The sequence below is a fragment of the Drosophila novamexicana genome, unplaced genomic scaffold (assembly GCF_003285875.2).
Source record: "Drosophila novamexicana strain 15010-1031.04,08,12 unplaced genomic scaffold, DnovRS2.1 tig00000009-arrow-pilon, whole genome shotgun sequence".
In the NCBI taxonomy this organism is placed as follows: domain Eukaryota; kingdom Metazoa; phylum Arthropoda; class Insecta; order Diptera; family Drosophilidae; genus Drosophila; species Drosophila novamexicana.
This window is the reverse complement of record NW_020824766.1, coordinates 1,003,087-1,075,175: the sequence shown is the minus strand read 5'-3', so window position 1 is coordinate 1,075,175 and position 72,089 is coordinate 1,003,087. Positions and strand designations below refer to the sequence as shown.

At 42.5% G+C, this 72,089-nt stretch overlaps 1 protein-coding gene across 3 annotated transcripts; it reads right to left on the bottom strand.

The window, feature by feature from the left end:
- Window positions 1-18,680: 18,680 nt before the first annotated feature.
- On the bottom strand, window positions 18,681-71,700 carry LOC115766484 (ecdysone-induced protein 75B, isoforms C/D). Of its 3 annotated transcripts, XM_030710456.1 has the most exons (5): window positions 71,645-71,700; window positions 63,246-63,334; window positions 37,823-37,967; window positions 26,259-26,497; window positions 18,681-21,371 (listed from the first exon to the last, which is right to left on the bottom strand). In XM_030710456.1, exons 1-5 carry the CDS (start codon window positions 71,694-71,696, stop codon window positions 18,903-18,905), a joined length of 2,994 nt encoding a protein of 997 aa, XP_030566316.1. In that variant the 5' UTR covers window positions 71,697-71,700; the 3' UTR covers window positions 18,681-18,902. The 3 variants fall into 3 exon arrangements, with proteins under 3 accessions (XP_030566316.1, XP_030566308.1, XP_030566317.1); XM_030710448.1 differs by lacking the exons at window positions 63,246-63,334; window positions 71,645-71,700 and adding an exon at window positions 38,251-39,615; XM_030710457.1 differs by lacking the exons at window positions 37,823-37,967; window positions 63,246-63,334; window positions 71,645-71,700 and adding an exon at window positions 28,563-28,982.
- Window positions 71,701-72,089: the final 389 nt, after the last annotated feature.

The window sequence follows — 72,089 nt, the reverse complement described above, 5'->3', positions numbered from 1 at the left end:
ATGTAATGCTGGCCAGAAGCAAGCGAAATACATCTTTTTAGGCCGAACTTCTGGACAGGGAAACGAACATAAAAAGAATGAGCAGCAACAAACAGACAAAAACTATTACAATAAAAAGTGAAAACGTTGTCAAACCAAATTGTATGGCAAAAGAAATTTGAAGAATTGTTGGCAACACAAAGCGAAAAAAGCCAAAATATGAAAAGAAAAGAAACGAAAAGAAACAGCAAAATGAAAATAAAAACAAGCTAGAAAGAAATACACTTTCGCTTTTGCTTTCAATTTCATTTCAAATGTGCTTAACCGTTTGCCGCTTGCCCGCGCACCCGCTTACCCGCTTACCCGCTTACCCGTTTCGCCCCTACTGCTGCTGCTGCTGCTGCCATCCGTTTCTCTCTGCCGCTGCGGGACGGTTGCGCATGCGCGGCACGAGCTCGCCTTTCGGAACGGCATGGGATGGCATTTGGAATTGTGATGAAGGTTTTGGCCAATTCACGCTGAATGTAAAACGGGGCATTGAACTTCGGAGCGGAACGTTTAAAGACAAACCACATTCAAATGTAATTAGTTACCCGATAGAGATGTCATCATGGAGATGTCAAAAATTGATTACAATATCGTTAGTCTCAGTTTTCATTTCGATTTGATTATCAGCGGTTTCTTTTCAAAATGGAATTACAACAGATAATTTGGCAAATCAAGAAAGTTTGTCATAACATATGTATTCACATATGTGTGTATATTTTCAAATAAGGGCGAGCCGAGTTGATAAATTGATTGATATACCCTAATTCATATAGCCTTAGCCTTATAGCCCTATTGTTAAAGATGCCTTTGTTGAATATATAAGCCGTGCTTTTGCTTGGCAAAAAGCTAATCGTTAAACAAATGAATTTTCAGTTAAATATGCTCTTCTGAAATTCAGAAGTTTCAATGATGACTTTCTTTGCTAAAGTGAAAATCGTTACACTTCTGGGCTATCTACCCGTGTTTCTTGGCATATTCATTTTCATTTTAGACAATATTTCATGAATAAGAGTTGCTCGTCATTTAAAGTTTATTAAACTTAAACTTGTCGAATATTGTTGCATGTTAATGAAAAACGTTTCAATGTTTGAGGTTAATTCGCATAATTCATTGCAAAGACCCTCAGCGACAATTATGAGGTTATTTATACTCAGTCGGCCTCCTCAGCTGCCGTTTTACAGTCGTCGTCGTTGTTGTTGTTGTTGTTGTTGTAGTGTTTACTGCTGTACTGAGCTGAGGTTGTTGCTGTTGTCGCTATTGTTGTTGTTGCGCTCGTTGAACAGCTACAACAACATTGAGCTTGGCTCATGGCACTGGAACAGAGCACAGGCCAGTGGCAGGGGCAGGTGCGGGTGTTTGCATCGACCAACAACAGACCACAGAGGAGAAAAAAAAAAAACAACGACACTTGCTAATTGTCTCTGACCTTTTTTGGCATATTTCAGTGGCGAGGCTGTTTGGTCGTCGTGCACGCCAAGCGCATAAATTGGCGCCAAATCAGCGACTAGCTAAAATAAATACCGAAAACTGAAAAGTTAACAAAAAACTGAAAGCCAAAGCCGAGACCAATTCCATATCCGAATCGGACTTGGCCGAGTCCAGTTTTGTGACTTGCAGCGACTCGCAACAACAAGCTGGCAGTTTAATTGGGTTACACGCCGGCGCTTTCCTTTTGACGTCGTCGGCTTTTGGTTCATTGACATTTAAGCCAACCCCGGCTTTGGCTTTGGCTTTGGCAACAAAACCAACCCAAAACCCAATGCACAGACACGAACCGAACAGACTCTCGATTTGCTTCAGCTGCATGTGGAAAAGAAAGTAAAATTTAACAATTTGTTGCCGCTGTCTTTGGTTCCGCTCCAGTTACTCGCGTCGAGGCCAGTTGCTGTTGTCGTGGCTATGAATTGCATATCCCCCCCTGTCACCCTGTCCCTCACCCCACTCCGTGCCACTTGCCCCTGTCTGCAGCCGACTACCCCAGCTGACGTCTGACGTCGCGACCACTTGTTGAGTTCAAAAACCTCTTCGAGTTTCACTTTCGCTGTCGGCAGCTGCGCCGGCGCAGCCATCCAAGTGAAATTTTTGTATTTTGTACGTTTTTTATGTACAAACACACACTTTTAAGCCAAACACAGACACACACACATACACGGGCAGACACATTTTAAGTACCATAGCTGGGTTATTGACATCGTTTTGGTTTGCCCAACTCACGTGAGGCATTAAATTAATATGCAAGCAAGATTTTTAAAAATACAAAAAAAAGCATTTACATTTCATTAAATAATAATTAAAATAAACAAATGTATGTTGGCGTTTCAGTATCAGTAAGGCCTTTCAACAAGTTATTGGGTTTAATTTATAATCTTAGTTTTCTTTATACTCCGAGCCCATTGAAATTGGTTAAAAAGGGTAAGTTTTTGTGCAAATGCATGTAACAGGCTGAAGGAAGCATCTGCGACCGCATAAAGTATATATATTCTTGTTCAGCATCAATAGCCGAGTCGATCTAGCCATGTTCGCCTGCCTGCCTGTCCGCCCGTTCGTATGTATGAACGCGTCGATTTCAGAACCTATATGAACTAAAGACTTGAAAAGTACGAGGTCGTTTCCGATAGTCGATTACTTGCCCGTTTCCAAGCAATCGGTAAAAATCTATGTTTAAATTATCAAATTATCAAATTTGACATATAGCTTATGCAATAGTATACACAGAACAAGTATGCTTCATTTTATATAGTTTAAATATATAGGCTGAATAGGTAAAATATTTTGTGTTTGTAAAATGAGGTTCAGGGTATCTCTCGTACTATTACTTGCTTTTATTTCTATCTGTAAAGCGAGCCTAGAAAACTTTATAATAGTTTATTTTCAGTTTCAAGTCGAAAAAGATTTAACTGCAAAATTAAATTTGTTATCAATCTCTCGAGTGGTCAAGAGTATGCCATTGACTTTACGAAAGACCAACTGCCTACGCACAGGCACATATTTTAGGCCACATAACGTACCTCTGATCTTTTCCCAATCTAAAAAAATGAAAATTCTAAAAATTCAATATATTGTATGGAAACCGAGTTCGTTTGCATGTCATTTGAACAGATTTGAAAACAATATGTGATGGACGAATTTTTGTGTTTATTTTTAGAGCCTTTTTAGCGGCTATAGCAAATTGTAATGGGTGTGCTTGACATTAAAAAAAGTAATACAGAAATCGTATTGTTGTATTTATTTAAACATTGCCTTGGTTAAAGGTTGCGCGACGTTGTCGCCGCCGCAAAACAAAAGGCGTTCAGTTCAGTTCAGTTGGTTTTAATATTGTTTTATTTTTTTTTTTGCTGGTGTATTTGTTGTTGTTTTTACATAAACCTAAACTAAAAATGGCAGATTGAATGTTGGAACCTCCAAATAATTTATTGTTGCCTGCTGCCAGTCGTCAGGCTAGTCGGCGGCGACGACTCATATTGTGTTTAATTTTTATTTCATTTTCAATGTTTGCGTTGTGTATTGAAATTGGGTCACTTGCAAAAAGTCGCGTGCTGGTTGCGTTTTTCAGGGGCGTGCATAAAAACGCGTCAGTGTCGCGTCAGAAACGCGCGCGCGTCTTTGGCCGCTCGCAGCTTTGAACTTTGCGCGTATTTTGCATTTTGCTCTTGTTGTGTTGTCTATTTAAATGTTCATTGTTGCTACTTTTGAATGTTGCTTTGCCCCGTTGCACAGCCTTCTTTGCTTTGGCCCCCCATTAGACTGACAAATTTCTCCGCCATTTCACCGGCGCGACGCATTTCTGTGGTGCTTTTTTTTGTTGTTGTTGTTGTTGCTGTTGTTGCAAAAGTCCGTTGACTTTCGTTTTCATAAGCGAAAGTGTACTCCATTTATTTAAAATTTAAAGTTTTTTTCAGTCTTACTTTCTTGTAGTTTTGTTGCATTTCTTTAACCCGTCAGTGACTGAAACGGGTTTTCGGCTGGTTTTCTGGGTCAACGAAAACTCTATATGTGTGTTTGTGTGTGTGTGTGTGTGGAAAGTGTTTCTTGTTGATTTTTTCCCCCTTGTGTTTTGTCTCCCATATGGAAATGATTGAGTTGCCCAAAAAATCTCAATTATTTGATGTTAAGCATTTAATTATTAGAGGTCCCCCCCCAAAAAAAGAGTTGGGCTAAGTTGACTGAACTGTAAAATATAAAGGAGAGAAACTTTTGATATATGTATATCAAAAGCAAAGAAAGTGAATTTCAAAATTGGGTCGCTCAGTGGCCCCCTCTCGATATATTTTTGTGTGTGTGAAGTCGTTGCTGTGACAAATTGCCGGCGCTTAGAGCTGGTTGTCGTTGTTGCTGTTGTTTTTTAATGTTTATTGGTGGTAATAAGTATGGCCAACTAAAAGTGAAAATATTTTTTATTATGTGCCCCAAGTTAAACGTGCTGCTTCATATTTTTAACAAATGTATTTGGTGGAGTGGCAAATGTTGTGAATTATAATACTGGACCTAGTCTGTTAACACAATTTGCCATCTATTTAAGGCCGCCTAACTGCATTTTTAAGTTCCTCGCTTACTCTCAGCCAGACCATAATATTTATTAAATAATCTAGCACTCGAACCCAAATTTCAGTATATACAGGAATAGACTTTAAATGATGCAATTCACGACAAATAACAACAGCATTCGAAGACTTAACACAGCGTTCTTCTATGCGATTCTCATTCAAGTATTAAGTTCCAATTTTGTTTTTTGTATTCAGTATTGTATTCTATTTAATTCTATCCTGTTTCATGGCCCCACAATAGAGTTCCACTGAAAAGCTATGTCTCCATTTTCAGATTTCCTACAAATAAACAGCCTATGATTGCGTTCCAAGAATTATTATAAAACACCGTAATGATAGCAATTACAACAACAACAACAGCAATAGCTGTTTCCCAGTAAACAATGTGAACGCCTACGCTAAATACTAATTACACGCTATCAGTTTATCAATATACTCAATGAGCAGGGCACGGGACAAAGTAAATTGATCCGACCAATTGTTTTGCTTTTACTATTAATTCTGTCGCATATTCGAGCAGGGGATATGATAATTCTGTTGTGAGAAGTCCCAGCTATGGCTTTATATGAAAGTAATATTATATAATTATATTTCTGATTTGACTTGAGTTCTTTTATAACATCTGTTGATATATAGTTTAAGATTTGTCACTTGTTACAAATGACTTTTTTTAACCTCGACAATTACTTAAATATTTAATTCGCCTTCAAATGTGCTCTCTCATATAACATAACATATATAACATATCTCAAGATACAACACCTTTAGATTAACATGCCAGCTAGGGTATAAAGTATTCGGCATTTCAGGCTCTAACTCCCACAATGTTTTGTCAACTATGACGCAGTTGTCTAAACACGTAGGCCAAAGAAACAACACCCTCCCCTCTCCATTTATATATATGTTGCTGTTAATCGGCGCCTGTTCAACAGGATAAATATAACCCTGAAATGTGGGCAAAAGGGAGCAGAAGGGCAGTTAGACAGAATTGCGTAGCTGGTTAGAAATAAAAGAAGTAACAAGGATCAAAGAGTTTATGGTATATGCTGATTTATGAGACGTATGCGCAGCTCTAGAGGTATTCATTTGCTTGTCATTAGGCAGACTCGCATTTTATGGCCCAAAACATAAACACAAGCCGGGCAAGGTTCGTTTTAGGCCCAAAGAACGCGCACAGGCACCTGATTGAATTGCGTAGCGGCTCTTATTTTTTGTTGTTGTTATCATAACATAACCTTCGGCTTATTTTGGTTAACTTTATGAAACTCTGTGCAACCCCCCTTTGCGCCGTCCCCACACGCACATGTATACATAATTGCTGGTGTATGCGGCGTATACGTGACGAATTTTCTAACGCGCCGCGTCCTTGGCACCGTTTAATGCCAAAAGAGAAAAGAAAATAAATAAATAAGCATAACGCTAAAAACCCACCCACTTTATGAAGTTACGTTCTGCCATGTCTCATAACTGTCGACATCCTGCGAGTTGGCCTAAATTTTATAAGGCTCTAGCTTATTTGGCCATAAAATAAAGCTTATGAGCTTTCTATTTACATTTGATTGCAGATTTTATGCATGAATTGAGGCCACAATAGATAACATAAAAAACGAGAGGGGGTGAGTAGGAGGGCAGCTACTAAATATGGCTAGGATTTATAGCAGAGGCAGGATAACAATAAGTTGCCGCCATTAACATCTGTCGTTGAGTTAAGCTTCAAAGGAATTCATCAAGTACAATGTAGTCTAAAGCCGGAGTCATTTAAGCACTAAGCCCCTAACATTCCATTTTTTATATAAAATAACTAGAATTAAAAAACTAATAAATTCTTTGAAACCGTTTTTGTGAATCGTATTTGCCACACTTTCTCGGCGCTTCTCACTCAACTTCCATCCGCTGTCAGTACATATCTTTTAATTTAGACACATTCATTTCCAGATGCCGCCGTCAAGGTTATTCTCCATTCACAAAAAAAAAGTAGAAGAAGTAAATGTTAAGATATTCATAATATTCCACTATTTTCAGGGCTGACTTTTGGAGCATACATTAAACTTAATTCTCGTGGCTGCTTCCTGTCGCCAACTGAATACAATTAAACATTCCGCTGATCCGCTCTTTCCATTCCCTATCGCATACTTCGAAGCACTTATATCCAGACATCAAGTGCTGATCAATAGCTGAATTGAAAAGTTATTCATTTTATGCACCGCTCGACGGGCCAAAGTTTGGCATATTGAGCAGCACTTCCTGAAACGATCAGTTTGCGAGGAACCCTCTGACATTGAAGCCGCAAAATGTTTGCCACAAAAAAAAAAAACGAGCCAAAGAAAAGAGGCCTCCGCCTCCGTCAAAATTTTATGCGCATTTCGTTGAGGACTGTAATGCGAGCAATGTCCTTGACAGGCGGCGACTGGAGACAGGCGGCGCCGCAATTTAACCAAACCGCCCACCCACCAACCCACCAACCGCCCCCCCGTCGACCGTCGGCGTCATTTCTAAGATATTTATCGCTGGCAACAGTTGGTTGCCATTGCTATTGCTACATTCCCTAGACACGCACATGGAGACCATAAAAGAGGGAACGGTCGATGTCATTGTTGGGCCCAAGGTCCTTTGCATACAAGTATGAATATTAGAATCTCCACGAGCAAATGTACTGAAAAATATACAAGAGGTCAAAGTGCGCTTGAATATATATCAACCTCTTGTTGTAGACAAACGGAAAGTTAAATGTTAAGCAAGCAGAAAAATTGATGACGACTCACAACAGTGATTCTCATAATTGATAATTATCGATATTAAATCAAATTGTAGTTGACGAACTTATTGTTAAATATTCGACAAGTAAACGAATTGAATACTTAGATAAGCTACAAACTACATACCGAAATGTACCAACGCTCGCCCCTGATTGTGATGATCGATAAATATCGATTTAAAAGACTGAAAAAAGAACGGCAGCAAATTCGGTATACAGATTTTCGTATACAGCCAGTCGGCAATCTAGTTCATTTTAATTTTTTGGTTGGAAGAAGGCAAGAAAGAGAGATTGTTCCCACTTGCTTCCCCGAACGCTTTATACTAAAAGTAACCTTGACAGTATTTAAAATTGGCGTTCATCATGTGTCTGACTTGTGAGGGCGCGAATGGTAAACAATCTGACGCCTCCGCAATCATTTTGATTCCCAATGCCAGCAGTTGCCTTCACTATATCGACATCATCAGCATTTGTTCTTGACGCTCGAGTCGCAGTAATCAGAACCCTCGGACCGTATAAATATCTAGAACATGTATAAATATTTATGAAACGTAATTCCACAGCTTTTCGTGGCTGCTGACAAACGTGGCAAGCTCTGTTCTGTTTATATAATAAAATTACATTTCATTCGTAATTCGATTCGCTTAACATATCGCATCGATCGACGCTCCGACTGGGCTGGATTATGAAACTATATTTTGCCATGTGCCATAATCGATTGCCCTCAGTCGCGCCACACAAAGCGGCATTAAACTTGTACATTATTGAGTTTTTCTGCTCCATTTTCATAGGCAGCAATGCGTAGACCCAATGCCAGGCCGCAATTGCACATGGCGAGCGGCCAGTTGGCGAGACGCAACAGCATCTGCCACAGTAGCTGCCACATTTGCTGAGTTTGCTCAAAAACTCAAGCTGCTTATGACCAGACATTTAAGTACTCGACTGGGCCCGTGTACACGCCTACCACAGCCGAGAGCAGTCCTTGAAGTGCGCTTTAGGCGCATTTATTGTGCGGCTTTTGCCATCACTCAAGGCTCTGAACAGCTGTCCCAACAGCCGCGGACACGAAGTCGAAGCCAGATCCGTCTTTCTGAGGCACAAGTATGCGGGATTCGTGACAATGCACATTGTGTCAAGCTATCACGAATACGCTATTTATATTCACAAATGAAGATACTTTAGTCAAGAATATCTGACAAGGTAATATGCAAAGCCAGTTCGGAAAAGCCCTAAGAGACTTCTAAAATCGACAGTAGAGATCCTATGCTATCAGGCATACGCCCTTGTGTTAACAAAAGAATAATTTAGCCGAGAAAGCTAGAATAGCTAGGAAATATACAAAGCAATTCAGAAGTACCCTAACACTCACATATTTCAATAAACCTTAATAAATTCAACTTAAGTTTTCAACTTCATCAAAATCAGCATTTTGTGGCTACGTTAATTACTTTCAATTAAAAATAATTATTTAAGATCAATTATTATAAGAATATTGGCCTGGATCGACCCTGGAACTTCAATTTAATTGTACTACGACTTACTATGACTACCTGGATAAAAATCAGAAGCTTTTGTGGAACACTTAGCTCCAAAGCATAACTAAATTGTAACCCTTTAATTGGACGTATCTATCCATAATTGGCAGACGCTCGTTTTGGGTACACATCAAATATAGCCAGAAACTTGAATACATTTTCTGTAGAACGGAAAAAAATAAATGAAAAATTTGAAAATATAAAATAAATTCTGGCTTTACGCACCCGAAACTTAAACAGAACCCGCGACTTTTATTTTATTGGCTTTCTGCTCCGATTTCTTACACTAGAAAAGCTTAAATTGTGTGTCTTTTAATTGTTTAAATGGTTGTCCTTCATATTTAGGCATCGTTGCCCAGCTCAAGTCTGTAGAACTGCGAGTGCCATGTTTGATGTGGTTAGAGCCAGGATTTGGCCAACTTATAGTCAAACATGAATACTTATCGTCCTATTATAACTTTGAGTAGCTGCCTTGTCAGTTACAGCACTTAAAATGGTGCTGGCTGTGAATATTTCTTGATTTTAATTGGGCAATTAAACAAAATGTCGACCTCTTAGATATTTTTACTGAGCACTGTTTTGATTTAGGTCAACTGACAGCGACAATTTTGAATCAAAAAGTATTTGTGCGGGTCGCTTCAAACGATTCGGGTCGGTTGTCAAATAGGGCGGTGGTCGTCCCGGGCCCCACAGGCTAAAACAAACGCAGGCAGATTCGGCGCATTGAGGGTTTATTTAGAAATGTATACCCTATGTGCAGAGGGTCGATTGACTATTAGACCTGAATTGAATACTTGCCATACTGCAACTATTCGCTAAGTAGTATTTCAGTTGTCTAGAAATTGCCGGAAAGCGTATTCAAAGTGCGCTATGCGTCTGGGTATACATATTTTGCTTTTGTTTTTAGGGCTAGCTCTCAACTTTGACCTTGAATGCTAGCCCAAATAAAGAGAAGAAGAAGAGGCAGCACACTCACATTGGGGATGGCGTGGAGCTTTGGTTAGCCTGCAGCCGTCGGGCGAAACAAAATACAATTTTGGTAAAAGTTGCCTCCCTTCACTTAACCCCTCCCTCTTGCCACAGTAAACGCGCCAAATGTGCGCCAAAAACATTTTCGACGCAATTTCGTTGCGCTCCTATTTGGCTTTTGTCTGGTTGGGGGTTGGTTCTAGTCTAGAAGGGGCCGGGGACGGGGCCGAGCAGGGTAAATATATATGTATATTTTTTTTGTGTAATTGTGTAAATAGAAAAATGGCTCCAGGTTATTGCCTTGTGGGGTTAGCGCGCGTGTATTTTGTGCGGTTGTTTGCCTTGGCGCCCACCCGAACCAATGTGTGCCGAAGACTGGGAGAGGGAGGGGGTGTGTATTATATACTGTTGCACCCATATTTGCCTAATAATTGTAAAATTAGTTGGCTGATTCAACCAGCCCTCGAGGGTTGTTCACTTGCCAAGCTGAAACTCAATTAGCTCAACTTCTTTCAGGAGCGGAAACTCATTTTCGCGACTTTTGCTGCAGCCTCCAGTTCCAGAAGCAGAAGAGCAGCAGGAACGGGAAGCGGGCAGCGAAGCAGGGGCAGATGCCATGCGGAAAAGCAACAGGAGCGTATGGAGAAGAAGAGAAGGAGCAGGTGCTGGGTCGGGGGAGACATGCGTAGCCCGAATCCCGAATGTGTGCCCACATGAAGAATGCCCGGCACAAGTACTCCCACGCTCATAATACCCTGCATAAGGTGACTTCGCACGCGCCACATTCGGGAGGCCCACCCAGGCCAGCATCGGCTAAAGGCATCCAATGTTATTGTCAAGGACATTTCAATACAGCACACGCGTCGTCGTCGTCAGCAGCTCATCATCCCCTGGATGCTGCTGCGATTCGCTTTTGACCTTTCTGAAGGAGATTTGTTGAACTGCGAAATTTGTGCTACTTGTTGGCAATTTGATGGCCCGGCAAAAAGTTTGTTTAAGCCCGAAAGTGGACCCAATGAAAACTGATCGCCGATAACACAAATATGCAGTGAATATTCTGGCAATGAAATTAAATAAAGTGTTAAAAGAAATATAAATAATATAATATCTTTTATATAGTTGCCCATGTCTCGGATTTATTTAGAAGTAACATTCGCACCATATTTATGTGGATGAAACAGCGAACAGCATTCGGTCGAGATTTTGCATATTCTGCTGTCTCGGGCTGCTGTTGACAAAGAAAACAAACAAATCGAGAAATTTCTCTAAATAAATCTGCTTAAGACCAAAAATCACTTTGGCGCAAACAAACAGACTCCGACTTTGAGACAACTGTGTGTATATCTGTGTGTGTGTGTGTGTGTGTGTGTGTGTGTGTGTGTGGGTGTGTGTGGGTGTGTGTGTGGCAGGCGCGTGTCTGTAATCAAGTGAAAAGCAAAAGGAAGAAGGTAAACGCAAACAAGAGCGAGCGCAATACAAACGGCAAGTGCCAAACGCAGAGCACACGCATTGCCCCACACAAGCCAACCACGCCTGCCGCCTCCCCCTGCCTCTCCCCCTTGCCAGCCCCTACACATTTTGTCAATCGCAGGCGCGTGCAACACTTGTCAATGTGACCTTGGCAGCTGCCAATGCCAGCAGACAGCCAACCAACCCCCAAACGCACGCAATTTGCTCCCTTAACATATTTTCAGGCGTCTCATCAAAGTGCGAACACCGACTTGTTAACACTCTACAGCAAGAGATTATAGAACTATGTTGGTCTTACAAAAGCAACTGAAAAATCTCAAAAGATCTTCCAACTATTTCTTAAAATACACAAGTTGAGCTTCGTTTTATTCTCAGCAATCGTGTAAGTGTATTTTAGATTCGTCTTTTGGCTGTTGTTTTGCGTTTAAGTCCATCATCTGCCATCTACTTTGCCGTTTTACGCCTCATCAAACTGACGACATGTTGGCCGTTTATTAGCCTGTCCTTTGGGGCCAATAAAGGGTTAAGGATAAGTCCACTTTACCACATATAAATATATTGCTGCACATAGGTTCGCCACACTCACAGATGGGCCATCAAATCGTATGTCACGACAACTCTCGCAAATTATCATTATTGCAAAACTTTATGCCATGTTCCGGACAGATCTTTGCTTACAAAATTCCTTGTTCCCATTTCCATGCAGATGGATTATTATTTTGCCCATTCAAAATACCCTAGGGTGACTCCGCATAAATGCTTATAGAGAAAAAGTCCCTTTGCCATGTTCATCTGTTAATTTGTTTATACGTACAGACGTTCTATATGCATATATATTTATTCTAACGTGAGTCATGAGTTTTCTCTGCAACTTGGCGCCCAATAGATTTCTACAGCGAATATTACTCATACGCCCCGAATAGCGGTTCACTAGCAGCTGCAACTAAAATTCTATTTGACTATATATTTTTGACAAATCCGGAATAGTTTAATCATTTGCATATGTATGCAGATAATGACCCATTTGTTTGCGTATTGTTATTTTAGGCAACGCTGATTTCGCATATAAAAGATTTTTTGGAAGCGGATCTTTCATCTTTAAGCTTTATATATATGGTAGGAAGATAACCTGTGCCCTAGTCTAATTTGCTTAAATACTTATTTATTTTTATTTATATCAGCACTTACCCAAATATCCATACAAAAGATTATTAAATTGTCGCAATTTTGTTAAAGGGAGCCGTCTTTTATACACATAACTAAAAAAAAAAAGTAGAAGTAGAAAGCGGATTAAGGACAATGGCAGGAGAAAGAGAGAAATCAAATTAGAGAAGGAGAGGAAGAGACAGATAGAGAGAGAGAGAGAGAGAGAGAGAGAGAGAATAAGACCAGAGATAAAATAAAGCAAACATGCGCCACAAATTGTTAATGAAATTCTTTTAGGCAAAGCACAAAACGCTCTAAGCCTTACTTTGAATCCATGAGAATCGCATAGTAAGGCTTTTTAAAATTTTAATTTTCGAGCTAGTGGTAAGTAGACTTAGTCTACTTTTGGTAAAAAGTAACACAACAAAGGCATACACATAGTAACATACATGTATACATACATAAATGCATACGTTTAAGTATATGAACCTACATGCATTTGTAATTTTTCTGGCCGAAGACGTCTTCTTCAGTGGGTTACATGATTCGTGACAAAACTATAAAACGTTCTAGCATATATTTGGGTATAAAATAAACTTTTCAATTTATATATTTCTGCAAGTCGAGCACTCTGGTCTTCCAGCTAAACTTTTTACCTACAGCTTTTGTAAATTAAATTACTGTGTCCACGTAATTCTCCTGTGTTGTTGTTGTTGCTATTGTTGTTGTGATTGTTTTCTCACATATTTACTTGAGTTTTTACCATTTCAGTTGCTCATCAGAGCAGCTGCCTCATCATCGACGACGACAGCAAAGTGCCTACAACAACAACAACAACAATAACAGCAGCTGTTGTCGCTGTCGTTGATTCTGCTATCAGCTCTGCTCAAGTAGACGTCGACGTCGCTGTCGGCACCGCTGTCGCAGCCGCTGTCGTCGTCATCGACTGCACTGCAGTTCAAGTTCAATGTCAAGCGCATTTCGCTTTGTATTGGTTCGTATTTGTGGGTTTGTATATATGTGTGTTTGTGTGTGTGTGCTTTGTGCTTTGTGCTTTGTGTGAACTGTTGTATTGCATGTGCTCATATACGAATATGCATGTGTAAATGTGTGTTTGTTTTATTGTATTTACCTTATTCCAAAAACGAGCAACTTTTTTTGTTTATAGTCCAATTTAATCTTTTTATTGCACTCTCGTTGTTGTTGATTTTCTCATTATTATGTTTTCTGCCTTATGGCCGAGTTGTTAAATTACCTTTGATTCATTTTGGCCAACAACGAGCAGAGATTTATTTTATTTGCATCCAGTTGCATTTTTCTATAAATATCAAAGTTATACAGATTTATATTGACAAATGAACTAAATTTGGAAACGGAATTATCGAAAAGAGGTTAGTTTTGCTCAAGCTATGGAAGGGGCCTACGAGCGTGAAAGTTATACATTATGTCATTTTTGAACATTCTCCAAAGCTTTTTATACTACCAAAATGAATAGAATACTGATGAGAGACTCAAACCCAAAATGAGACTGATAATAACTTATGTTCATAAAATATTAATTAGCTCCAAAAAAGTATCTATTGGATTTAATTTAAATTAAATTTAAAATTTAATAACCAAAAAAAAAAGAAGACAGATCCAACAAGTGTAAATAATAAAACGCAGATTATGGCTGGATCTGACGTGTTGGATAGCGTTTCGCTGCGGGACTCCATAGATGCGGCTACAGCGGGCAGGGCGGCGGGGAAGTCCAACATGCGTGTGCGTGAGTTCGACGGGCCTCACTTCGGGTTTGGCGTAGACTACTTCGGGAACGATTCGGCTTGCCGAGCCACGCACACGCACCGTACGCAAACGCGTTGCGTGGGTCTTTTATTTAGCGCGTGCTCTCATCGGCCACTCCCCCCCCCCCTCCACCCCTCTCCCCTGCAGCACTTCTGCTCGCTCTGTTGGCTCGTTCAATCATCTGCTAGAACTTTGCTAATTTCGTCTAATCAGTTAACCTTGAAATGTTGTTGTTGTTGTTGTTGTTGTTTTTTCCCGGTATTTGTTCTTGTTTCTAAATACATACACACACACACACACACACACACACACGGGCGTATTGTATAACTTGTTGTTGTATTTGTATTTTTATTTGTTGTCGTGGAATTTGCGCGCGTTGTGTGCATTAATTTATTTGAGGCTCGTTTGATTTCAAGGTGAAATACGCAAAAATATAAGAATCAACCAACAAAAATACTATATACACATATATCGCAGGAAATTTGAAATGAAACAAGCACATATTTACTCGATCAGATGATACCCTGCACCCAGGTCTAAGGTACACCCGGACACATTTGTATTCGCATGACATTCGAGAACCTACGCATATAACAAATTGATAGGTTTTATTGCCACAGAAATCATTGCATTTATATTGACAGCCCCGAGGGGGGATGGCTAAATCAGTAGGCTTTTTCCACAAGACTATACATATGCATGTGATTTTGAGATTCCCAACTAATGAGAAGAGTTTGAAATGATGTGTATTTAAATAAGGGGAATCGCCTATATACATTTTAAGTTTCAAATAACTTTTCCATCTCACTCGATCTGTTTACCTGTGCTCCTCAATTCCTTAGACTTACTACAATAACATTAGAACTTCTAGTCTTGATTTGAATTCATGAAAATCGCATAGAAAGGCGTTGCTGCTATGCTTTGCATTCCTGTTAAAGGAGCATAGTTCCAGGAATTATAAGCAGCTGGCCGTTCAAATATGGTCTCTGGTTGTTATCGTTCGGCTTTGTTATCGATTAGTCGTCAATCTATTTTCCAACAGTTTTCTGCGGTTATTCTTCATATGTTACACATACGCCGCGTGGTACAGTTTGAAAATGGGTTGCGCTGTCTGGCTGTCGTCACCTTATCTATGCTTGTATCTCTTGTATCTCACTCTGCATTTATCTGCAACTCCCTTGGCCTTAGTTTTGACATTGACTTTGAAGATAGAAAATTTTCCCATCTTCCCCTCTTTCCCCCACTCTCACCGCCCCTCTCACTACCACGCGATCACTGTGCGCCCGTTATTTAAAATAAGAATATATTGCAAGAAATATATATGTATATATATGTATGTATATAAGCGCCCACTTTCGCCCATCCCCTGCCCGTATCCAGCCGGGCCTGGCGCTATCTGACTGTCTGTTATCTACACGAGGCACTCACGCTCCGAGCGTTCACCCGCTAGACGCGTCCCTCCGCCGACGAGCCGTCGCTTATTTCATTATTTCGCCAAATTCATTTTGCGACACTTATCGCTCAAGGTCACGGGCAAAATTCCAAAGCACATGCAGGCGGCGACATTGAAAATTATCGCCAACGAAGAAGAAGAAGAAGAAGCACCAGCAGCCGAAGCCCTATTAATGTAGAGGATATGACACATACCGAAATAAATATACTTCACATGAAAAATTCGTTTGGTTTTGTTTTGTTTTTTTGTAATTTCTGTTGATATATTTTAAATACTTATATTCATATTTTATTCACATATTCCATTCTGGTTTTAAAACAAACTGCATTATTATTTTATTTCACAAATACAAATTTCGTTCTTTTGTGTGTGAGGTTGCTCTTTGTCAGATTCCAGATACACCTCTATTAATATACCTGCCCGATGTGCACGGATATACACATGTGCATATGCATGTACTTTGCTCTTTGTCTTTAAAAACTGTTATTGGCTCAATTCACATTAATTGTTTTGTGACTGATGAAAATATATGTACTATGTATGTATGTACATATATATACTCGTTCTGCCAAGTATCGTTCTATATATATATATACATATATAGATGTATATTATGTTTCCCTCGGTTGGAGTTTATGTTTAACATTTACGTTTTGTTAATTATACGCTTAATTGTCGCAATTTCATTGTTTCAGTTGTCGCTGCTTCCTGCTTTCTCCTCAGAATACCCTATCCCTATCGATAGACACACACACACACACACTCACATACACACACAGACTAACACTAACAGTTACCCAGACACAGGCTGGCTGCTGTGTGCACTACAAAGTGTGTGTGTTTTGTTAATACATAAAATATTCCGTTTTTTAATACATAACTTTTTTTTGTTTTTTTTTTCATCGTTTTTGTTGTTGTCATTTTTTACTTGCTTGCTAAAAGTTACGGACAATTTTACACACACACACACACGCAAAAAACTTTTACATACATAGGTATGTACATATGTGTATGTATGTATATATATATTTATATATATTATTATTGAAGTGTGATATTTTATTTATGGTTTTTGTTATAACCTTCTTCTTCTCCTGCTCATAATATTCGACGATGCTTCTTCTTGCATAAATTTTAAAAGAATATATTTATTATATGTATATGTATATGTATTTTGTATGTATTTTAGATTTCATAAATTTATGCTTATTGTATTCATCTGTCAATCTCATTAATTGAAATACCAAAACAATATTTTTTTTTCATTTTTCTTTTCTTCTTTTTTTTTTTTTTTTAAATTTGATATATGTACATATATAAGTACATACAATACGATTGAAAATTAATTACAATTAGTATTCAAAGCGGTAGTTAAAAAATGAAAGCTACTGTCAAATTCCGGATTCTTTTCTTAACTTGCAACTAAAGAGCTTACCATACCTTGGTCTAAATGGATAAATAAATAAAAGGTAGAACTGAAAAACTGAAAAGCCAAAGTAAAAGTGAAATAATAAGAACTAAGGATTTTTCTTATATTTTTTTAAAACAATTTTCTTTTATTGATTTGACATACAAATTTCTGCGCCGGTGTTTGTTTTTTTTTCTTTGTTTTTTTTTTTTGTTGGTTTTTTGTTGCTTACCACAAGAAATAGTAATTAATTAATCATAAGAATTAGAATAATCATAATAGTACTGCATAATTATAATATGTATAATTAATGTAATAGTTTTTTGCTACCGCAAGTGTATATATTACTTTTAAATAATATTTATATCAATATTCTTCTTTTTTTTTGTTTTTTTTATTTTTTGCAGAGTTTTAATCAGCTGCTAAGTTTTGTTGTTGTTGTTTTATTTTTTTTTTTGTATTTTGACGCCAATTAAACATTGAATTGTTTAAGCATATTTTTTATATTTTAAATACGTTAATTTAACATTTAACTATGTACACAACAAATATGTTTAACGTTGGGTTTTTGCTGCTAAAACTCTTCAAGCATTTCTTTTAATTATTTTATTTTTTTTTGTTGTTTGATTTCATTTTTCATATATGTATAAGTATATGTATTTTTTGTTGGGGTTTTCTTCAGTTTTTTTTTTGTTTGTTTTGTTTTTAAAATTAGAAAACAATAAAGTTAAACGCTTATGATCTTAAACTTTTGTAATTCAAAAAAACTGAATTTTTAACTTAAATTTAGTTGAATTTCTCTCGCATGTTCTCATGTCAAAAAACAGCTTTTGTTAACGGAGATCGCAAAAAAAAAGTTCACACCATTTTTTTTTTATATTCTTTTGGGGCATTCAAAGAATTAGACAAAAAAATTGATTTAAATTTGCAGTTTTTTCAAAAAACATTTTTAAAAAGCAAGTAGTTGAACGCTTTGCTTGCCTACATAATAATAGTAATAATAATAATATAATAATAATAATAATAATAGTAATAATAATAATAGTAATAATAATAATAATAATTATAATTAAAATGTAAATATTATTTCAATAGTATGTACAACAATAGCTTAAAACTAAAAAAACAATTAAAAGAAGCATCGGAAAATTGAAAAGAAAAGAAAAGCAAAGACTTGCTTAGAAAATAGAAAATAGAAAACGTGTGACAAATCAATTTGAAAAGCATTTTGGCGACTGCAAAGGGAAACCTCTCGGAAAATATCATAATTTTCATTTGTGTGTGTGTCTGTTGTTGTTCTTCTTCTTCTCCTTATTGATGTTGTTGTTGTTGTTGCATTTGTTACTGCTAAAAATATATGGTTTATATGCATTGTTGCCTTTGCCCACATTTTAATACCTCGACGCAGCTGCGTCCAAATTTGTTTTTTTTTTTCATTTTTTTTTTTTTAGTTAATAACTTTTAGTTTAAACATTTAAATTGCATGCATTTTGAAACTTTGTACACTTGCTCATTGTTTTTGTTTTTGTTTTTTTTTTTGTTGTTTGTGAGTTTCTTTAAAGTTAAAATAATTTAATTAAATTTGTTTGTTTGTTGTTTTTTTTTTTATATTTTTTTGCTGGCTTTCTTTTTGTGGGATTTGTTGTTTTTTGCGCCGCATCAAATTACGTTTTCTTTTGTGTGGTCTCTCTGCCCCTTTTGCGGGTGGGGGTGGGGGGCAGGGGCGTGGCTGCTGCAGTGTTAAGGAAAGTTCGACCACGCCCCGCGCTTCAGTCTCTCAGCTCAGATCAGCTCAGTTCCGGAGCGACGCTTACGCCTCCAACATGACTTTGTGCACGGCCGGCACACCGCTGGGCGTGCTGCTGCTGCTGCTGCTGCTGCTGCTGGTGGTGGGCGGTGTGCCGCTGGGCGTGGCAGCAGAGACAGCCGGACTGCTAGCAGCGGTGACCGTCACATCGGCGGACAGTGTTGGATAACGCTGCACAGCATTGGCAGCAGCGACAAGCGCATGCAACTTACTTGGCGGCGGCGTCGGCGATTTCTTGGACAGATTCAGCGGCTGGGCAGGATCGGCAATGTCCACCTGCAGCTCGATCATGGGCGAGGCACGCGGCGGCGCTGCCACAATGCACGTAGACGTGGCCGCGCTCGAGGAGGCCGAATTGCTGCTGCTGCTGCTGGTCGAGTGCGGCGACTGGAAATACTGACAACTGCTGCCGCTGCTGCTGCTGTTGCTGGAGGTTGAGCTGGATGAGGAGCTGGAGCTGGAGCTGGAACTGCTGCCGTTGCTGTGCGGCGAGACGGACTGCTGTCGCTGCTGGCAGCTGGTGGTGGCCCAACGCGCCTGCTGCTGCTGCAGCTGCTGCTGGGGCGGCGGCGGCGGGGAGCTGGTCGAGGGTGAGGGGCAATGGCTGCTCGGACTGCGTCCGCCGCCCGTTGTGCTGCTGGCCGCTGTCGCCGGCTCGCGCATCAAATAGTTCTGTATGATGTCCGAGCGCTTCATCTGCTCGGGCGTCATGCGCGGCTCGGCCATCAGGGATTTGGCCAGGACCGAGTGTGTGCTGGCCATCGAGCCCAGCTGCTGCTGCTGTTGTTGTTGTTGTTGTTGCTGCTGCTGGCTGGGACTGCTGCGTGTCAGATGCATGTGCAGTTGGCTGTTGGCCGCCGCTGCAGATGCTGCTGTTGCTGCTCCTGCGCCGGCTGGTGGGGGCGTCTGCACCACACTGATGTGGGCGGAGTGGGGCGTGGGGCTCTGGCGCGGACTGTGCGCCGGCATGCTGGTCGAGCTGCTGGCATCGGCCTCGGCGGTCTCGAACTCACGATGACGCAGCGCCCGGAACTTTTTGTGCGGCTTGTAGGCCTCGTCCATCAGAGAGTTGGTATCGTAGAGCGGCGGCGCCTGGAGCACGCGCTTCAGCACCGGCATGTCCTCGACTATCTGGCGCTTCAGGTTGGCGCTGCTCGAGGGCTGGGGCGAGCGCACGGGCGACACGGAGACGCTCAGCTGGGCAACGCCCGCCGCTGTGGCCGCCTGGGCGGCATCGCTGCAGTCGAGGGCATCGTCGACGCTGGAGCGCGGACTGGAGCAGGAGCTGCTGCCGCCGGAGCTGACCGCCTTGCACTCGTTCTTCTCGTTGCCCGACTCAATGCCCGAGTCTGTGGGCGAGTCCAGCTTGCGGTAACGTGTGGCGCCCGAGGTCAGGTGATGGTGCAGCTGCGGATGCTGCTGATGGTGATTCACCTGCTGCTGCTGCTGTTGTTGCTGCTGGGGCTGGGGCTGTTGCTGGTGGCGGACAATGGGCGTGATTGTCAGACCGTTCTGGGTGAGATGCGCATGCGAGCCAACAATGTCCAGGTCGGCAGCACCAGAGTCCCCGCTAGAGCCGGAATTGGCGCGATTGCGCAGCGGACAGCCGCCGGAGAGCGTTGCGGCGAGCAGGGGCGCCGAGCTGGCCAGCGCCGAGGGCGCACTATGATGGGACTGGGGCGTTGTGGCGGCCTGTTGCTGCTGTTGCTGCGGCTGCTGCTGCTGTAGCTGGGTGCTGCTGGGTGTGACGTAGTCAAGGTCGGCCGACTCTGTGCTGGAGACGGAGCCCAGCGGGCTCTTGGCTGCCTCGACGTCCATGGCGTCCCAGCTGGCGGCAGGGCTCTTGCTGGCCGCATCGCCGTCCTCCATGCTCCACATCTGCTGGCGCAGCAGCTCCTTGTGCTCGGTGCGGAACACGACAAGCTTCTCGGTGTGCAGGGTGCTGAGAGTGCGCAGATCGGGCATTGTGTCGAGCAGCTTGGCCAGAAAGTCGGGCTGATCGGGTCGGTTCTGGGAGACAATGCACTGCAGACAGCCCTTCAGGCGGCTGTACATCTTCTCGATGAGCTCCAGGTTGCGCAGACCGGGACGATCCGGCGTGATCAGCACAATGGCGCAGAAGAGTCCGATCTCGGCGTCTGTCAGATTCATCGAGTTCATGCGCTCCGCAAAGTTGAACGTCGAGTCCACCAGGAAGCGGGCATTCGCTCCGTTCTGGATGGCATCGCGGCGCATCACCTGCCCGTTCAGGCAGATGATCGAGTTGATCGACGAGTCGAACATGCAAATTAGCCGCACGAACAGCGCGTCGAAGAGGCCCGCCTTCAGCAGCGTGAACTTGTCGTCCTGGGTGAGCAACTGGAAGCCGGGTATCATGCCCGCAAAGTCGATGACCCCGCGTATGACATGCGCGAAGCGCTGCGAGAACTCCTGCTCGGACTGCAGTTCGGGCGCGGGATTGAGCGGACAGGCCTTCAATGAAAGGAGAATAAAATGCGAGGGCTTAATTATGTGTTCCTTTTCAAGTCTTTACAAACTACAATTATATCGCCAAGATCCCATTGGTCTAAGTTGGCAGCTGGTTCAAATCCTAGGCGGGTGTGTCATATATTTAGCTCTTAGCCATATCCCATGCTTATTACAATAAAAATTTCACACTTTTTGCATAATGCTCAAGAGTTCGTTTTTGAAGGGTACAGGTTCAAATCCCACGCTTGTGTATGAATATGTGGATGAGCATGCAAGTGTATGGATGTGTATGAATGTGGATGAGTGTGGATGTTGTATTGTCCCGAGTTGATCATTTGTAATTAAATTTGATAGGGTGCGGGTTCAAATCCCACGATAGTGTATGAGTGTGCATGGATGAATGCATGAATGTGTATGAATGTGTAAAGATATTGTTGTATTGATGTTGTATTGTCCTGGGTTGATAATTTGTAATTATAAGGTATATAAGGTGCAGGTTCAAATATAAGGTGCAGGTTCAAATCCCTGGATATTATATGAGTGTATATGAATGTGTATGGATGTGTATGGGTGTGCATGAATGTGTATGGATTTTGAATCTTGGTGTATGGATCCTACAATAACTTTTTCCATTAACGATCTTAGAAAAGCACTAGCTTCAATAGCGAAGTGTTGCTATTTGGTGGGTGCTGGTTCAAATCCCCAAATAGTGAATGTATGAGTTTGTTTGTGTATAGATGTGCATGAATGTGTATAGATGCTGATGGGATATTGTATAGTCCTGGGTTGATGATTTGTAGTTAAATTTTAGAAGATGCTGGTTCAAATCTCAGGATAGTGTATAGAGGTGTATGAATGTGTATGGATGAGTATTGATGATGGTGTATGGCTGTTGCATTTCACTTTTTGAACATAAGTCATAATTTAAGGGGATAGGATATGGTTCCTATCTGGATTAACTTTTCACTTTTAAAACGTAGGAAAGCAAGCCGAACATTAATACCGAAACTATTTCGAGTTTAGGCTGTGTTTACTGTAGCATGCCCCCGTGGCTACTTAATTGCAAAGCATGCGGCAAGGCAAACTGTTGCATTTCCCACATCGTCATCGGCATTTTATAGGCACTATTCACGCGAAGGTCACCGAACCGCCTGGCCTCCACCTCCACCTCTACCTCCAACTGCAATCAATAATCATAACTATTAGTACTTCCGCACGCCCCCAGTCGCACACTCAGCCCCCCACAGCCACCCCTCGCACAGCCAACTCTTGCCCAACTGTCGTCAAACGTCGCATTTCCTCATACGTTCGCTGGAAGCTTTTTTATTACAAAAGCTCAGTCGACGTCAGCGAGCGCGCTAGTTAGTTTTTAGTTTCTAGGGGCGGTTCTGCGTCTCACGCTCCCGCGCGCCCTCGCTCTCTCGCTCCCTCGCTCTCTCGCTCACTCTCTCTCGCACTATCCAACTCTCTCGCATACTTTGACAATTCTGTGCTGTGTTCTGTTATTTTTTTTCCCCGTTGCTTTGTGCTTTCGTCGCCTGTCGCTGACATTAGCACCAAGGTCGACGAACCAGAGTTCAAGGTTCCGGCTAGTTGTTGTCGCTGTTATATATTTTTTTTCTATTCGCCTGCGCGTGTGCCGGCTGGGCTTTTAGATTGTCGTCGGTGCAGCGGGTGTGCGAGTGTGTGTGAGAGGGTTGGGCTGCGGGCTGAGGGATGTGGTGGGACGCGCTTACTGATTCTGACCCTATTGCTGCCGTTGTTCTGTCTATTGCAAACACTGTTCATGTTGTTTCGCTAGTTCGCTTTCCGGGTTTCGAATTACATGCACGCGCCAGACAAACGCGAACGTGTCAATCACAGGCGCCCCCTCCCACTCCCACTCCCACTCCCCCGCCAGATGTCATCTGGCAGCCTTGTTGCTCTTGATTCTTAATTTATAAATTATGTTTCATTTCACACACATTCGTACATATGTTTATGTATGTGTGTGTGTGTGTGTGTGTTTATAACTGTACAACAATCGTTCTGTTTCAACGAGCACACGTCGAAGACTTCCTCTGAATTTGTCTGATTAACCTTGAAAATTTCGCGCCCCAAAATGCCGGCCCATCCATAGTCGCCCCCTCCCCCTTCTCCGCACCAACACGATGTTGGCCTTCGCCAAGTGCAAGCAAAAGCAACAACAATATGCCGGCAACCGGCACAACAACAACGATAAGACATTTCTTTTCTATTTTCTGCACCTTTTGCCGGCACTTTGACGTCCGCGTCGGCGTCGGCATCGGCGTCGTTGTCGGCGTCGCCTTCGGATTTCGTATCATTTTATAAAAATATAATTCTTGTTGTATTTGCGTTTCATTTGCGCAAAAGCGGAAATAGTTTGCGAAATTACTAATTGCGTGTGAGTGTGTGTGTGTGTGTGTGTGTGTGTGTGTGTGTGTGGTCTCTTTATGACTACCCCCTTGCTGTTAGATCCCCCTTCATGTATGCTGCCCGTCATGCGTATCACAAGACCTTCAATTGAATTGAATTTTTGGCTGCCAAAATAATTCCTAGAATTCTTGTAGCTGATACAATCCCAAGTCTAATCAACAGTATAGAAATTGCTATATTATGGGTTTTGTATTTTGCAACCCTGGCACTTGCACTTGCTGCTGCGCTTCCGCCTTGTCTCATGTGCAGTCATAACTCAATAGAACTTTGCATAGAATGCGCGGCTGACGCTTCCTTATAAGCATTGCAATATACATATACATATTGCAATATAACCACCTGACTTATTCAAATGGACAGCGTCGTTGTTCTCGCCATCTCGCTCGCGCCCTCGCTCTTGGCACAGCCTCGCTTGCCAGCGCTTGCTCTCGCTCTCGCTCGCGCATTACAAATAACTAATAACGCTTGTTGTTGTGCTAATTGTTGTTGGCATTTTAGTTGTACGTTCTCTCTTTGGCGGCGCTTGTCGGAAAAAGTGCCGTTACCAGTCGTTGTGGCCTGCCTTTTGCATTCGCTTCCTCATGCTGATGACATTTACATTAACATTTGCGAGTGAACCGAGCCCCTCGTTGCCCGCCTGTGCCCAGCTCTATGCATATTTGTATAATTTTTATATGTATATTATTATGTAAGTATTATTGCTTACTCATATACATACATACATACGTAAGTAGTTCTATATATAATACCCATATCAACAACATGCATACATACATACATGGGAACATGCGCAAAAAAAAAGCAACACACAGGCACAACCATTTCATTCATTCCAAGGTTAAAAAATAACTCGCCACAAGGTCGTCTCGCGACTCGCATGCGAGCGTTCTAAGTGTGTGCGTGTCTGTGTGCATGTGTGTGTGTGCGTGTGATTATTCTACGCTGCAGACATGTGCAAATTATTCTTTTGGCAGCGACGCGTCTCTCTCACACTCCCTCTCCCTCTCCCTCTTACTCTCTCTCTCGCTGTCTGATCGTTTTTGCACTCTCTTTGGCTATGTAAAAAGCTCTTACATAGTTATTGCTGTCGCTGCCAGAGCCTTGCACTTGACTTTGACAATGGAAATTCTTTGTTTACTATCGCGCTCTCGGGCCGCGCACCTTATCGCACGCTCATTAACGCAACTGCCTGATAATTAGCCAAAAACAAATAGAAAGACGCGCACAACCCGCTTCCCACCCCCCTGCGTTTGATTATGTTAATGTTCAATTCGAATTTATTTAAACAGCCGCCAAATGTGCTTGACTATCTGAACACTTTCGCCCCTTCTATGCCATGCTCGCCATCTCTTTCCCACTCTCTTCGCAGTATGCATGTGTGTGTGTGTGTGTGTGTGTGTGTGTGTATGTGTGTGTGTGTGTGTGTGTGTGTGTGTGTGTGTGTGTGTGTGTATGTGTGTGTGTGTGTGGGGCTATTTTGTTCCATTAATAATGACGCTACGCTTGACCTTGAGCTTCGGAAATGTATTTTGTTATTGTCGGAACACGTTTCGCGTTTGGCTTAACGTAGCTTTTTGGTTTCCTTATCGTCCAGTTCGATAACGCTAGGGGCTTTGCCACAAATGTGGCGACTACACTTCAAAAAAATAAGTACCGCTTTGCTGGAAATAGACAGGCTACGCTCGTCACTGAGAAATTCCAGAACTAAGCAATTAGAATTCGGATATTCCCAGCCGTAATGCATCCCAGTTCTATCATTGATGGCCTTGCCGTATCTCTATGTATCTGTGCCTGTCTGTGTGAAGCCCCCGCACCTGAACAATGACGTCAGTTGTAAGCAGTTAGACAAACAGTTCAGCAGACCAACATTCGAATCGAGTCAATGACAGAATTTACAACCCATTTATCATTTGTTTGTCAGTCCGTCAGTCGCATTTGACATTGACAGCTTTTGGCCAAAGTCGAAAGAGCAGAAACAACAACAAACGTTTTAGGGCCATCAAGAACTTGACCCCAAAGCGCGACGCTTCAATGCCCCGATCTATGGCTATGGCTGTGGCTAACTCTGTCTCTGGCCATGCCGGAGGTGGAGGTCTTGCCGCATAGCAGAACAGAAAGACCGAGCGTGTGTGTGTGTGTGTGTGTGTGTAGACGCGTCTACGTGCGATGCCGTTGATTTCCTGGTTTAGAATCATGCAAACTGGTTCACCTTGGCGTATGAGTAACGCGCGCCAGCAACTAGCTTGTTGTTTATGTTGTTGTTGTTGTTGTTGTTGTTGATCTGTGCATGCCAATAAATGTGCCCCGGAAATGTGCTTGACACTCGCCTACGCGACAACCTTTTGCCACAATAGCTGCCTCTAAACTGAACTACACCCAACGCAATGGGATCGGGCAAGGGCTATTCTAATTGGATAATGTCCCAATTGGACTGAAAGATTGGCTTTCACTTACCAGCAAGGTTGGCATTGAGTACGATGGGCAGTCTCTGGCGCGCTGTCGCATCGCCGAGACCTTCTCCTTGGTGAACTCGCATGTCTCCAGATGGGCGCGCAGCACGGCGGCCAATAGGCGTGGCTGATCGTCCAATTCGGTGGCCAGGGCGCGCTGTTGGCCGCGATTCTGTGTGCTCTGCTGCATCGCGGCCAAAATGCGCGCCTTCTCTCGCTTGGGCACGCGACCAAAGCGCACAGCTGCAACGGGAAGAAAGAAGCAGAAAGGGGGCAAATTAATAACACGCACAGTTACAAGTCTTATATATATATAGGAGCTTATGTATTTAGGTGTCACACTTCGGCGAACAGGTGCAAGGAGCAGCTGTTGTTCTGTTTGTCACGCAGGAAGCGCTTGTCATACCTGTACAGAGAGCTCACTGTACAGGCGCTGGCCCTGTAATTTATGGCCAGCAACGCCCCTCACCCCGTGCCCCGCGCCCTGAGCTCTGGGCCCTGCGCTCGACAGACGCTGCCCTTCCAACTGGGTCATTGCCTGCGCTCAGCTGTCGTTCAACTCTTTTTTAATTTTTTGTGTTTTTTTTTTGGTTTCTGGACTCGTTCTTGACGCTTGCTACACTTTCTCTTTTTTCTTTTTCTTTTGTGAGTTTGTAGATTTTAATTTGCACTAACGAATTTGTATGTGGGTGAACTTTCACATTTCACCAAGCTAGCGCAGACACGTTTCTGGTCACGTTTCGCAGATCAGCGATCGGCGTTTGGCCCAGACTCTGGGCCAAAAAAGCTGTCAAAGTTGCAGCCGCTAATTGAGTGAAGTGTTTGAAGTGGGTTAAGCTGAGCTCAGCCCAGCATATGCAGACTTATCCATTTGTTCATAGGCCAAACTAACAAGCTTCTACTCTGTGCAGAAAGCAATTACAGTGGGCACTCGCTAATTAGAACTCTCAGAGATTGGCATCAAAATGCATATGCTAAGCAATTGTGCTTGATTAATAAATCATTTAAGCACATGAAAATACTTTCATCTATGTTAATAGTTAATTCAAAATTATTTTCATTTTTCTACATTTTTTCTAGAATTAGAATTACATTTTTAACATAAATTTGAATTGTTTTCTGATAAGAATCTAATTGCAGCGTTCCAATTAGCAAGCGCCCACTGTAAGCTGCGCTCTTTCTTTCAATCAATCTCTCTCTTAATCTCTCTGCTTCTTGTTAGACAGCAAATTGCCAGAGGCCTTAAGCTAATCATTAATCAAACTAATTTGAATACTTTGCCGTGTTTAGCTGAGATATTTAGGCCTGAAGTATTCATTTCCCAAAACAAATGCTGGCCAACTTTTCAATGTCAATGCAATTTCTACAATTTCACTCAGTTGCCGCAAATAACTGGCACACAACAACAACAACAACAACAACAACAAAATAGGTAACAAAAGTGAAACAGCAACAACAACAGCAGCAGCAGCAGCAGCAGCAACAGAGACCAAACGAGGCTTTGCAGATTTTTCACTACTTTTTCCACAGCAGCCGAGAAATCGCTTGACTGACTGACTGACTGACTGACTGAATGACTGAATGACTGAATGACCCAGTTGGCGGGCAGCGAAATTCAGGTCAAACGAAATGGAAAATGAACGCAGCTGCGACTGCGCGTAGAAATTGGAGCGAGCGAGCGCGCGCACAACTGAGCCAGCGACGTCTGCGCCAACAGCAGCAGCGACGCCTGCGTCTACTTTCGACGCTGCAAAGTTGGTCAAACACGAAGAGAGGCAGCAAAGCAATAGCAACGGCAGCTTTCGTTGTTTGCCGTTGTTTCTGTTTCTGTTGTAGTTGTTGTTGTTGTTGTTGTTGTTGCTTTTTAGAAAATAGCAAAAGTCGCACAAGTGGGCAACGCCGTCGCATGTCGACTGCGTCGCTGCCAGAGTTTCATTTCAAGTTTAAAGCTCTTCCGCGGCCGCACAAACAAAATAAATAAAAAAAAAAAAAACTATTATTGTGTGCGTTTAGAAACGAGGTCAACACTTCAATGGCGCTTAAAGAGTTAGTTGCTGTTGCTTGACAGCGCAGTAAAAAAGAACAAGCACAACAAAATGTAAACAAAACAAAATCAAATCTGTTGCGTGCGCATGTAAAAAGTGCTTATTATTACACATATTCAAGCATGCACTGGCTAGCTGCTGGGCTGCTCATAACTGCATTTGCTGTTGTTGTGCTCTGCGCCGGCCAATCGAAAGCGACCCGACGACCCAGTCGGACCTGGAGTTTCGAGTCAGTTCTTTGTGAGCTGATTTTGTCAACTTACGCGCATTGTGATAGTTGACGTTGCCTTTGAGTATGCCTTTCAATATTGGTAGTTCTTCGCCCATTTTAATATGTGTTTTGTTTTGTGTTGGGGCTTGTTTAATTTGACTTGGTTATGCTCTGGGCTTGTTGCATTCACAGAGTTGGCACACACCCACTGAGAGATTCAAGATTCACGTTTTGCTGCACACTGGGGCGCATTTAAATTAGGTTTGGAATATTCATTAAATTTGCTTTTGGTTTCTTTTGGCACACACAATTTATGTTTTTGTTAAACTTTGGTTAAGTATTTCTTTTTGGGGTAACTGATTTTGTTTATTTATATTCTTTCAACTTTCAACTTGTAGCTCAGGTGCTCCACAGGTAATTGCAAAAATATTTCTGTTTCCTTCGCTTGATTTGTTTTGTAAAATTTAATTTTTAAATATTTTCACTTAATATTTTCTAAACATACACGTATATAATATTTTCTTTTTCTTTTTCTTTAATCAATGCAGGAACTTTCTTTGCTTTGTTTTTTTATTTTTATTTTTTTAAGATTTAACTTTTGTTTTAAATATTTAGTTGTAAGAATAATTTTTGGAATTTCTTTTGCTGAACTTTGTAGTTGCAGAATTGATTTATATATTTTGAATTTGTGGTTTGAACTTCTTTTGTTTTACCGCGTAATCCAACAAACGTGTTTCGGGTGGAAACTGGGACTGGAACTTGAGATTTGAGACAGGTCGACTTTTCTTCACGTTAACAGAGTTGCATATTAGGAATTATATTTGCAATATGCATATTTGTTTAATTTAATTGAATTAAATTAGTTGTAATTGTTTAAGAGACGGTTAGAAGAACGTTCAAATACACATAAATCGTGGTAGAGTGTATTTTGGATTTTATTGAAATAATTCGCTAACATGACAAAACTCGACAAGGTCTCGAACGCGACTAACTGTAAAAAGCAAAGCACGTTACGAATATACCCAAAGGTAGCTGCGAGACTGAGACCGAGACTGAGTCGAGTCGAGCAACAACAGAAACAGAAACGGAAAAGGCAACTGAAAAAGCCGCCACCGTTCACAGCACAAAAAAGCGGTAGAGCCAACGACCAACGCAAAGTTCCAAAGAGAGCTGACTCAGAGAGTGAGTGAGAGCGAACGAACGCGCGCAAGAGAGCGTTGACAAAGCTCAGTGAGTAATTGGAAGGGGCCAACAAACCAGAAAACAACTGCGTCGAGCGTCAAATTCTGATAAGAACCCACGGGTTAGGCATAGAACCAAATGAGTTTAATTATAGTGAAACAATTGCTTTGTTTATAACTAACATTTAAGATATTTGTTAAAAATATTGTAATTGTTAAATTAAACTCTTTAAGTTGCAATTTCTAATTGACAAACTTCGAATTTGTATACTAAGCACACAAGCTGTAGCATAGTTGCAAGTTCAAGAACTGATAAGCTTCAAGCGCTGATAAGCTTGCAACAAGCTCTCAAGCAGCGCTTTATCATTATCTCAACATCTAGCGCAAAACGAAAGTTCAATGCTCGTGGCGCCAAAAACAAACAACAAGAAAATAAGAGCACGTTGCAACTTTCGCGCTCTTTGGCGCATGCTCTCTTGCGTGCGCTCTTAATGCTGCAAAGCTTTTCAACACACTGTGTTGAGTTTGCCGCAACTTAAGAGAGCGCCCAAAGAAGCTTTGGCGAGCTTTTTGCAACAATTTGTAGCATTTTTCTGTGGATGGCGCCAAGAAACGGATCACGCATACGCCCGGCATGACAGCGGCTGCGGCGACATGAAGTCAGCTCCCATTTCATTTGAAGGCAGCTTTGTAATGAGATTTGTTTGACGAGCCGTTAAAATACAATTTTTTGTCATTTACGTGTTTACGTTCGCTTAATTTATGACTACGCTGGCCCCAGCGTCTGCGTGCGAGATAGAGACGGAGACGAAGACAGAGAGAGATAGACATATGTAAATACAATGCAAATCGGAATTGCGGCTAGTGCATGGAGTCACGTAGCCAACGTGTGGCAGGAGCTATGTCAGGGACAGTTGCTGCAGTTGCTGCAGTTGCTCCGGATGATTCATGGCGATGCATTCAATCAAAATTAAAAACAAACTCTTGATTTATTGAGGGCAACTTTGTGGCTGAGTCAGATATTTGAGTCATTTGATTATTCAAATTGAATGCAAACTAATGCGGCGGAAGCAACAGTTCAGCGTATTTCGCACGTTGTAAAGAAACCACTAGAGCAAGAAGAGGAAGCACAAGAAGGAGCCATAACACAGCAGCAGCAACAACAACAACAACAACAACAACATTGACAAACAGACGGTCGTTGAACTCAGGCTTCGAAATGAGGCCAAAAAAACAAACAATGACGACAACGCAAACCAAACAAAAAACCAACAAAAGACAACAAAATAATTTAATAATATAAGCGAAACGAAGCGACGCTTTATTATGTTCAAGTTGTTGTCGTTGTTGTTGTTGTTGTTCTTGTTGTTGTTGTTGTTGTTGTTGTTGCACGTCATTGCCTCACATTTGGCACGCACATTTCTCGCTACGAAAGTAAAAGTGAAAGTTGCGCCGCATTTTGGGTAGAAATTTTCGTGCGTGTTGGAGAAGTGTTGGACACCGTGTTGGTTGGGCCAGTGTTGTGTAGGGCAAAGCAGTGTTGGGCTATTGCGCAAGAGCGACGCGGCGCAAAAACTGGAATATTCGACCAAGATTTTGGCCAAATAAAACGCTTAAAGAAAGTATCTAAAAGGCCACTGATAGATGTTAATGTAAAGCCACCTTTTGGTATAAATGAAAATAAGCGAGTCTTATTCTTGGTCACAGTTTTCACTGTTACCATTGTTACCATTCGAAAAGCCGTCGACTGTGCCATAATAATAGCGCATAATATTTTTCAACAATTAAAAGCCAATTAACAAGTCTTCAACAACATTTCACTTTCACTTGGCGGGACTCGAGTTCGGCTCTAACCTCAATTTGTGCTGACAGTTTGACAGCCGCAAGCCCAAGCCCCCCCCCCCCCCCCCTCCCACTGGTTCGGCTTGCATGGGCTTTCTCTAATGAGAAATTGAGTAGCAATTGTTTGCATTGTTATTGTTATTATTGTTGTTATTATTTATATGTCATGCTAGTGTTATGGGCCCGAGACTTCCCGTATTACGGCGAGGCGCTAATTGTCAGTCGAGTTGTTAAGCAAACAAAAACTAAGGCAATAAAAAACATAAATAAAAAGAAAGAAACAACAACAACAACAACATTTTGTTTATGTTTTCTCTGGGCTTTGCTGAGCCAAACAACAACAACAACAAGAGTTCAATGCACCGAACGAAACGTCGAGAAGCGGCAGACGAAGCAGCAGGGGATGGGGCAGAGAGCGGGTTATAGGTGGGAGGGGGGCAGGGTGAGGTAGGCCTACTTTCGTTTGTTAGTTGGGTGATTCACAGTAATGCGTCGATTTACGTAAAATCAAATAAGCGACACAATTGCCATTGTTGTTGTTGTTGTTGCCGTTGTTGTTGTTGTTGTTGTTGTTGTAGCTGCTTGCGTAAGTTGTTTACAAAATGATCGAAAAGCGCAGAAAGAGACACACAAAAAGAGACGCCGAAAAAAAGCCAGCGGGCGTAGAAAGAAGAAATTCAACGAAATGTAATAAAAACAAAACACAGCAAATGGCAGAGGGCGGGAGAGAGGGGAGAGGGAGAAGTGGCGTGAAGCAATGTGTAGAAATACATAATAACAAGCGCAATAAAGACATCATGAGTTTGTTTTGAAGTTTCCTGAAATTTCGTGGAAGTGCGAGCGCGACAAAAGAAAGCTCTGTTTGCAAAGAGATCGCCTGAACAGTTAAAGCATATGCATATGCATATGTATGTGTATGTGTATGTGTATGTGTATGTGTATGTGTATGTGTATGTGTATGTGTGCATGTATTTTTGATTTTGTGGGTCACACACACAAAGCCCAGCAATGCTGAGGAGGTCAGACCGCGAAGGCAGCGACGAGGGCGACGCTCAATAACACATACACACATTGTAGGGTAGGGGGGGACCCTGTGCCATATTACAATTATTAATTTCAGATCGCACGAAAAGGTCACGCTCGACACATGCACACATACATACATACAGGCATATACATATGTGTATTCTTGTATTTTCATCAATAAAACAAAGGCAAAGTCAAACAAAAGCTGCTTGTTTTTTGCATATCATTTTTTGAATGCAATATGTTTTTCGCTGCGGCCACGCAATTTATACGCAGTCTTGACTGGATTAAGGTGAGGCTACAAGTAAATATTTAAATACTTGTAAAAAATGGTACAACAAAAATAAATATGTTATAGTATATGAACGCATACAACAAATGCACCAAGGGAATGTCAGCGGCGAGCGGACCTCGCATTTTGTTTTTCTCATTTTTTTTTGTTTTTTTGATTTTGCTGCTCATAATTATTTTCAAATAAATGCGCGCCAAGGCAACCGCCAATTGCAATTGCAGCTCGCGAACTCGAACGCTGCGCTGCGACTGAGGCGAATGACCGTGCCTGACCCAAATAAAAGTCGCTGCACTCGCCAACAAAGGCGACAAATGCCTGCTCGCTCTCTCGCTCACTCGCTAGCTCGTTGACGTCGACGTCGTCATCGTGCAAAAACAAAATTGCAGCAAGAAAAAGCGCAGCGCGCAGTCAAAATGAGGCCGAGTGCAATGAACAGCATTCAGCACACACACAAGAGAGCACACAACGTGTGTGTGTGTGTGTGCACGCAAGAGAGCCAGAGAGTGGGAGAGCCTATGCAAATGCAGTGCTGCTCAGCTGCTGCTGCTGTTGCTGCTGCAGTCGAACAAGTTGCGACGCTGTCGCTAATGTTGCAATGCGAAACCTTCGAGAAATTTTACAAGAGTCGTTGAACTCGCCATGTGTCGGTCGTTTAACTGTGCCCCAAAACGGCAGCAACGCCGGCGTCGCTGTCGTCGACATCACAGGCATTGCAGCAATGTTGGCTGTGGCTCGGCTCCACTTGGAGCTTGAAACTAGTTTGACGCCGAGGCATTGAAAAAGCGAAAGTACATTTTTCTGCCGCCCGTCGCTCGTGTGATTGTGTGTGTGTGCGTGTGTGTGTGTGTGTGTGGCGCTCGTCTCGTTCGTGCTCGTGGGACTGGCGGTGGCTGCTCTTTCGTTTGGCGCTCGCTGGACGTTCGTTCGCCGAGGTAAATGAACCTTTTGAAGGTTCATCTTGCGTAGTAGGCAACGTCGAAGTCGACCGCGACGCCAGCGTCGCGGTGTAAAACAAGTTTGTTACGTTTTGTGCAGTCGCTGATTTTGACTGCCTTGTTTTGCGCTCTTTCCTTTGCAATTTCACCGTTAAACCAAAGGCAGGTGAAGCGCACACGACGCACGACTTTATGTAACACAGCCAGGGACAGAGACAGACAGACAGACAGTCGGATAGTCGGACAGTGGGACAGAAAGAGAGAGAAAGAGCAAGCAAACTTGTCGCCGTTCATTTAATTGTTGATGATGCGTGTCACGCGTAAAATGATTTCACTGATGACAAGAAACAAAAGTAAATTGTATAATAAGTAAACCAAAAAATTGTGTGCGACAACTCTTATGCATGCGCATATGCGTTTCAATAGCGCAACGTTTGGTTAACCTTCCAGCTAGAGCTCGCACCTTAGAAACCCACAACGGCACAACGAATCGAATTGCATTGAGAGCGAACCTCGCCCACATTCATTTATTGCACTCGCCACTATCATCATTATCATCAGCTTCATTATCATTGGCTTCATTATCATTAAGCTAATGATTGGCTAGTTGTACTTGAAGCTTTGACCCCAGCATTTGAGCTCAGCCTGGGCTCCCAGGGGTCCGGTCACCCGCACAGAAACCCAGCCAGACTTCAAATCCAATGCAACCCCCGGGGGCGAAACACTTTTATTGTCATATTGTACATTTTGTTTGGTAGCCTCCAATATTATTTTAGTCAACACCTCGCCTTGCACGTATGTGTGTGTGTGTGTGAGTGTGTGTGTAGCACTGGCATTTTAATGTATTTGTAATTGACCTGAATAAAGTTCAAAACACTCGCAGCGGCAGCAACGATGACGGCAAGGCGAAATCTACATGTGTGTGCATGTCTCTGTCTGTCTGTCTGTGTGTGTGTGTGTGTGTGTGTGTGTGTGTATGTGTGTGTATGTGTGTAGCCTCAAAATAATAATGATTGCGACAACAACAAAAACGTCACTGAGTTGCCTATTGCTTGTAGCTGTTGTTCATGTGCACACATACACACACTCACACACACACATGCATACACTTATACGTAACTATAATAAAAATAATAATACAAAAAATATATGTGCTTTCGATAATTGACAATTGTCTGATTATTTTTTTATGTGCTTTGCCTTAACAACAAAGATAATTGTTAGCCATTTGTTGTTGTTGTTGTTGAGATACACGAATATTCATTTGAATTTAATTTTTGTGTGTTTTTAATTGTTTGCTCAGCTTTGGCCAATTCGAGTCGAATACTTCTTGAAATTGCAAAGCTTTTGCCAAAATCAAAACTGTAAAACAGCTGGCATATTGCACGCGCGCTCTCCCTCTCTCTCTCTCTCCCTCTCTCTCTCTCTCTCCCGCTCTCTCTGTCTTGCAATACCCTGCTTAAGATCTCACACTGAGCCTGTTTGATTTGAGTGCATATTTACTTTCAATTTACTTAGCCTCGCGCTAATTTAAGTTCATTTTAATTAAAAGCCACATGCTACTTGTGTGCTGCATATGAAAACTAATAAAAATCTTTAAGAAAATAAAATAAATAACTGCAAATATTTCTATGCCTGTTCCGCGACAACTACAAATTCAAACAATTCAAAATAATAAAAATAAACCAAATGCAAAATGAACGAATAAAATGAGTAAAAAAAAAGCTTGTTTACTATCAAGCGCACTTACACACACACACACACACACACACACACACACGCGCGCACACTCTCAAGCACCTTCACTGTTGCTGCTCAGCTGCTGCGTCGCTGCTTTGGGTGACCCAGTTTCGTCGGTCAATGAACTGAGCGCTGCTGTCGAGGCTGAATGCTTTGTGGGGGAGAGAGAGAGAGAGAGAGAGAGCGCGCGAGAGAAAGGGAGTGCGCGGGCAGCGGCTGTCGCCTGGTTCGTGTTTGTTGCTGTTGCTTTTATTTTTTTGGGGGGCCTCTATCCATGGGTGAGTGTCTGTTAGTGTGTGTGTGAGTGTGTGCGTGTATGCGCTAAATTTCGGTTTCGTTTTCATTTTGACGGCGCGTCTTGCGTTTATTTTCGTATCTTTGCAATAGGCAAAGCCAAACAAAATGGCGCCTAATAATATTACTACACACGAAAAGAAATTATGAAAGCCGTAAAAAGAAAGTGTTTCGAAATGGCCAAATGGATAAGTGAAAGTCTTGCATATTATGCGCTGTGCATAATGCAGATGCGTTAAATAAAACACTAAAATTATCAATTTTCGGCTTCCACAATTTCTAGGTCAGTGCTTGTTTTCAAAAGTAACTGTAAATATTTCGACAACAGCCCACATATGCATGCATGCATGTGTGTGTGTGTATAAATTTAATTTTCCTTGAAAGATAAGGCAAGCGAGGGCAGCGCTGTCGACGCCAGCGGCGACTGCGCTTAAATAGCACACGGTCATTTTTATTATAAACAATTCGAAATTTGTTCGTAGCTGTTGCCGAGTTTGAGTTCGCTGATGTTTATTTTCATGGCAGTCGCACCGTATCTTTTTTTTTTTTAGTTTTAGTTTTTTATTGAGATTTTTGGCATTAGTGCCGTGTAGAACTAGTTCAAGGATTTGCCAATTTCTAAATAGTAGTATAATCAATAGTTTATTAGTCTGTGTTAGCTGTCAGTAGTGTTTTTTTTTAAATATATATTTATACTACAGTGGAAAAGGTATTCAAGAGCAGTACAAAAATATTAAAAAAATATATATGTATATACATATTCTTATTAACATTATTTACGCGTGCTTAGCCCCAACCCTGCATTTTCGTTTCTCCCTATTGTCCAGCACGCGCCCCATCACAAAAGAAAACAACAAAAAGAAAGAAAAAAAAACAAAATCCAATTCATCAATTACAACATAACTTGTACAAGTAGCATAACAACAGCAGCAACAACAACAGCAGCTACTACAATATTATTAGGCACAGGCTGCGTCTGCGTGCTGCCTACAAAACAGCTACAGCGACGACTGAGCAGCTCTCTCTCTCTTTCTCACACACATGCAGGCAGCATGAACCACTTTCGTTTTCGACAGCAACATGGCCGCCATTATATGTAGAAAGAAGAAGAGCTCAACGGCGGACTGGCAAAAGTCAATGAACGTGTACGTGTGTGTGTGTGCGTTTGTGTGAGTTATTTCTCTTTATATTTTGTTGTTGTATTTTTATATGCATTTATATTGCCTGCTTTCATAATCGATATGGACGTCGCGGCATTTCCTGTACAATTTTCCGGGCTTGCGCCTAATTTAAACAAATTATTACAAAATTTAATAAAAGCAAATGCTTCAGGCGTAACACAATAATGAGTAATTGTGACAGTGTGTGAGAGCACAATAGCAGGAGAGCGGGAGAGAGGCCTGTGTTGTAGGCATGGCCTCGCTGCCTTTATGAATTTAGGTTAAGTGCGTTCATTCAACTTTTAACACAATTTCGAAATGGCGCACAGTTGCTGTTGTTGTTCTTGTTGTTGCTGCTGCTGCTGCTCCCATTTATCATGCGGGTGTTGGAAATTTGTTTAAACAAAATTTACATATAGTTTGCGCTTGTATGTGTTTGTGCGTGTGCATTTTCAGGGCAGGCTGCTAACAACTTTTACTTTGCCGTGAAATCGCGCGCGCTACACAAATGTTGCAACACACACACACACACACACACACACACACACACACACACACACATATGCAAGCACACCCAGCCAACTAAAATTTCGTTCATGGCTGGTCAATGAACTCAACGACTATCGGCTGTCGCGCTCGTCTTTCGTTGTGTGTCGTTCGTTAGGTTTCGTTATGCTTCGGTTTTTAGCCTAATAGCTGTTGGTTTTGTTTTTTTTTTTTTGTTTTTTCTTTTGCTTATTTATTGTGCTTGAGCTTGACTCGCTGGCGCACAAATATGCGTGTATAAGAGCGCGCGAGGATACGATTAGAAGAGTTAAGCATTATCAAAATGGGCTACTCACCATCACGACTCATGCCAACGGCAATGCACTTTTTCAGGCGACAATATTGACAGCGATTGCGATTGATACGCAAAATGCTGCACTGTTGATTCTTGGTGCATGGGCGATATTGGATCTTTTGCTGTATGGAGCGTCGGAAGAAACCCTGCAACGAAATAAGTCAAATATTTGCAATTTAATAATTTAGCATTAATATTAATTATCAACGAATAATAACTAAAATTGTATGTACTCTTGGGGACAAAGCTTTGAAATGTGAGCAACATATACATATATGATATACATATATAAAAATCAAATCTATTTTCTTTCTTTTTGTCAAAATATGTTTCAAATGCATTTGCATAGTGAGAATTCAATTGTAATTAGACTCATTTGCCACCTACATCAGCGCTGGCATCCTCGATTGCTGCTGTCGATTTTGTTGCACCTGTGTTGTTGTTGCTGTTGTTGCTGTTGCTGTTGCTGTTGTTGTTGTTGTTGCTGTTGCTTAATGCCGTGTCCAGCTTCTCGTCAAACTTTTGACACAAATAATTGAGCTGTGAGGCTTCGAGGCGCTGGTGATGCTGCTCGCATAGCTCATCATCGCAGCCCGAGTCCTGGGCATCCATGTCCTCGAGCTGTTTGTGTTGCTGATCGTCGTCGCTGCTGCTGCTGCTGTTGCTGTTGCACGTGCAACAATTGCCAATGCCATTTGTCAGTGACTGGGTGCTCGAGTTGCTCAGCAGCGAGCAGTTGCTGTCCGAGCTATCGCGTCGCTGTTGCTGCTGCTGTTGTTGTTGCTGGTGTTGCTGCTGGTGTTGTTGCTGGGGCTGCTGTTGCTGTTGCTGCTGAGTTTGTTGCATCAACAAATTGGCAATTTCTTTGTGTGTTTGCGCGGAAAAAGGACTATCACAATGCAGTAGATTGAGCTTGTTGCTGGTGGGTCTTGTTGCAGTTGCTGCTGCTGTTGCAGTTGCCGCTGTTGTTGCTGCTGCTGCTGCTGCCGCTGTGATTGTTTTGTCTTCGTGTTGCTGCCGCGCCAATGTCGTCTGCTCCAGCTCACGCTGCTTGAGCTCGCGCGCATAGCGTATTTTCTTCCAGGGGCACTGATATTGCTCATAGTCGACGGCAGCAACTGTTGCTGGTCCGCCGCCAACATTGGCCTTGGGTGGCATATCGTCGTCGCTGTTCGCACAGTCCTCATCAATGCCCGATTCGCTGTCATTTTTGGCGCTGAGATCGGCGCATGGCTTTGGTGTTGCTGCTGTCACAGTTGCTGGTGCTGTTGCCGCTGCTGTTGCTGCGACTGTTGCTGTTGGCTGTTGCAGCAACAATACAATCTGCTGCTGCTGCTGACTAATACTATTTGTTGTGTTTCTTGTTGTTGTCTGGTTGGTGGTTGTCTTTACTAATGTTGCAGGTGTTTGTTGTTGCTGTTGTTGCAGTTGTTGCTCTTCGTTTTTCAGTCTTTTGCGTTGCTGTTGCTGTTGCAGGTAAACTATTTGTCTGGGCTGGTGTTGCTGCTGCTGCTGCTGCTGCTGTTGTTGTTTGCTGAGCGGCGCTGACTCCAGCAGCTTGACCAATGCCGAGTGCTGCTGCTTCAGCTGTTGGCTTTTGATTTGCTGTTGCTGCTGGTGCTGCTGCTGCTGATGTTGCTGCGGTGCACTGACAATGTGCACATTGCTGTTGCCGGCTGTCAGCAGCACAATTGTTGTGCTGTGCTGCTGTTGCTGTTGTGGCAACTGTTGCTGTAGCTGCTGTTGCTGCTGCTGCTGCTGTTGCTGCTGCTGCTGTTCCATTGCACAAACCATTTTTGCTAAAAATTAAACTTTTCTTTTTGGTACCACAATGACACTTGAACTTCTCTCTTGCTCTCGCTCTCTCTCTCTCTCTTTCGCTCTTCGCCGATCTAGATCTCTGTTGATTTTGCTCTACAATTTGCTATTAAGGAACATTGCGTTTGCTTTTGCTTTTGCGTTTGCGTTTGCTTTCAACTTGAAACTCAATTTATCAATTGCACTTCACCAACAATTTGAGCGCCAAAAATTTTGCTGCGCTTTCCGGGCACAAGAAACGGATATGGAAGTCTTAATGATCTCTCTCTTTCTCTCTCTCTCTCTCGCTGTCGTGCACTCTTTCTTTTCTCTCTCACTGCACTGGCACCAATAAAAATAACAATATGATTGATATATGATTATTTAAATTATTTGTTGCTAGCTTTTTAGTTGTAACGTTGTTCTAGTTGCTCTTGTTTGCCGTTTTTTTTTTTCTAAATTGGTTTTAGTTTCAGTTTCAGTTTATTCTGTTTCGCGCGCTTTTCATGCTCTGCACAACCGCTGCCAACGACGAGCAATTTGCGAATGAAAGCAGCGCCAACAGTTCCAACAACTCATGCTGGCTGCTCGATGCGGTTCGGGTTCGGCTCAAGCTTTGGCTGGCGTCGGCTCGCTCTCGCTCTATCTCTTGCTCACTCGCGCCTCGCTCTCGCTCTCTCACTTACTTGCTGCTGCTGCTGCTGCCAACCTCGCGCTACATATTGTTTTTGTTTTTTGTGCACCAACTGAGGACATTCACTCCAACGCTGTCGCCGACGTCGACGCGGGCAGCTAACAATAGACGCCGCTGGCGCTGGCGCTGCCGTAGCTGCTGCTGCTGCATTTGTTGGGGGCGCTTTTTTCGTTGTTTTTTTTTGTATTGTAAACAATTCTTGGAACACCTACGCGACGCAGATTTTAGGTAGCTTCTGCTACTGCCACCTGACTGATCAGCTTTGTTTGATAACAGCAGCAACAACAATGCCAGCATACATGTTGTGCGCACACACACAAATGTGCATACATGTGTATGACTGTGTAGGTGTATGAAGTTTGTTTGATGCTATGCGTTCGGAAAGGGGCTTAGAACATTTCTGTGAGTATGTGTGTGTGTGTCTGGCGTGCTTGTTTTCAAACATGAGTGACAAATAAGATTAATTGATATTGAGTGTGGGCGGCAGGGGGGGATATACGTTTATATCGGGGGAAGGGCTATCAATAAATATGACAGGCATAAGAGGATCTCAGATGTGGAACAGCTCTCAACGCGCGTGTAAGCTATTTTTTGGGTGGGCAGTCTGTGTAGATTTCGAATTCGAGCATGTTTCCAGAGACTGTCAAGTGTGGGGGATTACAATTTCCCAACTCAACCTATTAATCACTGACGATACAAATCGTTGGCCAAACAATGTTGCCCCAATTATGACCCAATGTGCAGCTAGGCGGGAAGACTGCCCGATTATTTAACACAAAAACTATGCTCAAATCATTTGTGAACTATAAAAATTTAACGTCTCGTTATTAATAATATTAAATAATATGTATTTCGGTCCCGCGCTCTTTTTTATTTATTTCTTTCTTCTGTTTTACTTTGTTTTTTTTTTTTTTTTGAGGCCACACAAAACGTAAGAGGCAACACAGAAATGCGTTGCCCCCCTCAGCTTCCCCGCTGCGCAACGACACATGCTGGAAGGCTACGTAACCAAAAAGTGCCAAACGACGTCGACGACGACGACGACGTCAACATAATACGACGACGTCAGCAGAGGTTGGCTGGCTGACTGGCAGTTCAGTTCAACGAACCCAGCCATTGTCGTGACCCACTTTTCGGTCAAATACCTCCAAATGTGGAGCTGCTCAGCGCGCCAGCGACGAGCGCCGAACGCCGAACGCCGAACATCGAACGAGTGAGCGAACATGACGAAGCGAACAACCGAACGCACGAACGAACGAGCGAGCGAGCGAACCGAACATCGTGCACTATTGCTCTCAATTGCTCAGCGCTCTCTCAGTGCATTTGCATGCAAATTTGTTGTTGTCGGTCGGCGCTGCTGCAGCTGCTACAGCTACAACTACAGCTGCTGCTGCTGCAGTTTGCAAGCCATTGGTTTAGCTTTTTGGTTTGGAGTTCATTTGAGCTGGCGGTCGGTCAACGACACAGAAACCTCAGGCGGACGACGACTGCATGTTAGCTGTGGGCTTGGCCCAAAGGGGCGGGCAACGGCAAATGCAACGGCGACTATATGGCTAAAATGCGTTCAAGGAAATCTTTGGCAATGCAATACGCTAAAAATGTAGCTTGAGTGGCTTGGGATAGGCCCGGAAAATTGCATCAGCCATCAGCCATCAGCCATCAGCCAACAGCCATCGGCCAGCATTCGGCGATATGCTCAAGCTGCAGCTTGAGCATTATATAATTATCAGCAATAAATACAAACTAATTGAGTAAAACATAACTCGAGCCCCATTCGGTGAGCGAGAGTTCAATGCACTCAGCAGCGACAATTTGCACTCATTTCAATGCCTCACGGCCCCCGCAAACGAACTGCGGCCAATTCGGGCTTTGCTTTGTGCGAAGAACTTTCGGGAACAGCTGTGCCAGTTTCGAGCTGTCTCTCGCCCTCTCTCGCTCTCTCGCTCTGACAGTCTATTTGCTTCTATCACCTGCACGTTGAGCTCTCATCGCGACGCTCTCTTGCTTTTGCTCTCTTGGTCTGGCTGCCAAATGTGAATGAACTCTGCTGGCAGCTGCAATGCGAATAACAAGTTTCAAAGGAAAGTGAGAGCATTTCACGTTACACACATTCGTCTAGCTGCCTGTGTGTGCGTGTGAGTAAGTGTGCGAGTGTGCTTGTGTGTTAGGCAACGTGCCGCAAAGCAGCCAAGCGTTTCCCCTCCCTTCATCACGACATCATCATCGCCCGAACCATGAGCATTATTGAAAGCCTTATAATTCATTGTTTGTTTGTTAAAGATTTTGTTGTTGTTTGCTTGGAGGGGGGTGGGCACCGCTTGTGTATTGGGGGCGGCGATCATTAGGGGGGATCAGTCGAAGCTTTTTTTAAATAGCAATCGACAAGAAGTCATGAATGAACACCAATGCGATCTCGATCTCGGCAGGCGCTTTATATAGCCTACCTGTTGGCAGCGCTGTTCGATCTGTGGCACAACTTGACCACTTGACCCGCATCTGATCTGGGCTGCTGGGCCACTTGACGCAGATTGTGGAAATCAATTTGCGGGCTACTGTCAGAACTTGACATCAATATGATCAGGGTATTCCAAAGATCTGTTTGCATAAACTGGAATCTAATCTTTTCCTCTTTGATGGAGAGCTGTTTCCACCTTCTATTCTGCTGTCTTCAGTCTTCTGTCTTCTTTCTTCTTCTATTCTTCTGTTCTTCGCGCGCCCACTCATAACTTCGATCGTGCCTAAGCTTCTCTAAGCTTCTCCCAACAATAACTGTTGACTCGTTATTGTTTTTGACTTTTCTTTGGGCTTATCGAATGCGTAAGCAATTAGCACGTGCCTATCCGTTGTCGGAGCCACACACGAAATGCCGGATCTTTATGGCGCTTTACAGTTCAGTCGACGTTTTGGCCATGTTCGCCTCACGAGTTTATATGACGGGGCCGACGAGGCTTGAGTTATGTCGGCGGTTGGCTATTTGGAATTAGAATTAGTTAGAGGCGTTTTGCCTATTGGCTCGTATTTCACGGCTCGCTGCTGGCCGGGCTGGGAAAGTCATTAGGGCAGAGTCCGGGCTGACCCAGCTGACCAGCAATTAGTTGACGAAAATATGTACAATAAATAAATGATGCCTAAATTACAAGTCGAGCAGCGCCTGCCAGTGCCTGCCAGTGCCTGCCAGCGCGGCATTCAGGTCAAAGTTCAGTGCCCCGTGCGCGAACACCGTGCAAGGATATTTGTCCGCCTGGCCAAGCATTGAGTGTCTACCCCACAGCCCACATCCCAACCCTCCACTCGCATGGCACAACGTCGTAGTCGTAGTAAAAAGGAACACGAGGTCAGGCGCACGTACGCAGCCAGGCGCAGCTCCTCCATCCCCCCACCCACCCATCACCCCATCCGCCCAACAAGCACGAAGCATCGCGCCTATTGACGTCACTTTTGCAGTCGCTGCTGTTGCCGCTGAGTTCGTTCAACTCGTTGCCTCATGGTCGCCTGCATTCGAGTAGTTGTTGGTTGTATTGTGCTTTAGGTTTGAGTTTGGGGTTTGAGTTCGGGCTTGGGGTCGGTTTGTTTGGTTGGTTGGTTGGTTGGTTTGACGGTTCACAGGAAATGCTATTATCGAGAGGTTAAGTGAAAATACAACTGGAATTGGCATTAATCATCAGCAGGTACTCGATAGTTAATCGATAACTAAGCAATTACCGACATCAATAAATAATTTAGGCCAATAACTAACGACTTGTTTCATACATTCTTGATTTATCAGCTATCAAAATGAATGTACAACTGATTGGACAATTAAAAGCTAGTCTTATTTTTAACATACATTTTATTATCAGCTGCTAAGCTCATGGCAAATTTACAAGCCGAGTTATCAGCAAGAATAATTCCCAGAAATTCCAATGACAAATGTTAAGCGATAACAAGCCCACAAATGTATGAGGCCAGCATAATGCTAAATAAACATGAATACATATTGAGCTCGCTAATGGGCCAAAAGGAAATGCCTTTCACATTTCTCAACAGCCAAGCGCTGCGAAGGGCAACCGAAAACAACAACAACAACAACAAGAACGTACAGAAAGAGACAAATTATCCTGCCAGGGACAGCATCTGGGCGCCCAAAATGCACCACAAGAACAACAAGAAGAAGAAGAAGAACAACAACAACAAGAGCGAGACCCAAGGAGACCAACGATTGAGGACATTGCACCGCAATAACCTTAAAGAAGCAGCACAGGCTGAATCACAGTCAGAATCGGAATCAGAAACAAAGACAGAGAGCAACAGTGCGAGAGAGCAGCCCATGTGCGCGCTCTACCTCTCTCCTCCTCTCTCTCTCTCTCTCTCTCTCTCTCTCTCTCTGTTGCCTTGCTTGCTCCAAAGAACACACATTTGCTTCTTTTTTTTTTTGCATAAGCAGAGGAACGGGCGAGACGAAACGAAACGCAACGCAACGAAACGAACTGTGCCTAGGAACAATTGAGCGAGAGGTGAGTGTGCACAGTTAGAAAGCTCCAGTTTGACTGTGTGCGATTTGTAGTGGGCAGAGGAAGTGACCTCAGGAAGGAAATGCAATGCATTTAATTGGTGAAATGTGTGTGCAATATGCACAACTATTGTACTGCTTCTGCTGGTTGTTGTTGTTGTTGTTGTTTTCGTGAGTGGAAAGCAAATATGGTCTACCTGTGAGAATATATTTGCATGCCTTGGTCTGAGAGATCTTCTATTTAGCCAATATATAATATAGCTTATTTATCTCTGTGCACAAAAGCTACTTGAATTTAGAATTCCCGTCAGCAGAGAAAAACCCAGGCCTGTCCTTTAACCAGTCCAATGAACTCGAAGCGTGCCGAGCAGCAAATAGTCAGGCAGCCAGTCGGCCAGGCGAGAGGCGGGGGGAAGTGAAGGTGCTGGGGGTGCAGCTCTTAGCGCTAAAATTGGCGCGCTCGCAATGGAAGACACCTGTGCCATGTCAAACAATGTACAGAAAGTGCCGCCCACCGCCTCGAGAAAACGTTTCACTTTTGCTGCTGTTGCTTCACAGGGTGCAGCTCGTGTCTCTGTGTGTGTGTGTGTCTGTGTATGTGTGTGTGTGGGAGGAAAGGGGGTTGGCATTTGCAGAGGGGCCGCCGCAGAGGGTTTGCTTTGACCCACATTGCGTGCGTTGAACTCTTGCTGCGGCCGGATGAGAGCTCAGGTTTTTTTTGAGGGGGAGGGTTGAAACGAAACGTGCGGCCTGCCCAGTGTGCAATAATTTTAGGGGTTACGAGCTGTGTGTGCGAGAGTGTGTGTGTGTGTGTGTGTGTACAACGAAAGTGTTTGGCCACCCGCTAGGTGGCGCTGCAGCAGCGTTAACCTTAAAAATTGCTGACTGACTGCGGCTGCTGCTGCTGCTGCCGCTGCTGCTGCTGCTGCTGCTGCTGCTGCTGGTCATGTGACGCTGCGCGCTGCAGCTGGAGCAATGACCGCAGCTCGACAAAGTTGAAGGATAGCCCAAGCCAAATGCAATTTGCAGCTTGGGGTGCCAGGAGTTGAAGGGGCTGCTCAGCCTTTGTGCTGCTGCTGCTGCTGCTGCTGTGTCCATTAGAAGGCGACCCATAATTAACAGCTGACCCCCCAGCTAAAAAGGCAACGCCTGCCTGCCCAATGGCTGGCAATTTGTTGGCGGTTCGAAGCTCCAAAAGCCAAATTCAATCACATTTCATGCGAGTGTGTGCTCCACTTTTATGTCAGCTCATATTTATATATACAAACTATATACATTCTGCATATATACTATATATATATGTGTGTGTGTGTGTGTGCATATTTTTATCTCGTGCTCCATCTGCTGCGTGCGTTAGTTTATTTTGTACTTTTTAGTTGTTTCTATATAATATTCTTTCAGTCTATTGCTAGTTCAGTGAACCAGTTCAATGAACTCCGCGCAATTATTTCGCGATTATCTTGTTTCAATAGTTGCGTCTGTGCTGCGACCTCAGTGGGCCCAAAACGGCTAAGACCACAAGCGGCAAATATCTAAGCTGCAAGTCGACTAACGAATACACTAACTTTTTTCATATACACAAGAACATATATACTATTAATGATATATCAACAATTATATTTGTTAAATTTTAAACTTTTTTAATAATTTTAATAAATTTGAACCACTTTTGGTGCAGTAGCTAGTTCTATGCATTATTCTAGCTTGTTTATAGCTGTAAGATCTCACTATTTGGCCAGTTTGAAGAATTCCTATTTGCCGCCTTGCTCATTAGACAGTCGTAATACCCCCGCGGAAAAGTTATTATGACCAAAAAGCTGACAACTGGCGCCTGTTTGTTGTGTTTGTTGTTGCTGGAGCACAATTATGAGCCATTATGTGCTGATTGTTATTTGGGCACGGTTGCCTTTGCGTCGACTGTCCAAACAGACCGCATATATATGAGAATATGGATATGTGTACATAGCCGAAAAGTACTATAAGCAAAAAAAACAAAACAGAATCTAATCCATGTTGGGCCATTGGCGTCACGGCTTGACGCAAATGCTATTAAAACAGTTGGGGCAACAGAAACGAGTTTCCACCAAAGACAAAATGAATGTGCCCCATAGCGCAATGTGGCTTATACACAGAAGACGCAAGGTCTTTTGCGTGCAAATGCAACGAACTGCCAACAAAATCTAACTGCAGTTCTGCGCAGGTCGTTGCCATTTGACAAGCAGCCAGAGCGACAAAGAGAGACAGCGGGAGAGAGAGAGAGGGAGAGATAGAGAGAGAGAGAGAGACCCCCTGACTGTTAGAGACTGCGAGAAAGAGCGCGCAGAGGCAGGTGAAGCTCAAGAGTGCACTGAACTTTGCGGCCAGCTAGTCAGGCACAACTTCAAGCTCGCCCCGCACTCCGCACCCCCCCGCACGCCGCACACCGCACACCTGAACGTGCCCCAAACGCTGCTCAGCTCACCCACCATTAATGTAATTTCAATCGTTGCTGGATTTTCCATATTTGGCCACTTGGACTCTTAATGACGCCCCGGGCTGACATAAACCAAATGAAAAACTGTCATATAAATTGTTGGCGTTTCGTCGGTGCTTTTAATGACTCACCCGCCAGATCATTATTGACCCCTCCCCCCTCGCCCCTCGCCCAAGGTCCCTCGCACCCCCTTCGTGCCACAGACCACAAACCAACTCACGTGCCGCTGGCAATGTCTTTATATGGCCGTTTGTCACAGATACCCTGTCTAAATGCCGGCGGGTATTATGGCTATGTGATAGGCTATGTAACTTCTTGTAGATATATATGTATATATATTCCTGATCAAAAGCGTGCTGTTCAGTTGTTAAACACAGGCTACAAAGAGCTGATAAATATTGTTATATAAAATAAGTTGTTAATTTCTGCCTATAAATATTAAAAAAGCTCAGCTTTTGGAATTTAATTTATATAATAAATTAAATCAAAATTGTTTTTTAATGCAATTGTTTTTGTTAATTTATTGATTTTTTTGCTATAAAAATAATTGTAATTAGTTAGCTAGAAATATTATTTTGAGAGCCATATACTTAAGCCTAGAATTTTTCGCGCAATTCTTTTTTAATTTTATTTCATTTAGTTGTTATTTATATTGATTCTGATTTTTGTTATATTTTTATTATTATTTTTTTGGTATATTTTCTCATACTAAATCTGACATAACTGCATTTAAATATGCCATGTAAGGGTATTCAGCTAGTCGCCAATCTAAATCGAGCTGTTCGAATTAGTTGCATTTATTTCTTTTTATTTTTTCTTAATTTGATTTGTCGAGTCGCTCGGCTCGGCTCAGCTCAGCTACTGCTGAAACGCATGAAATCTCACTCCTTTGGTAAGTGGGCGCCCACGGGCAGCGACGCTGACTGCGACGTCGGCGGCGACAGCCATTTGCACTAAATGGGGCTGCAGCTGCGTTTGCAGTTTGTTCAATTATGCAACTGCTGCAGTTGCATATTTGTTGCCTTATGACGCTCGCTTTTATTTATGACAAAAGTGGCGGCAAATTATTTTCAATATTGAGTCATGAAACGGACCAAAAACTATCCGTACGTTTGTGTCTGTGTGTGTGTGTGTGCGTGTGTCTGTGTGTGTGACTACTTTAAGCCGCAGACACACTCAGGAAGTGGGCGTGGCACACGAGACATATGCAGCCATGTGGGCTTACGATTTTTAGAGGTCTACACAATTTTCTATACATTTTTAGCAAAAATCTTGAATTATATAGAATTATGATCCAAAGCGAAACTAACCTTGTTTGGATGTAAATAATGATAATATCTAAAAGCATTTAGTCAAGATTTAAATGTACTCTCATTACTCAAATATTTGAGCAAATCATTTGCATATCTCAGATGCTTTTCTCTAATACTCTTCTCTTGCTCAAAATTGTGGGTGAGCCAAATAATTTGGCTTGAAAAATATTCAACAAGCAATCTTAACAAATTTATTCAAAATTTATATATACCTCGGTTAGCTCAAAGATAATTCTCACTTCTCTCTCCAAGTCAAAATTTATTGTGTCAGAGAATATACCTCAAATATCATTTGCATACTTTTGTGTTTTTCTCTAGAGAATTCTCTAGTCTTATCTATGCACAATTATAAACTTTGTAATATAAAAAGTAATGCTAATGTATATAATTAAGTAAAACTTTGCATGTTAAAAATATCACTCAAAATATTTGTGCGCATAGAGAATTCTCTAGAGTCTTAAATTTGATCAAGTTAAAATTTCCAAAAGTTTACCAAAATATAATTCTTATACTAAGATTAAGTCGTTTTTTTTCTAGAAAATTCCACCCCAAGTTCTAGTTCTCAAGAGTTTCCCAACACAGGCTTTTTTTTCATAGGTTATCATGGAAATTCAATTTCAGTTATGTTCTAGAAATTTCCAAACAAATAACTCAACTAGCTAGGGACAGCGGGGGGCAGGGCTGGTGAGTAGAGGTACGGAGGGGTTGGGCGCATTTTTAATAGTTTTGGCTGAGCTCTTGTTGCATGTTTGCCTTGTTGCACTAAAGTGTGTTAAGTGTGCTGCATATACACACATACATGTATATACGAGTAGGCAGTTAGGCAACCCCCTCCCTCCCTTCCCCCATACAAGCACGCACACACACGCACCAGTGTTGCACAATATACAAATGTTTATAAAGTTGCGAGTCTTTATCAAATGTTGACAGCGCAGACGCTGATGTCTAATAATAATTTATTTTATTAATTTTAAAATTACATAGCTTGACAAGAGCAACAAGAAAATTGCACAGCACAGCACAAAATCTGTGTTGCAGTTGCAGTTGCAGTTGTTGTTGCAGTTGTTGTTGTTGTTGTTGCAGTTGTTGTTGTGCCTCATGCAAAGTGAGGTCGCTGCCGTTCAATAACCTCGAGCGCTGACTGCAGCTACGCAATTGCAGCAGCAGCAGCGGCAGCGGCAGCGACGACGCCGACGACGTTGGCGCATAGCAACAACAACAACTCTGCCACACTCGACTGTCATGTCATGTGTGTGTGTGTATGTGTGTGTGTGTGTGCGTGTAAAGCCTATTGCTACGAGGCAGTTGGCAACGCTGCCGTCGCCTCGCACTAATCGTCAGTACGTACACACATACATACGTACACCCGCCCGCGCTCTCGGCGCGTAGCCCCCCTCGCTGGCCCATGCTTTGCTTGCAATTGGGCAGCGCTGCTTGGCCTGAGCGAGGGATGGGCAGCAGAGAGCGGGGCCTGGCCTAACGCATTCTAATGCCATGACTTACTCAGCGTTCGATTGTTCGGGTGTTTTTTAACTCTAGCAAATAAATGGAGACATACCTGAAACGAAATGAATAGAACAACTAATTAGTTGAGGTCAAATATTAAATGTTGATAATAAACTAAATCTATTAGAAAATATTATAAGCTATTTAGACTCAGTTTAGTTTGGGCTTGTTTTTAAGAATAAGTCTGATTAGTCAGCTGTCAGAGTTACTTAATTATAATAAGCATATTATTGCAGTCTTAGCTGAGTTTCTGTTGAGTTAATAAACCAATTATAGCATACCTGCTTAATAGCCCAAATAATCGTAGTAAAATATTTTCGAAAACAAGCTCAAAAATGTGTTTAAAAAACAAGTCAACAATTTAAAATAAAACTCAACTAATTTTAGGACAGTTTTGCCTAATAAGTATAAAACTTTGAAGATAATAGATCAACTCAGGCCGAAGCTACTTCGAATTTGAAACGACTTTAAAAATAAAGTTTACTTTCTAGAAATCCACCTAGAATGTATAGAAAAGTATTTAGCTCAAATATTGTTCCCTGATTTGGTCTAGATATAACTACGAAGTGGGTCGCTTTCGAACGAGTGCATTCACTTGTTAGTCGAACCCAATCGAACTTGTTGATCGAACCCAACAAATTCGAATTCTGAGCTGTCACTCGAGACACTCAAGCGCCTTATCAGACAGGGCATCAGCTCGCTTACTACCCACATACATATAACAACGGGTATAACAAACCCGATTAAATCATAACTGGACCCATAAAATCACAACTTCGGTTACGACACTTGACTTACACCTGCTGCTGCTTCCGCCTGTTTCTGTTTCTGCTTCTTCTTGTGCTTCGACCATTTTTATGGCCATTCCCAAACTGTTTCGGGGCCAGGCCCAAGCAATTAAAGGCGAATCAAAACACAGCTCTTCACATGTTGCAGTCATCGTTAGTTTGGAGAGCTTATCGCATTTCACAAACGAGAACACAACACAAATAAAAGAGTCAGAAAAACGCAGCAGCAGCAGCAAAGGCAGCGCAGTCAGGTCTAGTCGCGTCGCAAGTAACTAACCTAACCTAACCCAAAGCTAACCTAACCTACGCTAACCCAATTCGAAGCCAGCGCGTTGAGTTCAATAACCCGACGAACGAACGAACGAGCGAATGAACGACTGAACGAAACGAACGAGACGAGGAACAAAAAAAAATAACGACTGGCAGTCGTCAGCACGCAGCAGTGGGCGGTGCAGAAGAAGGGGGAAGGGGTATGGGGGGTTAGGGCAATCGCTGCGACTCAAGTCTACCTAGAATATTTTTGTATATGCTTCGGCTGCGCTGGCCGCATCAAGTTATTACAATATATAATACAAAATATAGATTAGCTGTAAATCTCGAGCCTAATCAGCGCTGCGGCTGCGGCGCATACGCAACGCTTTGATTTGCATGCACGCACACATGCACACGCACACAGACGACATGCATAGCGTATGGTTCAGTCTTTGCTTAGTTCTAGATTCTTCGTGCTTAGCTCTTGGCGCGCTCTCTCGCCCTCTCTCTTGCTCGCTCTTTGTCTGTTTCTCTGGACTACGCGACTGCCTCAACTAGAACTTGCTTGACTTGGTCGTTCGTTAAGTTCATTGCACTTGTGGCGTAGCGGCATATTTTGCATTAATCTCGCCCTCTCGCTCTCACGCGCTCCATCCTGCTGTCTCTTTAGCGACCTATCTTTTGGCACGATTTCTGGCTGCCTTTTACTTTGTGCAGCGCGTTTCGATTCCCCCCTCCTCCCCGCCGTTTAACTCTGAGTCAATGTCCAAACAATGCGCCACAAGCTGACCTCCCACCCCCATCCACGCAACTCCGCAGCAGCCGCCCAGCATGTTGACCGAGCCTTTACACTTTTTTTGGCACAGATTTTCGAACTGTGTCTAAATAATTGCATTAATTACGAAAACACGCACACACCAAATCGAAAGGAAAATGTGCTAGGAAAATGGGAAAATTATGCTTGTCACGTAAAATTTTGTAGGCTCTGTTAATTAAAAGCAATTAAAAATAGCTGCGCCTCTCAACTGAATTCCGGACAGTCGCCGTCAGTTCAATTCTTTTCTGTTTTTTTTTTCTTTAGTTTGAGTTTCAATTTTTCTTTTAGTTTTTCTTCTTTTTTTTTGGGACTTGACAGTTCTGACGGAAACACACAATTTTAAGGCATGTGAAAAGCGCCGCCTGTCGTATTATTAGAAAATTTTTGTTGTTAGTGGAAAACTAAGCAAAAAATAACCCGAACAAATGAAAATTGAGTTTAATACGGGCGACAGTCGCTGGGAATTGAGTTTTATTTTCTTTAATTTTCTTCGCTTTTTTTTTTTGTTAAGAGCGACAAATTACGCACCTATTTTTGGTTTGGGAAATGGGTTAAACATTTTTGGGCTTGTCTGTGCAGCTAAATAAGAAAATGGAACTAGTTCTTAGTTGGCAAATATGTGTTTTTTTGTTGTTTTTTGAAAATGGAACTAGTTCCAAGGCGATATTTTGGTTATATTTGCTATAGCTAATGACTTAATAAGCAATTGAAATACTCAAATTATTTAAATAGAGGAGATTTGATAAGTAGTTCATTTACTAGTTCCTTTCAGAGTTCTACAAGTTCTCTGAACATTCATGAGTAGTTCATTTAATGGTTTAATTTGAATTAGAGCTTCTCTAGGTTTGATTTATACGTTAAAGCTCAAGTTCTTTGAACTTAAAATATGGGTATAACCTTAAGAGATAAAGGATTCATGAAATGGTTAACAATTAAGTAGAGACAAGACAATTAGAATAGCTCTCTTTCTTTTCTTAAGAAGTAATTTCGAGTAATGGCAGATTTGTGGTTTATTCCTGGCTATCACTGAGCTGGCTTGGATTTAGCAATATTATAATTAGGAAGTGCAGCTTCTGTTCTTGGAAGCTGGCCGAGTTGAACGACATGTTGCATCTGTCACCTAGTTGGGGCTGCTGCCTCTTGTTGCTGCCACGCATTCGGCAAATGGCCAGCCATTTGTCGCTGTTGTTGGGCTAATGTCTATGGATTGGTGCCAGCAACAAAAATTCAAATATCAATGGAACAAAGATTTCAAACAAAGGCGCACACATAACAAAAACAACAAAATCAAATAAAAATCAATTGCGAATTGTAAATTTGAATTGTAAAGGCTGCGGTCGCTGCTGCTGCTGCAAAAACAACATTGCGAACAACTCGAACAACTTGAACAACTTTAGTGCCTGGGCAGAGAATTGGTTTTTTCTATTTTTCTATTCTTTTTTTGTATTTTTTGGTGCGCCCATTAAATGCAATTCCATCTACTTGACTTGGGCCTCCGTCGCTGCCGCTGCTGCTGGCTGCCGAGTCACGTTTTTTGGTCTAGTCCAAGAGAGCGTAGCTGAGGCAACAACAACGAGAACTATAGCAACAACAATATGCCACAACAAGGTGATTGTACTGGTTAACAAGTACGTGTAGTTTTCTGAAGGCTGCCGAACGAGTTAAACAGGCAACGGCAACAGCAATAGCAGCAGCTAGTCAAAATCTATTTGAAATTGAGTTACATTCGATTTTTCAGAGTCAACATAAATTACATGCCCGCTTAATTTTCACACACTCGAGATCGGCGGAGATCGGCTACTATAGCGAATGCTTTGACATTTTCGCAGCGAAACGAAGCTGTCAACGTCTCGCCATTTGCCAGTTGCCAGTTTGAGGTTATGACAACAGTTAAGAGCTGCAACACGACACGACAGCGACCAAGACAGCGACAGCGACAACGACGCCATTAAGGCCCCAAAGGGTCTTCGACAGTTGAATTTGGCCAAGAAAGAGCAGAAGAAACAAAAAATAGTTACAACAACACGTGCAAATGCCAAAGAGCCAAAAACAATCGCAAATGGCCCAATCAAGAGGTTGTTGGGCGCCAGGCGACCCCTGGGACCAATTGGCTTGGCTTTAATTTTCTATTTAAACAATTTTATATTTAATTGCTTAACGAAAATGAGCCCATTGAGGGCATTTTGGCCAGCTATTGCTTAAAATTGTGCAATAAACCTTATTCTATGTGGGGGTCGTTGGGCGCCAGGTAAACCATGAGATTTGAATTCCCTGTTTAATTAATAAACTTTATATTTAATTGCTAAACAAAGGTGAACCAATCAGGTGTATTTCAGCTTCAATTTTTATGTGATAAAAACTATTCAATAAGACGATCGTTGGGCGCCAGACGAGCCTTAAGATGAAAACAATTGGCTCAACTGTAAATAAAGTACTTAAAAAACTTTATATTTATACTTAATGAGGCAATCGAAGTGTATTTCAGCTGGCTAAGAGCTACATTTGTTTAGTCGAGATAGCATAATAAGTAGATCGTTGGGCGCCCTTTAAATGAAAATCCTTGTGGCTCTGCCTAAAACCTTTTTTTACATAAATAATTCAATCGAAGATTCTCTCTGTTTTTTTTTTGGGCTTCACGTGCTTTGGACTTAGCGGCAAAGCTGAAAGTTCGGGAAAACTGGCAGCATATTCAGATGCAGTTTATTGACCGAATTACTCATACGCACTGTTAACGGTAATTGCATTTGCAACGCGCCAACTTGCCACAACTTGGGGCCTTGGGGGCAGCTGCGCTACTTGGGGGCATGCATCGAATTTATGCAACATTTTGCTGACTTATGTCACGAGCGAGCAATGCGAGAAGCGCGTACCACAGGCAACATGCAATGGGCAATGGGCATGGCAAATATATTACTCATACGCAGCACACACATGCACACACACACACACACATTTGCACACTCACACAGGCATTAAGTGCGGCTGGCCCACATTAATTACCATAAAAATAGGCATAAAAAATATTTGCAGGCCCAAAACTTTGGGTCGGGTGTGTGTGCGTATGTGTGTGTGTGTGTGTGTGTGTGTGTGTGTGGACGCATTCGTAGAATTTGTGACGGAAATGAGTTAGTGCCGCTTGCCATGCCCCATGCCATAAATGGACTGTGACAGAGCGAGACAGCTAGAGAGCGAGCGAAAGGGACAGAGCGAGAAGGAGGACGAGAGAGTAGGTGGAGGGGGAAGGGGAGGGGGTGGTGGCAAAATAAGGTAGCAGCTAGCCAGGCCTGCTGTGGCGGCTCTAAGCGCTGCATTTGACTTTGCCGCTTGCATAATTATCATGCAACATGCGGCATACAACAGCAGGCCAACGAGTGTCGAGATTTGTGGCTTACGAATGCGGAGAGAGAGAGAAAGAGAAAGAGAGACAGAGAGAGAGGGCGGGAGAAAGAAGTTACGCTTGAGTCACGCATTTTACGCACAATTTTAAAGCGAGGGTCAAACGAAAAGTTTACAAAAATTCAAAGACTTTTTCAAGCAAAGAACAATTTCTATAAATGAATAATAATTGCTAGCCCAAAACGAAATGATTAATCAAGAGCTGCTCGAGCAGCCCACTTGAGCCAAAGCTGATTCCACAAGAGCTGCACTGCAGCAGCTGGCCGGGCCAAGTTGGCCGCGTTAACCTGGCCAAAAGCAAAGGCTACAAAGTCAGCAACTAATGTGGCGGCTACCAGTTGCAGCAGGCGTATGTGAACGGTCTACAAATGCAGCCGGGCCGTTAACTGCCGCCCAACAGCCCCGCCCCCGCCCCCTCCCCTAACATATGCCCCCACTATGCTACTAACTCTGGCCTGCCGCAAGCTGGCGTTCATTGTCTGAGGTTAGCAGCAAAGCGAAACAAAAACAATAACAAAAAAAAAATAAAACTCAAAAATCAGTTAAGCGCCCGTTGGCCACTTGCGGACCCCCGCTTCCTCTTCTTCTACGTCTTCCTCTTTTTTTGGCTACCTCAGCAAAAGCCAAGGAAAAGCCAAGCAAGGCGAAGCGAACCAAAGCGAAGCATTTCCCATTCCCATTCGACTCGCGTGCTTGTTAGCTGCAGCTCTTGTTGTTGTTGTTGTTGTTGTTGTTGTTGTTGTTAGTTGTTGCCTCTGGGGCATATTTCGTGTTGCCTATCGCGCGTCAAATGGGCAGCCAAAGCCCCATAAATCAATTAGTTAGCGGGCCAGGGAATGGGCGTGGGCGTGGGCGTGTGCGGCATTTTATTATATTAAATTAGAGAACCTTGCGAAGGTTTCGTGAACTCCGAAGCTGAGGCAAAAGTTGACAATAATTGGACAAAAGTTTACAAAGCCCCAATGCAATATATGGTATTTAAACAATAGCATAGTTAAAGCTTATTGTGTAATAAACATAATTATTTACAATAAATGTGTGAGAGTATACATTTCATATTATTTATGTGCCTTATTATATAGGAATTATATAGGATATATATCTATATAGGAGCATATATGGAAGCTTCTAGAACTCCAAGAAATATACTGAAGAGAGTTTAGCTTATTTGTGAACTTTTGTGGTAATAATATTATTAATAAACAATAAAGGAAATTCTAAAGGCACACCTTTTAGACCTTAAATAGTCAATGCCACGCCCCCAAATTGCAGCAAGCACTGCTCATAAATAATTTATCAAACATTTTGGCGCTGTTAATTATGGGGCATGCAGCCAGTTGTTGATGTTGTTCTTGTTGTTACTGCTGCTGCGGCTGCAACACATAAAACTGTCAACAAATGCCACACAACATTTTGACTTATGACATCAGACAATTACGAGGTGCAACAACAACAACTAGAAATATCTCTCTCTGTGTGTGTGTGCTTGTGTGTGTTTGTGTGTGTTTGTGTGTGTTTGCGGGCAACCAGTTGCTTCTGGGCAACATTTGGTGCAATGTGAAGAGGCATTTGCATGCAAAGTGCATTCAACTCGGGCCACAGCAGCGACATGCAACAGCAACAACAACAACAACAGCAACAGCAACAACAACAACTGCAACAACAGCAACATTAGCTGCCGCAACAGCGAAGAAAGCAAAGCAGAGTCAATGCACTTTGCCTGCCTCTATTCCAGCGTTTGTGTGTGTGTGTGTATATGTGTGCCTCTGTATGTGTGTGTTTTTGCAGTTTTGTTGCGGTACTTTCATTGCTCAACTGCGACGTCGACGTCGACGTCAGCTGCGCTCAACTATTTTGCAGCGAGCTCGCGAGTTCGTTGACGTTTCTCCTCAGCAGCAGCAGCAACTGTTGTTGCTGTTATTCTTGTTGAGCTTTTTCTAGAATGTTGCCCGCCAATTGAGCAGCGCAAGAAGTTGCAGCAGAGAAAGAGAAAGCATTGCTGAAACATTAGGTTTTATGCATTCAAAATGGCCACACTGGCAGCAATATTAAAGGCTTGTCAACATGTTGCTTAGCATGGAAGCAATGCATATTTGATGCTGAAAATGCTTAAATTAACAAGAACAATGATCAGCAACATGTTGATTAGGCGGCATATTTGGCAACATGTTGCAGTGCATGTGCACTTCTAACATGTTGCTTAGACACATCTAGCGCTTAGCAGCATGTTGCCAAGCATGTTGCTAATTGGATTCCAATTGGCAACGAACTAACTTTTTGGCTACTTGCTTGACCAGCAGCAAAATGCAAACAGCGCATTTAATTAGCAATAAAGTCAACAAGCGGCTGTCGAAAATGCTTGAATTTATAGCCCAAATTCGAGGCAGCAAACAAACAAGCAAACATTGTAAAAGCGTACAACTAAGCCACAAAACAAACAGCAGCAACAGCAGCAACAACCCCCACAGAAAAACGTAGCCCCAAAAAGGGGTAAGTAACCTCGAATGAAAGCAAAGCCACGTGGCGCACAAGCAGCAGCAGCAGCAGCAGAAGCAGCAACTGCGGCGAATGACACTTAACTGGGTCAGCAAAAGTGGCAATTGTCACCCCCAAACAAACCCCCTTGCCGAAGGGGTTGCTGCTCGCCACACACACAAACACGCACAGTTCACGTTTTACTATCACTCGTAGTTGTCTGCATGTGTGTGTGTGTGTGTGTGTGTGTGTGTGGCAGGCAGCACATAAACTTGCAACTGCCGCTGCAGCCAGCCAGTTCATTGCACTATGCCCTCGCCCCAGTTACGTACAGCTCGTAGTACTCAATGCTGCTGCCGTTCTTGTTGCTGTTGTTGTGTTGCAGCTGCACGTTCTCTTTGCCAGCCGTTGCAAGCACTCACACACACACACACACACACAAAATTGTTAGATAAGCGCCGTGCTTGTTGCTCGTTTTATTGCTGCTGCCTTTGCTGGTGGGCGTTTGCCCAGATATTAATTTAGTTTATTTTGCAAATTATAATTCTGCTGTTGTTCTTATTGCCGCAATAATTAGTCATTGCCTGTGCATAAGAAAATATAATTTAATATGAGAGTTCAGATATTGTGTCTGTGTGTGTGTGTGTAGCCTTGGACTCAAGCATTTGCTTTTGTAGCAACATAAGAGCTCTAAAGCTTTACGCGCACATTTATGGCATTTGCGTTATAAAACTTCTTGCGAAAAAGCCAATTTATAACAATAATAAATTTACGAAAATCATTTAACAGTTTTATAAGAATTTTCAAATTGCGCGCGCTGCCTAAAGCTCGCTCTCAAAAGCTGAATGTTAACAAAAACTGCCTGCTTGCCGTTTTTGTTGCATACTTTTGTGCTGTCTTGCTTAACAGCCCGCTAGATGGCGCTTGCCGGTCATGTTAAGAGCGCTGCTCCACACTTAACGGTAGCAATGCTCGTATTCTATTTAATTGCTTATAATTATTTTAACTCAATTTAATTTGTTTTTTTTTCTCTTTATAATTATGATATTATGCGAAATACTCTTCGATTTTTTTAGATTTTGCGTAACCTAAATACGCGCAGGTTGTTGACCCAAATTGCAAAGTGCATTGAACTGTTTGTAGGCAAAATGCATGGGGATGCGTGTACGTATGTTCGTAAATGTGTATGTGTGTGTAATAGAATTTCAAAATAAATGGAATACAAAATAGATCAAAACTTAACATACCACAAATTTAATGCAACTTTTTACATAAGAAACGAAAAAGTTTTTGGAGAATCGAATACTGCCGCATTTCCAGAACATTCTTGTTCTCATTCACCTACACACACACCGTACTGTATGTGTATGTATGCATGTATATGTATATCAGCGGTTTTCCACTCCACTCCCACACACAGAGCGGCCGGAGTCAGTCGTTCAAGTGCATGTCAGAGCATTAACCTCTGATTACGTATGCATGTATTGTATATAAATTTATCTATGTGTGTGTGTGTGTGTGCTGCTCTATTTGGGTCCTAGCACAACACGCATACAAGCATAAGTGTGCGCTCTCGCCTCGCTCCATCTCTTTCTCTGTTAGCTCGCGCTCTCGTTGAGCTGCATTCGCTCTCTTCGCCCTATTGCCGCTTTTCAGTACTGTTTCCAATTCGAGTGAAAAATTCTGATTGCAGGCAGAAAGTGCGCCCCAGCAGCAAAATGGAGCGAAATCAAGTGAAATGGCAGAGATGAGAAGGAAATGAGCTCGCTTCAAATCGCGTGCATGCCATGGGTGCACTTTTTTAATTGAATTAAACTATCTAAACGGTAACTAAACAAGTTCACTGGTTTTTGCCTGCACTGTCTTACATGTTCAAACATAAAATCAGAGAAAAAGTATTTGGTCTTATATTTTTGTTTGTTTGTAGAACTGTCTGCATGCCTATGTGTGTTGTTTATACATACATATATTCATTTTACATGCATACATACATATGTACATACATTTGTATTTTCTATTTATTCTGTCTACCCTCCACAGCACACAAATACACACACACACAAACGTTTGGTCTATGCTTCAAATGATTATCAAATGCATTATCAATGCGAGTGAGTGTATGTGTGTGTGTGTTTTGTGTTTTTGTTTGTGGCTCTTTATATGGGTGCAACGTCATTATTGATGCAGGTTAGGAATGTAATCAAATTTTTTAAATGGAACTTTCAACAGAGATGACTCAGTATTCGGGCCTAGAGAATACCAGGAAGGTAGATACACATGTGCATATGTATGCAACTTCTGCACGTCATTCATCTTCAGGCGTACGTACATGCATACCCAAACATATTTAAATACATACGCACACACATGCATAACTACGTAAGTAGATCAAAAACAATTAACGAAAACTACGCGGCGAAATTCAGCAACTAAATACGTATGTATGTATGTATTATATATATATATTTTCAGAGAGCACAATCGCCGCTGCAATTGCGGGAGAGCGTGAGAGAGCGCAACACACTGAGCCCTCTCACGGCTTATGCTCTTGGCTGTTGTTGTTGGCGCTGCCGCTGCTGCTGCTTCTTGTGGCCCATGCTGCGTACGCTGTTTCGCCGCCGTCGCTGACATTGAACGAGTTCATTCACATTTACACGCACACACACACTCACACTGCCCGCACACGCATATGCACACACTTACTCACTCGCTCACTCACCCAATCAACACAACTGCACACGAAAACTACACGAAGCATAAAAAACAACAACATCAACAACAACAAGCGCCCGGGCAGCGAAACTAAAAAGAGACACAGCACAAAAAGCGCAACAACAAAGCTAATGTGTGTGTGTGTGTGTGCCAGTGTGGAAAGGAAAAGAATAATAACAAATTTACAATAAATAAATATGCTAAATAATGTGCAAGAACAAAAACATGTTGTATAACAGCCGAAGAGTAGCCGAGTGGAGCAAAGAAAGCAAGCCATTCACAATGGACGAATGGCAAATAAGCAGCCCAAAGAGGGCCAAACCAGAACAGAATCACGCTCAAAAACGCTAACGTCAACAAATGCGTCAACATACAGACAAACATGTGTACATATGTATTTACCTATTTATTTGCATACATACATACATTCGTTGCCTTTAATTTATTTTCTGCCTCTGTTTGCTTTTTTCTACGTTTTGTTTTTATGCTCAATTTTGAAGGAATTATCGCAGACTCGACTGGAAGCAAAGCCAAAACCAAAAGCATTCCCACAACTCGAACTCGACACAAATTGGGTCATTAGGCAGCGGCTGAAAAGTGTCGAGCATCGTGTTGCCAAGAGCCCAGCGAATATGGTAATGGGCAGGCAGGCATAAACTACGTAACGGGATGCGTAACGTAATGCCAAAATAGCAGGCTTTAAAGGGGCGTACCAATAGGCGTAATACGAATGCTAGAAATAGTGGGAAATGCCCGAAAAATAGAATAGTCTAATAAGCTTGTATAATAATTCTTGATTAATTATTGATTATAATTCTTTTAATAATATGAAGTTCAAAACATGTGTTTCAAGCTGTCATAATAAGTGTTGTGAGCACTATAAATCAGTGTTGGGTAAGGAATTCAGCAAAGTTATGACTGATCGCGATGACTGGGCTGGGCTTACAGAGAGTGTGGGCTGAGAAAACATTTGAGAGTAGCCAGAGTAGCCAAATTCGAATATACATACATATGTATGTGTGTGTGTGTGTGTGTGAATTTATTAAAAAAGAGAATAGAGGTCAATAGACAAACTGAAGGCTGACTGTGGCCAGGTGCTGCGGCAACACACAGTCAGGTCTGGCCAGGCCTGGGCGGAAGTATCAGCCAAATGACGAAAGAAAAAAAAAACTACAAGCTAAAAAGATGACGGCGTCAACGCGTCGTATGAGCAATTCAAAAATGGCAAAGAACCTCTAAAACTTGCTTCCTACTTCTAGATCAAAGAGAGAGGCAGAGCGAGAGAGAGAGAGAGGCAGCGAGAGAGAGAGAGACGCACGCAAAAGTGCGTGTCCAAAGAAGGGCAGCCGAAGGCAGGACAGGTTTTCGACTCGGATCGAGAGCTGCTGCTGCTGGGACCCTGTGCCTTTTGCTTAACCTTGAACTTCAAAATACAACAAAGCGCGTACGAGCAGCTTGTTAATAGGCCTACCTGCCCAGCATGGCACACACACACACACACACATACATGCTGTGTAGATATGTATTTAAATTAGCGCATGTGTGTGACTGGCACATTGATAAAAGAGACGCGCTGGCGAGCTACTTAATATCATTATGCATAAAAACACACACACACACACGCACACACACATACGACATTAAAGAGGCAAAAAAAAGCTACCAATCCGCACCAAAAACGTTCCGAGAAACCCAAAGCCGAAGAGTGGACGCTTGGTCAAGAGCCAAGTCAATGAACTTGCCAAAAACCCAACCGAAATACACGAAATAAAAAGTAAAAAAAAAAAAACAAGGGAAAGAAGCAGAAAATTTGCAAAAAGAAGCGGGCTAAAAAGTCTTGGAAAGTTTGAAATTTCAGACGTGCAGACGTCTCGGGAGCCCGCAAGAAAGAAACCGATGCAGAAACTATACAAATAAAAATAAATACAACAACGACAAAGGATCGCGGCGCAGACAGAGAGAGAGAGAGAGAGCGAAAGAGAGAGACGGCGAACTGGAAACTGGCTGTTAACCTAATTCAAGGACGTCATTGAGACATTATTCCCGACTTTGGCGGCAACGCTGCGAATATAAGGGAATAGGGCAAACTACTTTGCCAAGGTTAGAGTGAGACGAGGCGAGGCGAGAAGGGAAAGGGAGGGCAGGGCGGGGTGGGTGTAGGCACGCCACGAGCTGGCGGGCACGATCATTCGCATTGGACTTCAGCCTGGACTACGGCCGCGAGATACGCGCTGTGGCAGGCGAATGAACTTGCTGCAGATTTTCAATGTCACAGACAAAGGGCTACGGGCAGCCCCTGCAGCCCCTGCAGCCCCTGCTGGTGCCCTTCTTCTTCTTCTTCTTGTTGGTGGTGGTGGATTCAGGATACTTTTGATTTATTTAGCTGCGACGCAATTTATGCAAGGACAAGCTGCGAGGCGGGCGGGCGGGGCGGGTGAGGCGCAGGTTTCATGTCTGCCACGCAATTGCCAATTGCCAGCCTCTGCCTCTGCCTCTGCCTCTGCCTGCGCCTGTTGCCGCCGTAACAACCCCTGGCTGCATTGTTTACCCCTGCCTGCGGAGGTCAAATGAGTTCAATGTCAGCCCAATTTCATCAGCTTGCAGCTTGGTGGTGGCTTCAACCGTCAGAAGCCAGACTGCTTACACGTGGCTGCCCCACACCCGCTCGCTTCTACTGCCACACTTCGTAGATAGAACGGGATTAACACTTACCTTGCAGCCCTCGCAGGAATGCACGCCGTAATGGAAACCGGAGGCCTTATCCCCGCAGACGCGACAGAGCACGGTGGTGCCATCGAATTCTGCAAAAAAGAAGAAGCAGAATCAAAAATCGATTAGTATAAGAATTCTAGTTAAAATAGGCAACTAATCGATTAATATGGAAAATCGATGATTATATCGATTTATTTTATAGTGCTAGAAATTCTATAAATGAGGTTCAATCTAGGTCGAAAATATTACGAAACAATTATAATTCTAGAAACATTATTGATAACTGACAGATCAAAGCAGAGCTTAAGATTCGTGTAAAAGTTAAACAATTATCGTTTAATTATATAAATCGATAAACGATAAATATACTTAAGATTTATATCGAATTCAAGATATATAAACAGAAACATTCTTGACAACAGACAAATGGAAGCAAAGTTCAAAACTCGATAAAAATGAAAACAAGCCAAATAGAATGATAAACAATTATCGATAGTTTCATGCTATTTATCGATAAACGATAGTCAATACATCTAATTGCATTCAAGATTAACTTAAGCTTCAAGATACAGGTGAATATTCTTGGTAAGTGATCAATTAAGGCTAACCACTCGCAACTTTTACTCTCGGCAACGGCAACAAAAGAGGCCAATGCCGAAGAAAGTAAACACAGACGTAATACTTTCTTTACAGACACGCAGACCCGCAGACCCGCCGATCGTGGCCAATGCCAATGTCAATGTAAAAGGCAACGAAAACGCGAAGAAAGCCGCAAAACAAAATGGGCAACTTGTTGAACTTGAGCTTGTTCTGGCCAAGCGCAGCGCGAGAGCGCCAGCCAGTTGGGGCCTGAGGTAGAGACAATTGCAGGCAGGCAGGCAGGCAGGCAAGTGTTACGTAACTTTCACCGCATGCGGCGTCAAAGAAAGCCAGGCAGGCCAACCAAGAAGAAAGTAAACAAAGCAGAACAAGAACAAGCGAGAGAGAGAGAGAGAGAGCAAGAGACTCGTCAAACGACTCTGTTGAGCGGAGAAAGACTTTCTTTGGCTGTCGGTAAACGTGTTTTCACGCAAGAAAGTCTTTTACTCGCACTCCATATCTCAATTTTCTATCCCTCTCTCCCTCTCTCTCTCACTAGCATATTACATGTCAGCAAATAATTCAATTATGTATATAAAACTGATAAGCAAGCGCACGCTAGACAAAATGTGAGCGAGAGAGAGAGATAGCAAGAGAAGGGGGAGCGCAGCGGGCATTCCGCGCATTGTAAACAATCGGAACGTGCATTCGTAGCAAAAACAATTGCAAAATGCTCGCATGCTCATGATCTCTGCGCGCTGCCATGGCCATCATTATCTGATCGTCATTATCGTGTTCATGATCATGATCATGCTCGCCGAAGACGTCGCAGACACACACACACACACACACACACACATGCATACATATTTCTGTTTTCTTGTTGTGTCTCTGTGCCAGACACGCTCTGCGTCTGCAGTCTTTGCAGTTGGTTGTTGTTGTTGTTGTTGTTGTTGTTGCAGTAGTTGTTGTGGTTGTTGTTGTCGTTGTTATTGTTGGCTGTGCTTGTTGTTGTCGTCTCGACAAGTTCACTGACATTTTGCACTGCAGATCATTGCACTTTTGCTGCAACAACAAGATCTTGCTTGTACATACACATATGCGTGCCTGCGTGTGTGTGTGTGCGTGTGAAATCTTTATCGATCGTTACAAGAAGAGAAAAAAAAAACAGTAAACCTCTAAACAGAATGTTGTGGTTAAGTAGAGTTAACATTTATGGGCATAGATATTGATGAAAACAGTTAAGCAACAGCTCAATATGAAAAATAAATAGAATAACAACAACATTAAGCAATATTAGTATGCACATAGATTTATGCAAATTTCATTTAAGTATGCATCTTCCGTTAAATAAAAGATTCCATTTACAGCTAACATTTATATTTGATCGGGTTGCTATCTATGTATCTTATATATAGCCTCGATCTCACGAAACGATCAAACGCTTGTAATAAAAATAAATTGATTATTTCTGATGTTACAAAATCAAGCTGACGCTTTGAGCTCTCGACTATCTTCTGTCTGTGAATTCTGATAAGTGAATTTCGCCAATAATTGTCAAGTATTTGGCTGCCTCTCTCTCTCTCCCTCTCTCTCTCTCTCTCCCTCTTTTGGTAGCTCTATTAGACCTTGTTTGCGCGCTTCCTTAGCACCTTTGCGTTATTTTTTTTAAACATTTTTATTAATATTACACTATTACCGCACGAAGCATTTATCAGCCCATTACACGTGTCGCCGATTAGCAATGCGGAAGGCGGGGCGGGGGGACGGCGAGTGTCGACCTTGTCGCTGCGGCTGCTTTGTTTATAGAATCGCTTGTGAATCAATTACAAAGCAAGTTTTCCAAAAATATATAAACCAAAGTGGCTTTTTTTTTGGCATTCTCAGCTGACGTCAGCTGCCGCACAGAATCCCCTGTCAGATAATCATAAATACATATGTATATGTCTACAGGGTATGCGCAGGCAGCCAAAGGGGGGCAGGGCCTGGGGCCGGGCAGAGGCGCAATTCTTTCTGCGCCCACATTCACTTAAGTATTTTTAAATATGTGCCACAAAAGAAACTTGCATAAGCGGGAGGTACTGACTGCTTAATACCCTATTTGCAGGGTATTAGAGAGTGTATACAATGTAAATGTGCATAAAGAAGAATATGATTATATATACAACTATGTGGGAAGCTTTGGCAAATATAGGGTATTCTTGCGGTTCCTTGCACTGCGTACAGGGTATTAAAATGACGAGCACTGCCAGCCACGTATTTATCTATTTATATCTCATTTGCAAACTAATTTATTGCATATCAAAATTTATATTTAAAATTAGACATTTTTCTAATAAAAACATTTGTTTTTGTTTAAGCTGAACTGATAAGGCACAAATTGGCGCATGCACACACTCACACACACACAAACATGTATATGTATACATATATTTAATAACAAACGGTAAATGTAAACAGCTGAAAGACGAGTTTTTAGGAACCGTTGTCTGCATAACTAAGCGAAGGAAAATTTAACTATGGTCGTAATCGAATGCTTCCTGGTTCGAAATTCTAGAGTTCCAGTTTAGATACAACAATAAACTCAAGTTATAAAAGTCGATAAAAGTTGTTCTTTAAATAAATATTTTGGATTAGCGATATGTATTTGTATATTTAGCGAATTTACCGTTTTTTTTTTAGAGTAGAGCTTGGCTATAAGCTGATTAACCGGTTCGTGGGCTCTGCTAGAGGAAAGATACAAATCGAAAAGTTTTGGATTATCGCCTAGAATACGCTTTGGCCAAGGACAATGGGTAGCAGCTTTTTTTTTTCGCCAGCCAATACACGAGAATCTATAGTCGAGCAAAAACAAAAGTATAAGTATTATCTAATACGCACCACACACGCACACAGCCACACAAATGGCGACCTTGAAAGTTTCATTCACTTCACACGAATAGTCAGGCATGGAGTGCGGCGGGCGACGAGGGGTGCGCAGTTGCTGCTGAGCAGGCGGCACTATCAGCTAGCAAATACGCCAAAAGAACAACAAACAAACAAATAGCAGCCCCAATAGCTCACACACGCAGAGAATATGTGCCTCTGTGTGTGTGTGCGTGTGTGTGTATGTATGCTTGCTTATGCTGTGTATGTATGCATATGGCATACAAACAAATTAATTCCGACAGCTCGACGAAAATTTTCGGCTGACTCGCTTGATATGAAATACACACACACACACGCACAAGCCAAATAGACGCACACACACTCACACAAGAGTGTGTTTGAATGGGTGCGGCAGAGCGGCAGAGCGGCAGAGAGAGAGAGAGAGGGAGAGATGTGCTTGCCATATTGGTAATGTTCTGAGTCAAAAACTCAACTAAATTAAAATTTGACATTGAAATTTTTTTGTTCGTATCTAGCGCGCTCTCTCGCTCGCACCAATCGAAATCAATAAATAAAAGTTTAGCGCGTGTTGCCAGCGAGTGCAAGCGGGAGAGCGCGAGCATGCAAACGGTTCTCGCTCTCTCGCAGCGCCAATGCGGAAATGTTCGTACAGGTTTTGTTTTGTTGTTTTTGTTTTTTTCCGAAACAGACGCAAGTTCAACGTATCGTGCAATGAAATTAAAATTTTGACAAAAATGTTGCTCGTACTTTTGCATGGGGTTCAAAAAACGCAGCTGAGGTCACGCCAATTTAAATGCGGCACCTTGTAAAGTGGGCGTGCACAGCCGCCCATTCGGCTGCTGCTGCTGCCTTTGGTTCATTGAATCGGCAAACATGTGAGCAAACCGTAAACGTGAACGCGGTTCGGTTCAGCACAGTTCAGTTCACAGTTCCGTTCGTTGTCTTGACATCGGCATTGGTTATGCAATCGCAGAAGCGTTTTATTAATTTAATTCAAATTAATGACCGGCAAACGACCGATCCACAAAATGCGTGCATTGACTTGCTTTATATATATATATATATTGATTTGGTTTTTAGGTGCCTTGCACTTTCTGGAGCAGCTGGCAAGGTTGACGTACGAGCTGGGCTTCGGGCGTGGGAACAGATCGCCACTTTGGGAACAGAGCGAAAGGGTGCGTGGGGTGAGGGGGGGAGTTCATGAGTGCATGAATCATTTAAGGAATTCATTTGGGTGGTCTGGCCCGGAGTTGACATTTCAAAAGGGTGAACAGACTGTTCTGGGGCTGCCATAAAGAAGATTTTGAGTCAAAGTGAGTGGGGATCAGTTGTATTAATAAAACATCAGCTTAAAATTCGAATTTAAATGCAAAGGACTAAGAACAAGAATTACTTCATGTGTAAATCAACAGCAATTTGAGTGCAATAAGAGAAGATCGAGCAGAGGAGATGAACATGAGAACTTCAAAAGCTACTCGTGCGCTTGAGGATTAACTCTTAACCTCATTTATAAGCATATGGAACAGTTCAGATTTGTGCTATTATATTAACAATTATACTGTTATATTGACAGCACAAATCTTTAAGATTGATAGTATTTATTCCTTGAGCTAGTTGAGATACTTTTCATTGAGTTCAAGATCTAATCCCCATGCTTTACTATAGCTGAACGTGTTCTCAAAATTCAGTAATAACTCTTTAATAAAATTAGCAGAATTTGAGCACATGCAATTGAGATACACGAATGGAACCAGCTTAGAGTTAAAGATTTAAGCTAATGATCATGTGGATCAACATTACTTATAAGTATTCCTCAGAATTCCAAGATCCTAAAAACTTAAAATAACTTGAGCATAATTGTTAAATGCTCTTTAGTCTAACGTAAAATGATTTGCCAGCATAAAGTATCTCAAAGATACAATGTACACTACATAGCCCTCAGATCTCAAGAGCTTAAGAACTTATAATAACTTAAGCATTAAATACTTTTTAGTCTAAGGTAAAAGTATTTGCCAGCTGTAAGCTTTTGGCGCAAAGTATCTCAAAGATACAATGCACACGACATGTAATTAGAAAATAAATAGGGGTTTACTTTCAATTTTAATGATTTTCACTTTTACAAAACGAGCCCGAGCGCAAGCCCTCGGCATTGAGTCTTGGCGACCGAATCGGGAGGTCTTTGAACGTTTTAATAAATTTCTAAAATGCACAAATAATTGTGCCAATAAAAATAAACACGACGACGACGTCGCAGACGAAGAAAAACTTTCCAAGCAAAAGTTCAAACGCCGCCTACGAAAAACAAAACTCTAAAAAATAGAAAAACAAAAAAAAACCAAACGAAACGAAACGAAACGAAAAACTGCAAAGCAAATAACTTTTCTTTTGCACAATTGTAGCGAGGCGACGCGATGCGACGCCTGCATTGACTTTCACCGACATTCAACAAAGGCAAACAGTTCAGTGTGTGGCAGGGGCTAGCGGGTTAGGGGCTAGGGGGCAGCGGCTGTCGGGGTTCGTCTCAGGGACCGGACCGGACCAGGCCGGGAACCGGACCGGACGAGTCATTGCCAACGTTGCCAATGTAAAAATGTCAAAAGACAATTTGACAGCGAATTTAAATTAAGCGCCAATGCCAGCTAGGGAGGCGGCAGGGTAGTTGTGGGGGGGTGGGGTGGGGTGGCACCTACTCTCAAGAGAAGTTGAGCTGCGTTTTGGCCATAAATTGACTGCGCATGCGCAGTGAAAACTAAAAGTGAATTTCTGCAGTTGCATTCGCTGTTTTGCTTTTCACTTTCGTTTTCGCAATTGAAATTAAAAACTTGGCTAACGGATGCATTTACAAATGCCAACAGCCAGCACACACACACACACACACACACACACACACATAGAGCTGCACGCTGGGTAGCAATGAACTTGGATTTGCGCTCTTTGGCATATCAAATGCATTCGCCCAGTCGCCCAGTTTTTTGTTTTGTTTGGAGAAATGCAACGCCAACAGACACACAAATAAATAAATAAGAGTTTGTAGATAAACAAAAACAACAAGAAAAAGAAACAATATGCAAACGCATAATAGACGACATATAAACATTATTTCTTGGCATTAGGTGCGGGCCGAATTTCACTTTCGTTGACAGGGCGTGAAATCCATGTGACTGGCGGCCATCCAGATAACTGAATTGATGTGGAAAGAAAGTCACACGGAGCTCAGATCCTGAATTGCTTAAAGTCAAATCATTTTGGGCTTTTCAAATGTAAAGCCCATAAGATATTGTATAATCCTATAAGATAATGTATCTACATTTTCAGACTCGTATCTTTTTGTAAAGAAAACTTGCCAAAAGCTTGAAAATTGAAAGTAAATCGTTTAATATAATATATCTTGATAATTCCATGGGTAACATAAGCAAGAGGGCTCTAAATTAAAAAGTTGATAATTAGCAGAAATAACTCCTGAGCTTTTAGCTGGACTAAAGAAACACGAACTCTCTGGTTCGTAGATCAGAATAATGCTTGCTGTCGAATTGTCTGAGCTGAAGGATTGTCTCTTGAGATATAAGACTTCAACTATACGACAGCTTTAGCAGGACTATAAGAAAGACGAAGTTTAGAGCCCACACTATTGCCTGGCTCTAGCGATTTTTATAAGCTGAAGAATTTTCTTTTGAGATTATGAGACTACAAAATATATGACAACTGCACAACAAAGTTTCGAGTTCGAAGCCCAGGCTAATGTCTAAGCTGAAGGAAGATCGCTGAGCTTAAAATTTAATAAAAACTCAAAAGAAAGCCTTTGTTGATAGGACTAAAATATATCTGTTAGTTTTTAGCAGGATTATCTGAAAGTTCTTCTTAGCTGAACAACGAAGATTCGAGTAAAAAGCCCAGACACGAGTCTAAGCTGAAGGATTGTCTAAAGAAGATAATAAAACAAATATATTAGATATACAAAATACAAGTTGTTACCCTCTTGCGATATTTTTAGTAAGATATATTTCGAGGGTTTCGAAAATACTTTCTTAGAGAGCATGTAATTGAATAAAAGCTGGCATATCAAGAAGACTTACTGCAGCTCAAGCATAATAAATAAGATACTGCCCATAATATAGCCCCTGGTATTCGTAACGTCACCCTGTAAGAGGAAGGGGAGCAGAGGAGGAGAGGTAGGGGTTTACCTTGACTCATCGCTTGAACCTGAAGCACATCGGTGATTTATAAGCGAGGCTCTCGAGCGACCGGTTACTTTGTAGATAACCGACATAAAGTGCATTAACTCCTTTCCTGACATTGGTACAGTTATTTTTATCGTTGTCGCATCGCCAGAGATATGAAACGAGTTAATTGAACTCCGATCCGGGCCCAAGGCACATATTCAGAGCTCTGTTTCTGGTTGTTTTTGTTTTATTGTATGCGGAACGACCTTGTTGACTGAGTGAATGAGTGAATGACTGAACGACTGACTGAGTGCAAAAATTCGGAAGCGTTACTTGACTGGCTAATTAAGATGACGTCAAAAAGTCAATACACCCATCAGGCCTTAGCCCCCCCTCCCCTCCAACAAAAAACAAAACATACAAAATGCTTCCGCGACGTTCGAGCGAACTGTTGCCAACTGCGAGCGGATCCATAGCTTAGGCCTATTGCAATATTAATCAAAAGTCCAAGGTGGTTCAAATCGAAAACTTACGCTCAATGCTTCGAATAGCGCTTACATTCGAGTACAGTGAATGCTCGTGAAGTAGAATACTTTCTTAGTTGATTCTTATTGAAAATTAATAAAACTAGTTTGGTGGATTTTTTAAATTCCCTAACAGAAATATTCCATTTCCCTTTCTATTTACTATTTCGGCAAGTTCTCGCTAGCGAGTGCACACTGTAGCATCGCAGCATTGTATTGCAAGTTAACTTGGAGCTCAGAGACTCACCAATATTTAGCTCGGGCTCCCCTTTGACCGAGCTGGCGACAGTTGTATCCATAACTGGGTAGGATTTGATATATTCCGGCGTCTGTGGACGCGAATCGGCGGGCATAACCACAATGGCGCCATTTGGCTGACCAGCGGGCAGCGCAACCGTTAGATGATGATGATGATGATGATGTGCAGCACTCGCATAGCCAGCCTCGACTGCCTGCTGCTGCTGCTGCTGCTGCTGCTGTTGTTGTTGATGATGATGATGGTACATGGCGGCCATGTGCTGGGCATGATGGGGCGTCTGATCAAAGTGCGCTTGGCCCAGGCCCAGACCCTGGGGCGCCTCTGTGGTGCTGACCACCACACTGGAGCTGGACTTGTTCACATAGATGACATTGCTGTGCGGCATTTTGCTGGCCATGGGCACACCTGTGGGCGGCACAGTATCCATTTCTGT

What these genes read in the sequence shown, in the direction of transcription:
- LOC115766484 (XM_030710448.1), bottom strand. Translation starts at nt 39,615, where the DNA reads ATGGTTTGTGCAATGGAACAGCAGCAGCAGCAACAGCAGCAGCAGCAG. An exon ending in ACAGCAACAACAACACAGGT is followed by an intron (nt 37,968 to 38,250) that starts GCAACAAAATCG and finishes ATTTCGTTGCAG; the next exon opens with GGTTTCTTCCGACGCTCCAT. An exon ending in ACTCAATGCCAACCTTGCTG is followed by an intron (nt 21,372 to 26,258) that starts GTAAGTGAAAGC and finishes CTTTCATTGAAG; the next exon opens with GCCTGTCCGCTCAATCCCGC.